At 40.5% G+C, this 72,089-nt stretch overlaps 2 protein-coding genes and 1 long non-coding RNA gene across 3 annotated transcripts; all 3 read left to right on the top strand.

The window, feature by feature from the left end:
* The first annotated feature begins 5,887 nt into the window (after nt 1-5,887).
* On the top strand, nt 5,888-24,628 carry LOC117523578. The gene is made up of 5 exons (XR_004564548.1): nt 5,888-5,899; nt 12,528-12,537; nt 14,578-14,583; nt 23,362-23,370; nt 24,469-24,628. It is a non-coding gene; the product is annotated as an uncharacterized LOC117523578 (long non-coding RNA).
* A 16,105-nt stretch (nt 24,629-40,733) lies between these two features.
* mcm8 (minichromosome maintenance 8 homologous recombination repair factor) lies at nt 40,734-56,813 on the top strand. Its single transcript, XM_034185426.1, has 20 exons — nt 40,734-41,052; nt 41,265-41,330; nt 41,423-41,505; nt 41,905-42,054; nt 42,437-42,534; nt 44,250-44,448; nt 47,157-47,242; nt 47,527-47,672; nt 47,959-48,033; nt 48,114-48,252; nt 48,356-48,386; nt 49,505-49,642; nt 49,968-50,028; nt 50,128-50,208; nt 50,729-50,924; nt 51,066-51,282; nt 51,352-51,561; nt 51,889-51,965; nt 54,069-54,258; nt 55,688-56,813. Exons 1-20 carry the CDS (start codon nt 40,734-40,736, stop codon nt 55,778-55,780), a joined length of 2,655 nt encoding a protein of 884 aa, XP_034041317.1. The 3' UTR covers nt 55,781-56,813.
* Nucleotides 56,814-57,338: 525 nt separating this feature from the next.
* On the top strand, nt 57,339-69,136 carry crls1 (cardiolipin synthase 1). Its single transcript, XM_034185225.1, has 7 exons — nt 57,339-57,819; nt 61,386-61,523; nt 62,992-63,121; nt 63,283-63,368; nt 63,537-63,605; nt 67,816-67,907; nt 68,912-69,136. The coding sequence occupies exons 1-7, from the start codon at nt 57,469-57,471 to the stop codon at nt 69,003-69,005; spliced, it is 960 nt and encodes a 319-aa protein (XP_034041116.1). The 5' UTR covers nt 57,339-57,468; the 3' UTR covers nt 69,006-69,136.
* Nucleotides 69,137-72,089: the final 2,953 nt, after the last annotated feature.

Raw genomic sequence — 72,089 nt, 5'->3', positions numbered from 1 at the left:
TATCAGCGGCAGCAGAACACCGCCGTTCTCACGCGCGTCTTAACCTGTAATTGTAAAGGATAGAACTGGGTATTAACCCCCATTGCCTGACGTGTGCCGGATGCTACGGCATCAAAACGCCGCTCTATTCGGCGGATTTAGCGGCATTTTATCCGTGTATTTGCAGCTAGTATGGTGGTCAAAATGCCGGCGAAATGCTCCGCCCCTTTCCACTGCGAAAACAGCCGGAACTACCGCAAACTTCAGTCTACGTACTACCCGCCGACAAAACCGTCTATGTGTAAACCATGCTTAATGCTGTTATCAGTCCAGAGTTCAGATTTGTTCAAGTCAAATAAAATCAAGAGGAATGTGTCTTTGACTGTGATGCCAAATACAGTGATGCCAACAAATCAAATGCTGGTGTTGTGGACAGAATAAGCACTTTTTTAAAAAACTGTTAATATACATATGAGCATGCCCATTATAAGAGCTATGGCAATCTGACATTAACCTCAGTTATCTTGACCTTCAACCAAATTATTGACTTCTGGCTGACCTTCTCAGGGCAACTCGTGGAATCCACGTTAAGTGGGTACCAGAGTTGATCCAAACTGAGGTGAAAATCTAATTCCTTGACCTTTTGCTAAAACGAATTCTTTAAGGAAAATTTTGAGGTCAACTTTCATTTGACATAAGTTTGGTAGAAACCAGCAAAAGGACCTACAAATATATATATATATATATATATATATATATATATATATATATATATATATATATATATATATATATACTACCTATGTCGAGAGAGAGAGAGAAATTTTACAAATGAAATCCCACTGCTGACAAATTTGGGATGTGCTGAACTCAAATCCTGCCATCAGAAGAAGGCAGGGGTGGACTCTACCCCACAGCTCCAGACAGGGACCAACTGGTGGCACTGGGGAGGAGGAGACAAAGTCCCAGACAGCGACGGCAAACAGCAGCGATGTGAGTCAGGACTGACATGTTTAAATGGTTTTGTTTCCTTTTGGTTGTGGGTTTATGACAAAATTGTAGACCAGCTCCTTATGATTACAGATGTTAATGGAAGCATTCTTGATGTTCACGTTAGGACTACCATTAGCAAAACATGTCTTCCATCACAGCAAACTTGCTAAACTAGCCCACAAATAACGCAAATATAAAAGAAAAAAAAAATCTCATTTTATACCTACTTTTTCATTGCTAAATAAAATATCTTCAACAACCCCTTAACCATTGGCAGCTCGCTGAAATGATGTCTGTTCTGTTGTGACAGGTCTCGGAGAAGAGGTGCCTCACAGCCATTCTGTGCTCCCTCGTGGCATAAAAAGAAAAGTCCTTGAGGACGAAACTGCACCCGGGTGGTCACCAGTCTATTCTTGAGTCTTTTTGTAGTTTTCCTCTTAATTGCACTTAAACAGTTTGTTTTTAGGCTGTCCGAATAATTTGTGTAAAATTAAGTAGTCCTCATCCTGCTCTGTAACCACATCTATTAACCCAGATTTTATTTTGTTTACTGACCAATGGTACAAGAACCTTTTAGTAGAGACTAGCAGGTGCAGGCCAGACCTTGGACTGCATGAACACAATGTTGACTTAATGTCGCTTTAATGTAAACTTTTTATTGCTTCCTCAATCTGCTTTATTCATTAGAGGAACTGTCGCTTCAAAGCCTTTCAGTTTGCCATGAGGACCCACACAGGTTCTTTTTTTTCCATTTGGCTTTCATACAAGTGCAAACAGATAACATGTGCAACTATAAATCCAACAGTAAGGAGGAAAAAAACTTGAATAGCCTTACAAGTAAAATGGAAACAGACAGAAAATTGTCTTCCAGAGTGTATTAAAGTATCCATAATAACTTTCCTTCAATGGTCATATTTCATTTCTAGGAATATACAGCTGGTAAAATATTAATATTGAACACCTCACTATTTTTCTCAGTACATATATTTCTGCTCTAATGACATGAAAATTCCATGTCAGTAGTGCAGAAATTGTATTGTCATAAAAGGAAATGACAAGAAAAAATATTGAACACATTTACTGAAATTTAATACTTCATACAAAAGCTTTTGTTGGTAATGAGGTTTCAAGACACCTATTGTATGGAGAAACTACTCTCATGCTTTGCTCAGGTGTGATTTTGGCCCATTCTTCAACAGAAACAGTCTTAAAATCTTGAAAGTTCCGTGGACCTCTTCTCTGAATTCTGATCTTTAGTTCTTTCCATAGAGTTTCTGTTGAATTCATGTTAGGTGATTGGCTGGACCATTCTGGCAACTTTATTTTCATTATCTTTAGACAACTGAGGTTTTCTTGTCTGTGTGTTTAGGATCATTGTCTTGCTGAAATGTCCAGCCTTGTTTCATCTTCATCATCCTAGTAGATGGCAGCAGATTTTTATCAACATTTCTGCACATTTCACTGTTGGTATGGTGTTTTTGAGGTGATGCGTAGTGCCATTTGATCTCCAAACATGGTGTGTATTATGTTATCCGAAGAGTTCAGTTTTGGCCTCATCTGACCAGACTACATTCTCCCAGTATTTCACATGTTGTGCAGCAAATGTAAACAAGCTTTTTCTTCAGCAATGGAGTCTTGCGTGGTGAGCGTGCATGCAGGCCATGGTGGTTGAGTGGTTTACTTATTGTTTTCTTTGAAACAATTGTACCTGCTAAGTCCAGGTCTTTATGAAGCTGTCCACAAGTGATCCTTGGCTCTTGGACAACTCCTGATAATTCTTTTCACTGCTCTACCAGAAATCATGGAAGGAACACCTGGTCGTGGCCAATTTATGGTGAAATGATGTTCTTTCCACTTCTGGTTTATAGCCCAACAGTGCTTACTGAAACATTCAGAAGTTTTAGAAATCCTTATGTAAGCAATGCTATCAGCATGTTTTTCAACAATAAGATTGTGAAAGATCTTGACAGAGCTCTTTGCTTTACCCATCATGAGATGTTTCTTGTGTGACACCTTGGTAATGAAACTTTTTTTATACGCCATCAGCTGGGACTGAACCAGCTGATATTAATTTGCACTGACAAGGGGCGGGACTGCTTTCTAATTTCTGATAAATTTTCATCTTTTTTCACCTCCCTTTCTTCGGGTGTTCCATATTTTCTTCCTGTGTCATTTCACATTATAACACATATAATTTATGGACATCTATGGTTTGATTTCTTTGTATGTGTGGATTACATGGGTTGTTACTGACATCTGGTGAAACGTTCATGTCAGTGGTGCCTTTAGAACTATATTTATTAAGAAAAATGGTGAAGTGTTCCATACTTATTTTACCCACTTTTCTCTAACTATTTTATATGGTCAACAACCATATAGTTTTACGACTGATGTCCTTGATGAAAACACACTGATGAAAACACGACTAAAGTATAGTTAAAAAAAAAGCAGGGTACCCAGACATTGCCCAGATGTGAGGTGTCAGACATTTATTAAACCAATCTATAGCCTCAAAAATGGGACTGAGATTGAATGCAAGTTTAATCCTCAATAAACTTTGCTCTTGACTGATCAATGTGTGTATCTATTAATATTATGAGCTTAGTATTTCATCGCTGTCTGTGTGTGTGTGGGGGGGGGCGTAAAGTGGACACACTTACTAAGCAACAGGCCAGTCATAGGCAGACATGCATACCCACATACATCTCCCTATTATACAGAGAATAATGCACAACCTAGAGGACATTTAAAACAACCATTTAATAGGAAAGGTATGTCACTTTCATTAATTAGTGCTGAGTTAATCTTTGAATAGTGTTAGACCGAATTAGTCATTGCCCAAGTGGTCAGCATGTATTGTAATATCAAGAAGCTAGACCCATCAGTAAATGTCTCATCCATTGGTCAACCCAATGTCAATCAGAGAAAGCTGGTAAAATTCCAGTCCAGTCCGATGCAGGTTACTTCCCCAGCCAACGCGGAACCCACTTACAGGCTTGTCAACTAGGATAATGCAGATGGAGTGTCCTATACAAAGACACAGACAGGTAGCCTGAAACACAAACCAGGAATCAGTAGTCCAGCTCCTATCCCACAGAGCTGACTGACTGACTGACTGAAGACTATTCTCTTTGTTGTCTCATGTAAAAACCAAATCAAACAGGTCAATAAGAGAAATAGAGTAATTTTGGAAATGTGCTGGAGCAATGGGTAGCAAGCCCGGTGAAGTGAGTCTGAGAGGCTTCACCAATCACTCTGCAGGGCCTTCTGCTACCTCAGGGGAGTAGAGAAACAGAAACAAATCAGAGGGGCAAAAAATCGATCCGCTATATCTTCAGGGTGGCAATGTATCATGGAGGTAATGTTTGGACTTAGAGTACTACATGGAGGGAGTCCGTAACACTTGACAACCTCAGGTGACACTGCTGTTGAAGTGTAAAGGTGTCTGAATGTGTCTTTTAAAACTACAAAATGCTGTGGAAGATAAGTTAATGTTTCAGGTGCAATTCCACCAACCTGCCATGCGTTGGTGCTGTGTACATTGATGGACATGTGCAACACGTGTGAGGAGATATAATGAGAAATGGGCTGCTTGTTTGTAACACCTTCAGGTTCTCTGCTAGATGCTGGAAAGTGAACCGACAATCCTGTTAACAAGCATTGCGCTGTTATCTGCCTGGTTGGTTTCCACCCAAAGAGGTTCCACGGAGTGGTTGATGTGATGATGTACGTCCCCCATGTATGCTCCCAGACTTGACTTGAATCCTAACGTGGCTCCCAATTGTGCTGCCATCTCCAAACGGGTCAGTGTCAGAGGTGTTCAGGATTCTGGTCAAGAATAAGTATATTACTGTATCAGTGCATTGGAACGCCCCCAAACCCCTCCTCCCCAAACATCCACGTATCACCATTTTTAAAGAAAATTAAATACACACCCTTAAACTCCAACACATCGTAAAAAGCAAAAAATCATGAGTTTTCACAATGTTTTTCTCATGATTTCCGTGTCTTACCTGTGGCGACATCATCGGTGCACATTGGTAGTCGTTGTGTGACAATGACGTCAGTTTGAGAGTTTGCACGACTAGAGTTGTGCATAAAGCAGAACAGATCTGACACTAAACGTGAGTTATTTCTGATTTATTTTTTGGTTTGTGATGAAGCCCGACATTTGATTGACATACGAGGTCTGTGATAAAAAAGCGGTCCTTTTTATTTTTTTCAAAAAATAAATGGATTTGATTCATATGTTTTTACGTCAGACAAGCTTGAACCCTCGTGTGCATGCGTGAGTTTTGTCATGCCTGTCGGTGACGTCATTCGCCTGTGGGCAGGCTTTGAGTGAGGTGTGGACTCCCCCTCCCATCGGAATCTCTTTGTCTGAGCAGCTGCAGGGAGACGGCGCGCGTTGCTTTATCAAATTTTTTCAGGACCGGTGAGGGATATCCGTGTGGACACTATTCGAGAAATTCAGCTGGTTTTCGGTGTAAAGTTTAACGGCTGATGAGAGATTGTGGAGTTTCTTTCGCTTTAAACACAGCCCACAAAGCGGATCGGCGTGGCGCGGTCGGAGGTGGCGTCCGTCTGGCTGTTTCGAGCTGAAAACATCCTAATTTAAAGCTCTGTTCACCCAGGACGTCGTCAGAGAACAGAGAAGTTTCAGAAGAAGCCGGCATCAGGAGTTTACCCGGACATTCCACTGTTAAAGGAGATTTTGTAATGAAAGAACGTGCGGACGAATTTGCCGAGTCGGATCCGTGATGACGTGGCAAATCCGTCTGCGCCACGACATGAAAAACACCTCCGTGTTGAAAACCATTTGTAAAATTCAGGCAGCTTTTGATGGCTTTCAACAAGTGAGTATCTGAGAAATTGTTTAATAGCTTGGGCATGTTCCAACTTGTCCGTTAAGGTTTCCAATGGAGGTGTTTTTCCTGTGGCGACCCCCCGCGGTCGGGTCCGGCCCGACATGCGAATCTGCCTGCACGTTCTTTCATTACAAAATCTCCTTTAACAGTGGAATGTCTGGATAAACTCCTGATCCCGAATTCTTCTGAAAGTTCTCTGTTATCTCACGACGTCTTGGGTCCACAGAGCCTGAAATTAGGAAGATTTCAGCTTGAAACAGCGAGAAGCCGCCGCCTCGGAGTGCAGATTGCCGTCAGGCGCCGTGGGCCGTCCTTACGGCGACAGTAAAACTCCAAAATCTCTCATCAGCCTTTAAAATTTTCACCGAAAACCAGCTGAATTTATTGAATGGTGTCCACTCAGTTGTGCCTTACAGGTTTTGAAAAAATTTTTATCAAACAAAGCAGCAGTCTCTGAGCCATTCCTAAACAATGAAAAAATCGACGAGAGGGTGGGCCAATCCTCACTCAAAGACTGCCCACAGGCGAATGACGTAACCGACAGGCGTGAAAAAACTCTCGCATGCCCACGAGGGTTCAAGCATGTCTGATGTAATCACACGTGATTCAAATCCATATGGTTTTTGAAAAAAATAATAAGGTCCGTTACTTTTCTCACAGACCTCGTATATGGAGGTGTAGGTGTTCCGACAAAAGTAATAGTGACTATGCTTGTGTATCCACCCACCCCTTTTCAGGCAAAATTTCACATGGAACACCCTTTGTGTATATCTCCAGTATACACATCTGAACCTGGATCAGCAATAATTTGATTATATTAATTTGTTTCAATAATTTGATAATAATTTGATATAATATTATATAGTTGATTATAATGATGTTATTGTGTGCATCTCTTGGGATCTGGCAACACAGGAGCTTCAGTCTCCTCAAGAGCAGTGCTGGAATGATGGCAGAGATTATAAGTAAAGCTCAGAGCAGGACTGTACTACTTAGGTCACTGTTTCCTAAGAACAATTAAAGGTAATCAATTTTCATTTTCTTTCAGTGGAGACAGCAATTAACACACTTGTGAAGACAGCAAATTAAATGCAGTCAAACACAAAGCAACAGCAAGAAAAGCAGCATCAGGTGGCGCTGAACGTTGGCAGGAGACCAGAGTCTTGTTCTAAATGTGGCACCAGTCGAGTAGCTCCAGTCATATAAGGAGTAGAGCTCCTGACCGCGCTCGCGCAGTGCGCGGTTTTGTTCTGTCTTCAGTTTAATTTGCTTTCTTCTTTGTGTAAACAGAGCAAAGAAATATCGACATCTACTGAGAAAAAAGAGCCGGTGTTGCCTTGGAGAAGTTGGAACATAAAAACTGCTGCTTTCGAGGCTGAAGTGAAGCTCACTGTTCTGCAAAGCAATGAAACTAAAGTGTTTCATGGGTCATGACAGCTTTGTAGTTAACAGTACGTTATCAGTCACTTTGCTTTAAAACAAAACTTTGACCACTGCTGGAACAAAATTAGACTTTCTCCTGGGAGACTGGTGGTCACCTGGTTCTTGGCTTGTTTGTTTGAAGAAATGCTTAAAGTATCATATGTTCCAAAGAATAAGCTACATTGGACTCACATTTTTTTATGTAGGTTCCAATGCTGTGGAAAACAGGAGTCCATGTCCATCTGGCATTTTGACTTTCATGCCCAGTCGCCCAAAATGACAGATAATCGCCCTGGTCTAACTCGGCCGAATATCTGTCATTTTGGGTGACTGGCCGTGAACGGAGGGACTCAGAAAATGCATACCGCACAACAAATGCATGTTATTTGCATTATTATCACATTTTACTGAGATACACGACACGTAACACGTACATAAAAAGTTGGCTCACTTTAACTTTTGTCGTGTCGGCTGGCGCGCGCTGCTCTCCAAATTCGACAGTGCGTCCTCATTAAGCTGGCTGCTTTGGCTGCTGTTCATTGTCGTACTATCCATGAGAAAATCATCCAGAATATCCATATTGGGACCAACACACACTTCTCACCTTTTCATCTTTTCCTCTGCGGACAGTTTTTTTTTCCGCCCCCTCTGCGGACAGTTGTTGGACTGCGCGCGCTATGACGTCATGTGTTTACACACAGTGGGCGGGTATAGCCAGGTAGCGTCGATGTAAATCTACGATACCGATCTAGCAATGCCTCGGTAAAATGACAATAATATCCAATATGTTGTCCAACACATCTTTATTTGTCCATCTTGCATATTTTTGGAATTTAAGAATCTTTATATTAAACATCACATTCTGTGATGTGCACAGGGCTTCCTGCATAGATCAGCTGTTCGTTTCTCCAAGTTGTTGTGGACCAGCAGTCTACATCCATCTGATGATTTCGTCTGTCCAAACTGTGTCAAATAATATCCAATATGTTGTCCAATACACCTTTTTTATTTGTCCAGCTTCCTTATTTTTAACGCACGAATCCTTGAGTCAAGAAACTACACAGGCTGTGATGTGCACATGCACTACACTGTACATTGTTAAACTTGGCCACCCCCTGGGAAAACCCTGAGTTACGAAGTGAGTCTCACATTCAGGAATAAAGGTGTGAATTATTTATTTGTTTTTTGTACAACGTATACTCCAGTAAATACAACAGTAATGAACTAATTTTTACAAAACAGCCAAAGGTTGTTTTCCCTGAAAAAACCTTGTATATATCTCAAAATCCAAGAAGCCTAGATGAATGATTTTAGGCATATATTGATCAGCAAAATATTTCTGATTGATTGCTGTGAACAAATTCATAGTGAAGTCATACATAGTCCAAAAACAGATTACAAACATGTATATGTACTAGTACATATATATTGTGGTGTGTAGAGCACAAGGTGCATGCATCAGCCCTCTGGTCGTTGTTTGCACTTGTCCTGTCAAAAAGGTTATTAGGATTTTTAAACAAATCCTATTGCTCGGCCTATCAGTTGTATTGAATGTGTGAATTAACATAACTGTCACTTAAAATTTACTTTACCATGTATATTTCAACATTTACTACAAATTGTGTTGCTTCACTATTCAGTAATCATACCCCACCCAGGGGGAAAAACCTCCTCTGGAGCCACCACAGTTTGCTGGGGTTGCATCTTTTTTTGTGAACTTTAACATTACACGTTTTAAAGTAAGTTTCTGTGTAGGCTCTCAGTTGTCCAGGTGGTTTCCATAGTAGAGAAGCTTGAATCTTCAACTGGACTGGTTTGCTTGACGCGAGGACGTTTCATTTCAAATCGCAGAAGCTTCCTCAGCTAAAATTCTTGCTCTGGTAGTCTGACTTCTGTCTTGACCCTTGTAGAGAAGAACAAACAGAAGCCACAAAAGCTGGAGTTTTAAACCTAACCTATTTAGCAGGAGTAGGGGAAAAACTACAGAGGGTCTTCAGACAGCACAAAGTCCCAGTTTACTTTAAACCTGTTAAAACCTTGAGATAGAAATTAGTTTACCCTAAGGACAGGATCCCTAGTTACAAACAGAGCAATGTAGTGTATTCTATCAGATGTCAGGAAAACTGTAATGAACACTACATAGGTGAGACTAAGCAGCCGTTACACAAAAGACTATACCAGCACCGCAGAGAGGGCACCAGTGGACCTCAGTCTGTAGTTCATCTCCATCTTAAAGACATTAACCACACGTTTGAGGACAAGGAAGTTAAAATCTTAGCCAGAGAGAAGAAATGGTTTGAGAGAGGGGTGAAGGAGGCATTGTATGTGAAACAGTTTAAACCCAGCCTTAACCGGGGAGGGGGTCTGAGACACGCTTTATCCCCTGTTTACAATGGGGTACTCAGGTCAAAGCAGTTTCAGTCTTTTGTTCATGGTAATGAGTCATTCGTGTCATCAGGAGACTCATCAGGAGAGCCGTCAGGAGAGGCGTCAGTCCCATTGTTAGGAGGGATAGCTACCCTGTCATTAGGAGGGTGCTAACTGGAACACAATAGGTGCAAATTAAAGCAATTGTTTAGTCACTAGCCAATAGCAGTCTGCCTCTCAGTAGGAGGGGTCTGGTTAGATTTAAAACTCCAGCTTTTGTGTCTTCTGTTTGTTCTTCTCGACAAGGGTCAAGACAGAAGTCAGACTACCAGAGCAAGAATTTTAGCTGAGGAAGCTTCTGCGATTTGAAGCGAAACGTCCTCGTGTCAAGCAACCCAGTCCAGTCGAAGATTCAAGCTTCTACTATGTTTTAAAGTAAGGGTATTCTTTTTGCAAATGTGTTTAAAAAACTAGCCCTCATCCTCTCATCCCTGAAATGTGGGTTTTCATGCAGCAAGAATGCTTTTTAGTTTGTTTTTTTTACACCTGTCAGAAATATATTCTGAAACTGGGGAGGTCAAATGAAATGATGGAAACAATCAGAAGCCCCATCTGTCTGCAAACCTCTGCAGAGCTGCTGGTGTGGCATCACAGTGCTCTACTGTACAGGAACCAGTCTGAGTGCAGCTTTTCATTTCAACCAAACACCACAGCAGGCAGTTCTACGCGTTGCCTCCTTTTGTCAAACATGCACTAACGAGCGAAATCAGCTGTTGCACACTGCCGTTTCTGCATCGTGCATGACTGAGACCAACATACTGATAATAAAACAGACCAGATTTCAGCTCAGTCCTGCTGTCTGCAGCATCGTCCCACAGATATCTAACCATTTTACACACAGATGTTTGTGTGTGTGTGTGTGTGCCGTAGAAATGTATAATACAGTGAAACCTTTGTTCTCCAAATGGCCAGTAGTAATATGGCACCTGTTTCAACCTTCAGACTTAACATCCACAAGCAGAGCCCCGTGTTCTCTGAGTTGCAGCCAAAGCTTTTGTCCAGAGGAAACCACCGCTGAGCGCAAACGAGCGGCCGTCAAGGATGAGCTCCCAGGTCTCACATACTGCTGAAATAGATTACACTCTTAAGACTGTCTTTGTTTCTTCCCTTTTTTATGTGCACTCCAATATCCAGCTGTGCGCTGGCTGAAGCACAGCTGGCTGGCGCGAGCTGGTTTGGGTTTAGGGAATTACCCACATCACCTTGCCAGGCGGAGACCGGCTTTGCTAAAGGGAAATAGCGGCTGGATCTTTTTTCCCCTCCTCTATACACTTTGTTGTGTTTATCACTTCTGTCCTCTGGATTTATATTCTGATCAAATGACTCAGTCTTTTTGCTTGGTCTTCTCTCTCACACACACACGCATACACAATCACAATAAAAACAGAGCACAGTATTTCTCTCAAACTGGCAGTTTTTTCCAACCTGGCATCATTCAAAATGTCAAAAAGTGACCCTTTCTCATAGTTTATTTATTGTTGTTACTGGACACAGAAGGTTAGACAGTGGCATTTATATGCAATACTTCTCAGACTTTTTGAGAAATACCTGCAAAAAATGCATTTAAAAACAAGCGGAGGTGGCCTTGGTGACCATCAGAAGAAGACTTTGTTAGTGAAAGAAATGGAGGAGCTCATTTCTCACGTGTTGAGTGAAACAGAGAGAGAATGAAGAAGGGTCTGTTTTGGCTGCATTTAAAGAAAATACGCAGTGTTGTGTGGATTTGTGAAGGCATTATTTGAGTTTTATAATGTCCCTACTGTTAAAACAATTAGAAAATAATAAATTTCTTCAATTTAGTACATTTCTGCAGTGTTAATCAAGTTTGAGAACATAACCACTGTGAAAAATATCTAAAAGTAGCATTTCACATCTCTGATTTACTACATTACTGTAGTGAAATGTGTGCGCTCTCTCACACAGCACAACATTCACACTCAAAAAACGGACTCACTGGACTGAATTTCCATCTAATAAATATATTTTTATTATCTTGCATGGATGTGCTTTATTTGAGTTGGGGCTACATATATTTATTAAACGGAAATCCTGCTCATAATTCAACTGAGTTCATCCAATGAGGCGGTTTTTACTGTGTACTTCACTATGTACTTCACTTGACCACCTGTCTTGCTTTCTTTTCATTCAGTCATTGATTTTTCAATACCCACTTATTCCACTTAAGGGTCACAGGAGGGCTGAAGTCATGGCACAAGAGGCGGGGTACACCCTGAACAGGACACCAGTCTATTCCAGGATCGCAAATACATTCACACCTACGGTCAGTAGGAAGTTTCCAATTCACCTAACTTGCATGTCTTTGGAAGTGGGAGGAAGCTAAAGCACCTGGAGGGAACCCACATAAATATGATGAGAACATGCAAACTCCAGACAGAAAGGATGAGGCGGGAAGCGATCCCAGGACCTTTTTGTTGTGAGGCAACAGTGCTAACCACAAAGCCACCATTCTACCTCATTTTTATTTAATTTCTGGATATATATTGTAGGGGATTTTTTTGCCTGTAGATCCCCTTACGGTAATTGTATGTGGTGAGCAAACTCAAAGACTCAAAAGACTGACAGGCCATGGACTTCAAAAACCAGATGTAGTATTGAAGAAATGCCTTCACTGAACAGAGAGTCACTATGACAGCGCTGGAGTCTCAAAGCAAGTGTCCCATACAACGTTGCAAACAAGAGCCCCAACATTAGATTAGCCTGCTTTTTTAAGCCTGCACTCAGCCAACCCCCAGGTGGGAGGGCCTTGCCCTGTTCCGTAGATCAGTGGGCTATGTGATTGGTTGAAGAGTGTTGCATTTAACATTGGAAACGGGTGAGTGACCGTGTTGTTATGGTCAGCGGTATGTGTCATGTCAAAACTTTGTACTGAATGTGTTTGCATCAGCATGATAAGCAAAGAACAGAATAATTCATGGTGCCCGCTGTCCCAGACAGAGATACAAAGACCTTGGTTCTATCAGTTTAGGCTGTATGCAAATGATGACATTTTTAGACATGCCTCATGGCTGCACAAGCAGTGAGGTCAGATCCTAGTCTGCAACATCTAGTGGTCTGAGGACAGGCGCCATGAAATATTCTGCCCAGCAATTCCTACAAAATCCTTTCTGGAGAGCTGTACAGAGGTGTCGCCATGTAAAAAGAGAGCTTTAAATCAGAAGTGCCTGACTCCGTGGTATAACTCACAAACTCGCAGCTTAAAGCAGATAACCCGTAAGTTGGAGAGGAAATGGCGTCTCACTAATTTAGAAGATCTTCACTTAGCCTGGAAAAAGAGTCTGTTGCTCTATAAAAAAGCCCTCCGTAAAGCTAGGACATCTTACTACTCATCACTAATTGAAGAAAATAAGAACAACCCCAGGTTTCTTTTCAGCACTGTAGCCAGGCTGACAAAGAGTCAGAGCTCTATTGAGCCGAGTATTCCATTAACTTTAACTAGTAATGACTTCATGACTTTCTTTACTAATAAAATTTTAACTATTAGAGAAAAAATTACTCATAAACATCCCAAAGACGTATCGTTATCTTTGGCTGCTTTCAGTGATGACGGGATTTGGTTACACTCATTCTCTCCGATTGTTCTGTCTGAGTTATTTTCATTAGTTACTTCCTCCAAACCATCAACATGTCTATTAGACCCCATTCCTACCAGGCTGCTCAAGGAAGCCCTACCATTAATTAATGCTTCGATCTTAAATATGATCAATCTATCTTTATTAGTTGGCTATGTACCACAGGCTTTTAAGGTGGCAGTAATTAAACCATTACTTAAAAACCCATCACTTGACCCAGTTATCTTAGCTAATTATAGGCCAATCTCCAACCTTCCTTTTAACTCAAAAATTCTTGAAAGGGTAGTTGTAAAACAGCTAACTGATCATCTACAGAGGAATGGTCTATTTGAAGAGTTTCAGTCAGGTTTTAGAATTCATCATAGTACAGAAACAGCATTAGTGAAGGTTACAAATGATCTTCTTATGGCCTCAGACAGTGGACTCATCTCTGTGCTTGTTCTGTTAGACCTCAGTGCTGCTTTTGATACTGTTGACCATAAAATTTTATTACAGAGATTAGAGCATGCCATAGGTATTAAAGGCACTGCGCTGCGGTGGTTTGAATCATATTTATCTAATAGATTACAATTTGTTCATGTAAATGGGGAATCTTCTTCACAGACTAAGGTTAATTATGGAGTTCCGCAAGGTTCTGTGCTAGGACCAATTTTATTCACTTTATACACGTTTCCCTTAGGCAGTATTATTAGACGGCATTGCTTAAATTTTCATTGTTACGCAGATGATACCCAGCTTTATCTATCCATGAAGCCAGAGGACACACACCAATTAGCTAAACTGCAGGATTGTCTTACAGACATAAAGACATGGATGACCTCTAATTTCCTGCTTTTAAACTCAGATAAAAGTGAAGTTATTGCACTTGGCCCCACAAATCTTAGAAACATGGTGTCTAACCAGATCCTTACTCTGGATGGCATTACCCTGACCTCTAGTAATACTGTGAGAAATCTTGGAGTCATTTTTGATCAGGATATGTCATTCAATGCGCATATTAAACAAATATGTAGGACTGATTTTTTGCATTTCAGAATCAGAATCAGAAGAAGTTTATTGCCATTGCCAGTGAACAGGATTCACAGACTAGGAATTTGCTTCGGTACAATGGTGCAACATTAAGAAGCGATAAAATGCTAAGATAAAATATAACATATGTGTCAAAATAAGATAAAATCTAAGATAAAAAAAAAAGAAATATGAAATATGAAAGGCTGTGTGCAACAGAAAAACAGAGAAACAGAAAAAACAGTGCAGTGGGAGGAGTGCAATTAAAAACCAAAGTACACTGTCTAAAGTGACCCGTGATAAAATGATAAAGTGACAGAGTTAAGCTTAGGGTGACTGAGTTATGAGGAGTTCATGAGTCTAACGGCAGAGGGGAAGAAACTGTTCTTATGGTGGGACGTTCTGGTCCGGATGGACCGTAGCCTCCTGCCCAAGGGGAGTGGTTTGAACAGACCGTGTGCAGGGTGAGAAGGGTCAGCTGTGATCCGACCTGCTCGGCCCAGAGTCCTGGAGACGTGTAGGTCGTGGAGAGATGGAAGGCTACAGCCGATCACCTTCTCAGCAGAGGCCACAATGCGCTGCAGTCTGTGTCTGTCCCTGGCTGTGGCCCCGGCGTACCACACCGTGATGGAGGAGCAGAGGATGGACTCGATGATGGCCGTGTAGAACTGCACCATCAGCTGGACAGGCAGCTTGGCCTTCTTCAGCTGCCTCAGGAAGTACATCCTCTGCTGGGCCTTCTTGATGAGGGAGCTGATGGTTGACTCCCACTTGAGGTCCTGGGTGATGGTGGTGCCGAGGAAGCGGTGACAGTCCACAGTGGTGATGGGGCTGTTGGTGAGGGCGAGGGAGGGCGGGGGGGCTGTGGCTTTCCTGAAGTGCACGATCATCTCCACTGTTTTCTGGGCGTTGAGTTCCAAGTTGTTGCTGCTGCACCAGGTCACCAGCCGGTCCACCTCCCTCCTGTAGGCAGACTCATCCCCATCCGAAATGAGTCCGATGAGGGTGGTGTTGTCCGCAAACTTGATGAGCTTTACAGAGTCGTGGCTGGAGGTGCAGCAGTTAGTGTACAGGGAGAAGAGCAGAGGGGAAAGGACACAGCCCTGTGGAGATCCTGTACTGAGAACCCGAGTGTTCGAGACATTTTTTTCCAGCCTCACACGCTGACTCCGGTCCGTCAGGAAGTCTGTGATCCACCTGCAGGTGGAGTTGGGCACGTGGAGCAGAGAAAGCTTGTCCTGGAGCAAAGCTGGAAGGATGGTGTTGAATGCAGAGCTGAAGTCCACAAACAGGATCCTAGCGTAGGTTCCTGGGGAGTCCAGGTGCTGCAGGATGGAGTGCAGGGCCAGGTTTATGGCGTCATCTACAGACCTGTTGGCTCTGTAGGTAAACTGCAGGGGGTCCAGGAGGGGGTCGGTGATGGACTTCAGGTGGGATAAAACCAGGCGTTCGAAGGTCTTCATGACTACAGACGTGAGAGCCACAGGCCTGTAGTCATTAAGTCCAGTGATGCGTGGTTTCTTGGGGACTGGAACTATGATTGAGGACTTGAAACAGACTGGAACATGGCATGACTCCAGGGAGGTGTTGAAGATCCCCGTGAAGACTGGGGCCAGCTCATCAGTGCAGTGTCTCAGGGTGGCAGGAGAGACACAGTCTGGGCCCGGGGCCTTACGTGGATTCAGCCTTTTGAAATGTCTCCTCACGTCCTCCTCTTGGACCGAGAGGGCAACAGGGGGAGTAGGGAGGGCAGCAGTGAGAGGGGGGAGGTCCAGAGTGTTTGAATATCCAGTTGTGTGGGGGGTGGGGAGGTGTGAGTCCTTGTCTTCAAACCGTGAATAGAAGACATTCAGGTCGTTGGCCAGCTTGAGGTCGTCAATAGAACGAGGTGCTTTGGGCTTGTAGTTGGTGATCTCTTTCAGCCCCCTCCACACAGAGGCCGAGTCGTTGGCAGAGAACCTTTGCTGCAGATGTGAACTGTACATGGATTTAGCCTTTGCCACCTCCTTGCTAAATCTGTACTTTGCACCTCTATAGCTGTCTCTGTCTCCTTCTCTGAAAGCCACCTCTTTCTGCTGACGGAGCTGCTGGAGTTTAGGTGTGAACTAGGGCTTGTCATTGTTATATCTCACCCTGGTACGCTGTGGGATGATGCTGTCTTCACAGAAATGAATATATGACGTCACAGTGTCCATGTAGTCATCTAGACTGTCTGTTGAAGCCTCAAACATATCCCAATCCGTGGTGGCCAAGCACGCGCGTAGCTCCTCTACAGCTTCATTGCTCCACACTTTAGACGTCCTCACAGCAGGTTTAGAGAGTTTAAGTCTCTGTCTGTACGTGGGGATCAAGTGGACCATCACGTGATCTGAGAGTCCCAAAGCTGCACGGGCCACCGCGCGGTAGGCGCCGCTCACTGTCGTGTAACAATGATCTAACGTGCTCCCTTCTCTGGTCGGGCATTTAACAAACTGTTTGTATTTTGGTAATTCCTGACTGAGATTCCCTTTGTTAAAATCACCGAGAATTATAACAAGAGAGTCCGGAAAGTCTCTCTCCACGCTCATAATCTGATCTGTGAGCGCGCGCTCGGCCTCGTGCACGTCCGCACTCGGTGGAATATACACAAAGCAAAGAATGAAAGAGTTAAACTCACGTGGAGAGTAGAACGGTCTGCAGTTTATGAGGAGATATTCAAGAGAGGGACAGCAGTGTTGGGACATCACAGTCACATCGGAGCACCAGGCGTTGTTGATATAGAAGCAGAGTCCTCCCCCTCTAGTTTTTCCACCAGAGAGTGCTCGGTCTCTGTCTGCGCAGAGGAGTTGGAATCCCTCTAGTTGGAGCGCGCAGTCCGGTGTCTGTGCATTTAACCACGTCTCCGTGAAGCACAGTACACAAGATGAGGAGAAATCTCTATTCTTCTTCATCAGCAGTGCCAGCTCATCCATCTTGTTGTGGAGTGAGCGGACGTTGGAGAGAAATATCCCAGGTAGGGGCGTGCGCGTGCCCCTTCGTCTGAGGCGCACAAGAGCTCCAGCGCATTTCCCTCTCCGCCGTCGTCTCACTTTTTTGGCCAAAAAGTGAACCAGTTCAGCTGCAGGCACTAAAAAAACTGGCGTAATGTGGGTGTTGATGATTTGATGTTTAGAAGCTCCTCGCTGGTGTAGGGACACGATGACACACGATTCACGCACAAAAACAGACAAAACAGGGAGCACCAGAATACCAGGGCGCCTTCACGTGGCGCCATCTTGGAAGGGAATTTGTGCAATATCTCTAAAATTAGAAAGGTCTTGTCTCAGAGTGATGCTGAAAAACTAATTCATGCATTTATTTCCTCTAGGCTGGACTATTGTAATTCATTATTATCAGGTTGTCCTAAAAGTTCCCTGAAAAACCTTCAGTTAATTCAAAATGCTGCAACTAGAGTGCTAACAGGGACTAGAAGGAGAGAGCATATCTCACCCATATTGGCCTCTCTTCATTGGCTTCCTGTTAATTCTAGAATAGAATTTAAAATTCTTCTTCTTACTTATAAGGTTTTGAATAATCAGGTCCCATCTTATCTTAGGGACCTCATAGTACCATATCACCCCAATAGAGCGCTTCGCTCTCAGACTGCAGGCTTACTTGTAGTTCCTAGGGTTTGTAAGAGTAGAATGGGAGACAGAGCCTTCAGCTTTCAGGCTCCTCTCCTGTGGAACCAGCTCCCAATTCAGATCAGGGAGACAGACACCCTCTCTACTTTTAAGATTAGGCTTAAAACTTTCCTTTTTGCTAAAGCTTATAGTTAGGGCTGGATCAGGTGACCCTGAACCATCCCTTAGTTATGCTGCTATAGATGTAGACTGCTGGGGGGTTCCCATGATGCACTGAGTGTTTCTTTCTCTTTTTGCTCTGTATGCACCACTCTGCATTTAATCATTAGTGATTGATCTCTGCTCCCCTCCACAGCATGTCTTTTTCCTGGTTCTCTCCCTCAGCCCCAACCAGTCCCAGCAGAAGACTGCCCCTCCCTGAGCCTGGTTCTGCTGGAGGTTTCTTCCTGTTAAAAGGGAGTTTTTCCTTCCCACTGTTGCCAAGTGCTTGCTCACAGGGGGTCATTTTGACCGTTGGGGTTTTTCCGTAATTATTGCATAGCCTTGCCTTACAATATAAGGCGCCTTGGGGCAACTGTTTGTTGTGATTTGGCGCTATATAAATAAAATTGATTTGATTTGATTTAACTGAGTTTTATACTATTACTGCTACTAACAAGAGAAAAAAATGTTTTTTTAAATAATCACAAACCAAGGGTTTACTTCTGTGAATAAGAACATTTCTTTGTGGAAATGGCCTCTCTCATTGACAACCACACCTGCTCCTAATCCATTATTAATCCAGCATCCACTAACCATCCACCAGGTGGCAGACATGTCTATGGGACAAAATTGTTGTTAAGATCAAAATTCACCAAAATTTATGTTTGTCCTTATTATAAGCCCTTTTAATTTACAACCTAATTCCAATGAAGTTGGGACGTTCTGTGAAATGTAAATAAAACTGGGAAAGTCGATAAATGCTCAAAGAACACCTAATTGGAAACAGGTGAGTGTCATGATTGGGTACAAAAGGAGCATCCCCAAAAGGCTCAGCCGTTCACAAGCAAAGATGGGGTGAGGATCACCACTTTGTGAACAACTATATGAAAAAATAGTCCAACAGTTTAAGAACAATGTTTCTCAACGTTCAATTGCAAGGAATTTAGGGATTCCATCATCTACAGTCCATAATATAATCAGAGGATTCAGAGAATCTGGAGAACTTTTTACACGTAAGCGGCAAGGCCAAAAACTAACATTGAATGCCCATGACCTTCCATCCAAAATCCTGCGGCACACCACCAACTAAAATAATATTATAATGCTATTACCTCTGGTTTTGCGCAAAACCCAATTATCACAATAGAAAATCGATACAGAAAACATCGCATTTCGAAAATCCTCAAGCATTTTGCGCTCTGATCTCAAGTAATTTCTCAAGAAATTTCTGGAGACGATTAATTGTCAGACAAATAATTGCGATTGACGAATATATTGTCTATTTTTTTTTTCTTTTTTCCCCTTCTTTATATTCTACTATTGTAGTATAATTACACAACTCTGGAAGAACGTTTGGTTTCTGTGAGTGGAGAAACTGGGAATGGTGCAACATTTTTATTTTTATCTTCATTTTACATACAGTCCCAACTTTTTCTGATTTGTGGTTGTTTCTGTTGCATTTCTGAAATTGTTTCTCCTCATCAGTCACGTTTTGTGCTTAAACACTGCATTAAGCCCATATTGAACAAATAAATACCTTTGGAAAGTAACAGCTGTTAAAGTTCAGAGTTCTCACCTGCTTTTTGTGATCTGTGCGTCTGAACATTTTTTGTGTGTGTGTGTGTGTATCTCAGTTCATTCATATATTCTCATTTTTTAAATATGTTTTAAAGATATTTGACCGTTTATTTCATCTCATGATCTCATAAATTCAGCATGCGACGCGCACATGGTGTGAACAGGACGGTAACGGCAGAATCACACCTTTAGAGAAAGTTCAGAGAGAAGTAAAAGCTTCACGTTTTCGTTTTGTTAACATGTTCACTCCATTTAAAATCCTCTCTCTGCTCCGCGCTCGCTGCGCACTGAACGTGTCGCGCCTGCATTCAGGAATCTCCCTGACCCACCCCCTCCCCTCCCTCACTCACCCCCTGCCTGACCCACCCCCTCCCCTCCCTGACTCACCCCCTGCCTGACCCACCCCCTCCCCTCCCTCACCCACCCCCTCCCCTCCCTGACCCACCCCCTGCCTGACCCACCCCCTCCCCTCCCTCACTCACCCCCTCCCTCGCAGTCTGCAGCCTGTTAACTCCGCGCGCGTGCACACACAGGCACAGACACACACACCGACAGCTCCGCATTTTAGACGGCTTTTGAAGGAGACGGCACTGTTTTAATCGGCTGTCAGCCTCCTTGTTATTGTCCCACCTTAAGACGAGAGCGAGGCTGCAGCACAATGACGTCAGATTCTGAGTCGTTTTATGCTTTGTGGATAAAATAAATAATTCACGGTAATCGCGAATATGAAAAATAATCGTGAATATGAAAAATACCCACGGCACTCCTGACGATCGATCACGGCACCCTAGGGTGCCGCGGCACCCCGGTTGAGAATCACTGGTGTAAAGGATCTTACCGTGTGGGCTCAGAAACACTTCAGAAAACCATTATCAGTTAACACAGTTGGTCGCTACATCTACAAGTGCAAGTTAAAACTCTACCATACAGAGCAAAAGCCATACATCAACAACATCCAGAAATGCCGCTGCCTTCTCTGGGCCCAAGCTCATTTGAAATGGACAGATGCAAAGTGGAAAAGTGTGCTGTGGTCTGATGAGTCCACATTTCAAATTGTTTTTGGAAATCATAGACATTGTATCTTAAGAACAAAAGAGGAAAAAGACCATTCAGACTGTTACCAGCGCAAATTTTAAAAGCCATCATCTGTGATGGTATGGGGGTATGTTAGTGCCCATGGTATGGGCAACTTACACATCTGTGATGGCACCATCAATGCTGAAAGGTACATCCAGGTTTTGGAGCAACACATGCTGCCATCCAAGCAACATCTTTTTCAGGGATGTCCCTGCTTATTTCCTAAGACAATGCCAAGCCACATTCTGCAACAACAGCGTGGCTTCGTAGTAAAAGAGTGCGGGTACTAGACTGGCCTGCCTGCAGTCCAGACCTGTCACCCATTGAAATTGTGTGGCACATTATGAAGCACAAAATACGACAACAAAGACCCCGGACTGTTGAACAACTAAAGTTGTACATCAAGCAAGAATGGGAAAGAATTCCACCTACCTTCAACAATTACTGTCCCAGCTTTTTTGAAATGTGTTGCAGGTATCCATTTCAAAATGAGCAAATATTTCTAAAGTTTATCAGTTTGAACATTAAATATCTTGTCTTTGTGGTGTATTCAGTTGAATATAGGTTGAAGAGGATTTGCAAATCATTGTATTCTGTTTTTATTTTATTTATTTTACACAACGTCCCAACTTCATTGGAATTGGGGTTGTAATGTTACAGTGATGATTTTCTGTTTTTGTTGTTGTGTTAACAGACTGGACAGGCTTAATCTATCTATCTGTCTAATCAGTGCAATTTATAGGCATTTCCAAAGTCTTACAATTATCTGTGCAGTAGGATATCAAATAAACAAATAAAGTGTAACCATCATTCTCTTGCTGTGATTTATCTCCTCTCTTTCTATTGTCTTTTCCAAAGTCTTTTGGTCTCTTTTTTGGCTTGATCCTCCGTTTCCCTCCCTCCTTCTTAGCAGAAGGTGAGAAAGAAGTGTCAGGCGAGAGAGCGATTGTAACTGGCGAGAGACAAAAACAGGCTGCACCCCTGCTGTCAGTGAGGATGTCCAGGCTGTCTGTGCTCCTGAACGTGCTGCAGCACATGTAAATTTAATTTCATTATTCTACATGCTGTAGGTTATATTTGTTTGTGTTCCCTGTGTTTATAAGTGTTTTCTCATTTTACAAGATGCTTTTTGCATATTTTCTGAAGTAAAAAGAATAAGTCATGCCAGAGTGGAAGTCACACATTTTTTTTTTTCTGTATGTGGAACTCACTTTGTAGCACAGCATTTAACAATGGACAGGAACTCAGTGCAGCACATGTGCACACCACAGCATATGGTGGTACTTCATATGAGGACTTTTAAATTCCAATAACAAGCAAGATAGACAAATAAATGTGTGTTGGACAATATATTGGATGGTATTTGACACAGCTTGGACAAAGGAAATCAGACAAACACACAAACAAGGCTGAAAGGCTGAAACCTCCTTGGTGGAGGCAACCACTTGAATTTTGACGGCTTTTGTTGAAAGTTTTTATTGAAAATATACATCCATCCATCCATCCATCCATTTTCTGTACCTGCTGCCTCCAATTAATCCAGACAGCAAATGGATCCAGGCCGGATTTAGTCCAACATCTGGTACCATTCCTGAAAACAGATCCGGTCCAGACAATTTTTGCACCCTGGTCCAGATCTGGCACGGCTCCACTTTACAGTTCTGGAACAGATCCGGACCAGATCAGAACTGGATCTGCAAACGACCAACCATTTACAGCCCATATCTGGCACAGATCTGGGACAGATGTGGTCCGCATCACAGTGGCAGGAACATGGGGTTAGCATAATGATAAGCAATTTTATCTGCACTCGGCAGAAACTATACATTAGTGGTTAAAAACTCAGGGCTGTGAAAACTCCACGAATCCACGGGATGCGCAGATTTCATCATGGGGGGGGTGTTAGTGTGTACTCTGTAATCGTGATCGTCACTGAGGTTTTTTTTAAAGGCTTATCACAAAGCAGTTTTGCGGGGGTTAGTTCAGTTGATCCGAGGAAACTAATTTGTATCTGTAACACACAGATCAGTGTCTGCAGACTTATAATATAGTCCAAAACAGCTGACTGAGCTCTGAAAAGACTCAAACAAAACAATCTGTCATCTGATCACAAAACGTAGTCAAGGCAGGTCCATAGCTGAGAGGATCCACAACAGGAGCCAATCGTGGGTTAGAGGGTGCCCTCAAAGCGGGCTCACCAGTTTGTGGCTTCGGCCAGCGAGAGAGAGAGAAGTGATGGAGCGACTGCTGTAGTCACAGCGCAGGCTTATTAGCCCCACTTCTCACCCAAAGTTATGGTGTGGTGTAAATTTGTCCCAAGATGCCTTGCTTCAGGAAGGAGACCTCAGAACCACCAGAATAAGATCACGACAGAAAGGGGTGGATAAAAAACATTCTTTGTTCTGAAGAAATACCGTAACGTGTTTTGAATGAAGATGGACTTTTTTCTGCATTTGGAAGAAATCTTAATTGGACTTATTTGGAAATACAATTATGTGCGTATGATGAAGCCAGACTGGTGAGCATTTCAAAGACCATCTGAAGAATTTCTAAATCTCTTCCATGCTTCACTGGGAGGCGGTGCAGTGATTTCAGTGCTGGAGTTGTATGTTTAAGTGACTCTGGGTGATGGATTCTGAATGAGCTGTCGTCTGGAGGTCGTTTGTTTTGGCAGGCTGGTACACAGCATTACCGTAATCCAATCTGCTTCAGGCCAAATCACGGGAATGTTTCTCAGCATCACCAGGCAGTCATTCAGCGCCTGAGTACTCAGCTGTCCAAACACAGAATCTATCACACTTCTATTTACGTCCTCAGACCATGGCAACTTTTTGACTTTGGATTTTTGCAACAACCAAAACAGAAACGATACACAGTGTTCAGTCGGGTACGAGCCAAGAAATAACCCATTAAATTCTGGTGCCCAGGGATGGATCCAGGTCATTTTCTTCCACTTTTATCGGCAGTGAATTTGGCAAATGTCCTCAGTTTCACATGAAATAAAAGCTTAGCCCTGAAAAATGAATCAAGTGTGTAGAATTCTAATGTCTTTGATTTTGGGCCCGCAGGCCATATTTGGCCCAGGGGTCCCTTAGTTTGGGCCCCGCTGTGGCAACTGATAAATGCTTTGCATATTAATAAAATACTCATGAGCAGATTAAAGACTATTAGATTTAGAATGTTTATTATCTTTAAAATATAATACATTTAATTAGAATATAATTGCATGTATAATTCACACATCTTTTGTTTTGTTTTTGTTTGTTTTTTTGTTTTTTTGCCTGAGGCTATCGATCCTGATCTAGTTTATGACTCTTCAAAGAAAAGTATTCAATACCACTCAAGGGGAACTAAACCAACACTCAGTGTATTATGACCTACACAAATGTATGGTGGCCATTCCAGGGTGGCACCTGTAGCCAGGTAGGTACACAGGGGTCAACATTTTAAACTGCTCCACATTATTTGTCTGATCATAAAGATTCCAAAAAGGTATACCTTGCAGATTCTATGACTGAATGTTATGGAGTTACAGAGTAAAAACAGCAAAAACGGTGGCAAAGGTGAATTTCAATTTGTGCAGGGGACAAAAGTTAAAGCTGCTCCAATTTTGGTAAAGTCTGATGCAAATTATAGGGTTTTTAAAAGGAATGATTTGCACCATCTGTTATGCTTAATGACCAAGTTATGTGGTAACATATATAACATGATCTTATGCTTCAGAGGCCAAACATTAAATAGTCAAAACTATTCCATTTATTGACCCTGTTGGCTCAACCAATAATTCACATCAGTGTTTTTACAAAAATTGGAGCAACTTTAATTTTTGACCCCATACAAATAGAAATTGACTTTTGTCCCCATTTTTTTCTGTTTTTACCCCACAACTCTATAACTTTTAGTAAGAGATACTCCAAACTATACCTTTTTGGAATCTTCATGATCAAACAAATAATGTGGTATACTGTTCAATATTATTGGAGCATTTTATATGCTGACCCCTGTCTGGCTATAGTGAACAACCTGGGATGGCCACCATACATTTAGTTTATTTCATGGTATACTGACACTGGAATGTAAGTGTTGTTTAGTCCCCTTAAGTGGTGCCAGTTATAGGTCACAAATGGCTTCCAGCTCACAGACTAATTAGACTAATAAAGTGGTTGGGAGTCCACTGAGGAAAAATCTGAAAAAATCTTTCTTTCTGGAGCTCAGTGGTGCACCACTCAGAAAGCAAACTTATTTTGTTGTCCTCTTTTTCTTTTCTTTTCTTTTTTATTTACTGATCTGAAAAATGATCCAATCTGTAACTAAAGACTGTGATCCAATCCAAACCATAATGTTCTGAGTGCTGCTCTGATTTAATATGTGGCTTGATGCTTTGACAGTAAGAACATTTTATTTAAGATACCATACCTTCATGAGATTAACGTGCAGATAACGACACAAACAAACAAACAACATGGTTTTCAAGACTTTTCAATTTAAACCAATGCATAGACAGAGAGATGATAAAGGGAGGAGGAAAAATGGTGGAAAAAGGTAAAGAGGCGAGAGGAGAATAGGGAAGGCAAGAAGGCAGGAGAGACCAAGGAAAGGAGACTGGAAATAGAAAAAGTGTGTAAGGTAAAGTGCAGGCACGAGTGGGCAGGACTGGGGTTTGTTAAATAGCTTTTTGATGGAATTGGTAAAGCAGTGAAGCCTGTGACACTGTTAGCTGAGAGCAACAAAAAAAAAAGAAGGAAAGAAAGAAAACGAATGAAGGAAGAAGGAAAGACTGAAGGGAAGGAATGAAAGAGAGTGAAGCGAGGAAGGAAGGAGGAACGTTGAAGGGAGGAAGGAAGGAGGAAACGTTGAAGGGAGGAAAGAAAGATAGAAAGAAGGAAAGAGACGATTCAAACTCTGAAAGAATCAGTCAAGGAGAAAAGCGTTCCAACGGCTTCTCTCTTTTACTGTGGAGTAATTCTGCCCTCCAGTGGTCATGAGTGTAATAACAGCTGTAAGTGACGCTGGAAGCCTCAGTGAGGTCACTGAACTATGACGTGTGGGGGTTAAAGGCCCACTTTCTTTCATTATAATGGATGACATGATGACTCTCGTTGTTTTTATTTAACCTTCCCTTCACATTTACATTTATACTTTTGACACTTTCATGCATCACTTTCCTTGGCAGGCTCAGAGTCTCTTATACTTGTCAGAGCTGATACATTAATTGGATGCTGGACTGCATCTAAATGCAAATATTTAATATGTTTCTATTTTTACACACCAACAGTCAGTAGTCAGTGTTCACCCTGAGTGGAATTTCTATCATGCACACTCCTCTGCCATCAGCTACGACAGTAAAAACTTGCACATTTGTGTGCATAATACTCATCACTCAATTTGATCTTCTGTGCATATAGAATTATTTTGCAGATTTTCATTTTTGTTTTTTGTTTGTTTGTTTTGTTTTGTTTTTTTATTGTTCTTATTTTTTGCACCAGCTCAACAAAGCAAATTCCCTTTTTGTGAACACATGCTTGCCAATAAAACCTGGTTCTGATTCTAACACTGAAGACTGATGCAGGCTTGATATAAACCATTCTGTATGCACCACAGGCATGCACCCACACGCACACACATATATTGTAAGAAGTTGTTACAGTTAATTGCATAATTGTACAATCTGTTTCCCATTGAAAAAAAACTGGACCAGCTGACAAAGCTGGATTCAGTAAATGTAGAATTTCATTTCTCCTACCACTGTTTACATTTTTGATGCAAAAAATTGGGGTGTAATTGATGGTAAAAGTACTGTTGTCAAACACTTTGAACAATCAAGAGGTTTTTTAAATATATATATATATATATATATATATATATATATATATATATATATATATATATATATATATATATATATATATCAATCAATCAATCAACTTTTTTCTTGTATAGCGCCAAATCACAACAAACAGTTGCCCCAAGGCGCTCCACATTGCAAGGCAAGGCCATACAATAATTATGAAACACAGTCTACGTCTAAAGCAACATAACCAAGGGATGGTCCAGGGTCACCCGATCCAGCCCTAACTATAAGCCTTAGCGAAAAGGAAAGTTTTAAGCCTAATCTTAAAAGTAGAGAGGGTATCTGTCTCCCTGATCTGAATTGGGAGCTGGTTCCACAGGAGAGGAGCCTGAAAGCTGAAGGCTCTGCCTCCCATTCTACTCTTACAAACCCTAGGAACTACAAGTAAGCCTGCAGTCTGAGAGCGAAGCGCTCTAATGGGGTAATATGGTACTACGAGGTCCCTAAGATAAGATGGGACCTGATTATTCAAAACCTTATAAGTAAGAAGAAGAATTTTAAATTCTATTCTAGCATTAACAGGAAGCCAATGAAGGGAGGCCAACACGGGTGAGATATGCTCTCTCCTGCTAGTCCCCGTCAGTACTCTAGCTGCAGCATTCTGAACCAACTGAAGGCTTTTTAGGGAACTTTTAGGACAACCTGATAATAATGAATTACAATAGTCCAGCCTAGAGGAAATAAATGCATGAATTAGTTTTTCAGCATCACTCTGAGACAAGACCTTTCTGATTTTAGAGATATTGCGTAAATGCAAAAAGGCAGTCCTACATATTTGTTTAATATGCGCTTTGAATGACATATCCTGATCAAAAATAACTCCAAGATTTCTCACAGTATTACTAGAGATCAGGGAAATACCATCCAGAGTAACGATCTGGTTAGACACCATGCTTCTAAGATTTGTGGGGCCAAGTACAATAACTTCAGTTTTATCTGAGTTTAAAAGCAGGAAATTAGAGGTCATCCATGTCTTTATGTCTGTAAGACAATCCTGCAGTTTAGCTAATTGGTGCGTATCCTCTGGCTTCATGGATAGATAAAGCTGGGTATCATCTGCGTAACAATGAAAATTTAAGCAATACCGTCTAATAATATATATATTATATATATATATATATATATATATATATATATATACATATATATATATATATATATGCACATGTATAGACTCACTGGGTGCAATGTCGAGAAATGTGTTGGTTTCTCAGAATATAGCAGATGGAGAACCACACCCTACTTTTTTCTGGCTCAGGCTCAAAACGTCTCAATCACCCCTCATACTCTTATGTACCCTTGCCCCAGCGCATGAGCAAAAACATTTGTGCACTGTCGGGTGCATTCAGCAATAATAAGTTACACGCACAGTGTCCCAAGGTTCTTGAAATGGTTACCATTAATGCAGGTAGCATAGAATTTCGCCAAGAGCTCGAGTGTTATAGTTGACAACTAGGGTGGTAAAAATGTGGATTCATGTGTTCAAGTACCATACGAGTTATTTTTTTAAAGCACCTTAAGACAGCCAGCGCTGACACAAAGTGCTGTACACTGAAAACATGAGACAATTTAACATACAATAAAATGAAAATAAGAAGTAGTAACGTGCAACTTAAAACACTATCAAACTAAGCCTCATTTGTGCCAAAAGCCAAGGACTAAAAATAAGTTTTTAAATGACCTTTAAAATGGCCAGTGAGGGTGGCTCCCTAACTCCCAGAGGCAAGCTGCTCCACAGTTTGGGAGCAATGACAGAGAAAGCCCTGTCCCACTGAGCTTTCTCTTCAACCTGGGCACAAGTTGGTACAGCTGGTCAGCCAACCTGAGAGACCGACTAGGTGCATAAGGCAGAAGAAGCCCAGAGAGGTCTGACAGAGCTAGACTGTGGAGAGACTTAAAAACGAACATAAGAATTTTAAAATGGACCCTAAAATGAACCGGCAACCAATGAAGTGCGGTCAGGACAGGGGTCATATGCTCCTTCCTCCGCGCCGCTGTCAGAAGCCGAGCCGCAGCATTCTAGACCAACTGCAGACGGGAGACAAGTGTCTGATTTACTCCCACATAAAGAGAATTGCAGTAATCCAGACGAGATGATACAAAAGCATGAGTGACCATCTCGAAATGTTTCCTGGAAAGAAAGGGTTTCAATGTTGTCAAATGCCACAAGTGATTAAAAAAAAGAATAAAAGAATAAATAATTTCAGACAAAGTGAAAACTGTTTGTGTGCATCAACGTGCAACTAATCAATGCAATGTTGTTGCTCCAGAATAGTGATACATGAATTAGCACCAATGCAGAAACAAAACGTCTTCGCTCGTTGACGTCTCATGTTGAACAAATAAATCCTTCATACCATGCTAATTGTCATGTTTGAACAGAGATGGTGACAGATGTGCGCTGAACTTTGCAGCTGTTGGCACTTTATAGCACATGTGAACACGCCACAGGGACGCACTGAGGCCGCCGTTACTGTCACACTTTTCTTTTATAATTTTCTCCATAGCAGAAAAAGCAAAAAGTGCAAACGCTTAACGTCTGTTTTATGTGAGCTGTCAATCGAGCCAGCAGCTAAAACATATTTTACACACATTTGCTGTAGAAATACGAACAAAGGCAATCTTTCAAAGGAACGTGTTTGTTTCCTTTGTGGATGCAAGCAGTTTATGCTTTATTCAAATTTTAAGCAAGTGGCTGCCAGTCACACAGCGCAGAGAAAGAAGCTTTGTGAAGTCCTGAAAAGTAATTTTACTTTAAAAAAAAAGTGCCATAAGCCAAAATATAAATGAGTATTGCAAATGAGTGAAAACACTGCACAACTTCGAAAAGTCATGTCAGTGATTTTTTTTTTTTTTTTTTTTTTTTGTCTTTTTTGCAGTAAGAACCACTTGAAAGTTGTTTTTCAATAGATTTTAGCAGGACAGTGAATGCTTCGTGCAGCTGCAGCATGTACATGGCGATTTAAACACACACATTTAAAAGCTCAAACACACGTAACCCTTCGCTCCTCTCTGCTCCAATTCCTAAACTTTGATTTCAAGCTCAAAATGATCCTGACAAAGTAACAAATCACATCATCAAAACGCTATAAAGAAAGTGTATTTTGTGATATTTTTTTTTAACCCCCCCATTCCCACAGCAGTTGAAATGGGGGGGAACTCTCTGTTCCAGGTCAATTTGCTTCTTTGAAGATGGATTGTGAGAAGAAAACAGAACGGCTCAATCCATCACTCTGCCTGCCCGAGGCCCTGTGCCATAAACAATACATTACTGGTGATTTCTGAAAGCGCCCAAAGGAACCCGGCACAGTTCAAAGCCATAACCACAAACAAACTGAATGGAACCACACAACTTAAGTCAGCTAATTCATTCTGTGTCCACTTCTTTGCACTCATACGCTACTTAGGATCCCACTGAAGAAGCATTTATCTGACACGCTTATACGCTGAACTAAAGGAGATACAGTCAGCCTCTGTGATTCACACAAACAAACCACCTTGCTGCAGCTCTCTTATGAGAGGAAGGAGGTGAGCCTGCAGAGCTCACACAGGACTTATGGACAACGGATAACTACTGTTGACTTTTAGAGCTCTGCGCGGTCAAATGCCACTTTACATCAATGAACTCTTGCACCCTTATGTACCAAGAAGGTCTCTGAGGTTCTCGGGCCATAAGCTGTTGGTTGTACCAAGGTCAAAGCTGAAGACCAAAGGAGACTGTGCATTTGAGATCAAGACCCACTTGTACAGGCTTGCTTTGAACTAGTTTTATGTTACTGCTGTTTTTAATTTCTGTGATTCTATTTAATTTTTTCAGTGTAAAGCACTTTATGATTTTATCTTGAAAGGTACTATACAAATAAACGTTTCTTACTACTTCAGGTTTTAAGTGCAAAATAATGTCCATATTGTTCCAAACACAAGTTGGTGCCTTTATTTTTCCTGGAAAAATACATCTGAGAAAAGAAATTTGGCTTGTCTCATATTCAGTCTAACTAGCTTACAGTGCTGTATAGAAGACACAAATTGATTGTCCTGGAAACAGAGTGGCTAAAAAGTCAGGTAAGTTAACCAGCAGCTTTTGGAGAAGTTATGATGCAGACTTAAAGCTAGTGGTTACAAAAGCAGCATCAAACGACTCTCAAGCAGCCAAGAAATTTGGTCTGAGAATGTAATGTTAGATGATAGCAAGGCCAAAAAGACCATCTTGAAAATGTTAACAGTCACAAAAGTTTACCGTAGTCTGAAATAGCGGCAGTGGGTCAGTACATGATTGAAAAAAAGAGACGAGGAGCTACCCAAAAATCTGCTTTTATTCTCACTATTTTCAAATAAGAGCCTTTTCTTTATATATTATCAAGAAAAGTTAGTCTTATGAAAGATTTTTTTCCAAAAATATGTCTTGAAAAAGGAGGGTTGTCTTTGAATGATGGTTGTCTTATATTCAAACCCTTACAGTATGTACATATTATACTTCGGTATGGTTTCATGTTAAACAAAATGCATGTACATTGTGTAATCAAAGTTACACAGTGTAAAAGCATGTTGTTTAACATGAATGTACACAATGTATATTCTAAGATAAGTTTAAATTGTACCCAAAACACCCAATTTTAGGTCAGTGTTGCACAAGATGACCAAACAGGTTGTGACACATCGAGTTCAGAATGTGACTGGTCATGTTCCGTCATTTCTGTCACGATCACGTGTGTTGAAACAGCATTATGATCAACATGTATATCACCAGATTAGGCCCTGCTGGTCAATGAGTAAACTGTCACAAAAACAAGAAGCAGGTTCAACTGTAGATTTCTAGACATCCAAACTGCAGATATTAATGACTGAAGTCTGAAGATCCAGAACAGATCCAACACATATTGTAGTACAAACCTAATGACTCACCACTTTAAGTGGAATCTACACCAGCAAGGTGAAGGGTACTGTCACTTTACTCAATAGTTAGCATCCATGAAGGACTCTTGGGGTAAAAGCCAGGGACCAGCACCAGTCCACAAGCTCATTAAGCAGCATCTATCCTTCTCTATTAGCCGTAATGGGAAAGGTCCCCGAGGGTAGTCATCCTGTTACTCTCTGGTCCAGACACACAAAGGCAGCAGTTTTCACACACAGATCTCCTGAGAACTCTCTGGTTAGCCAGTGCAGACAGAGGCTATTAGCTACCAGTGTTTTTAATGAGTCAGCAGAATTACAGGAGGCCACTGACTGTGACAAAATCAAAATAATGTTGGGTTTTGTCAGGAGAAAAAAGAGAAAAAATGATGTCCTTAAGGCCCAGTGAGAAGAAATCTACTGTTTGTGGTCTGTAAAAAAAATTCTAGAACTTCAGCTGCCATACAACAGGTTCGAGAGACAGAAATAGTTTATTGTACAATAGCCTTTCATCCCCACAATCTAGCTAGCCAGATAGGGTTTTTTTTTCCAAACTTTATAAAACTTTGTAAAAACCCTGTAACTGTTAGAATGGCCTAAGTGGTGGGTCACACCTTTGAGTCTGGTCTGCTTGAGGTTTCTTCCTCAATCTCATCAGAGGGAGTTTTCCTTACCACCTTTGCCTGTGTGCTTGTTCTAGGGGTTGGGAAGATTAGACCTTACTTGTGTGAAGCGCCTTGAGGCAGCTTTGTTGTGATTTTGCGCTATATAAATGTGATAAATTGAATTGAATTACCACCACTGAAACATCCTGATATGTCCTTCATATCAGCTGTTCCGGGTCTGTATAGAAAACCTTTGGGTGATGTCATGTAGGGTTTGTCCAGTGTAAATATACAGTCTATGGTTAAAACATTGTTAGTGAACAACCCTCTGATGGCGGTGCTGACCTTTGACAGTTGTGACACATTTTCTACTTACAACATGTGAACGCAGCATTACAGGCGCAGGTGGTTCTTGTATTCAATTAAAACTGTAATTAGTAACTAATTATCATGCTCCAATTATGTTGAGTGAACTTTACAAGCCTCCTCCCAAATATGTGTAGCACAAAACTGATGGGATGTTTTATTCCAGCTCAGATGGTGTAATCTGAGTGTCAGGAAGTGGCACTCGTTGTGCCTTAATTACTGCCTCTGGGGAAACTTTAAAAATCCAATTGAAATTAGCAGCAGCTCACTTTGCACATTCACTTAAAACCAGTTTACCCTGAATGCTTAAAACAAATAATTATTTCTAACCTTTTTTTTAAACTTAATACACCACAACTTCACCTACCTACACACACACACACACACACACACACACACTGCGACTGCTACAGTATGTCTTTGTTATGAGTAGCTGTGTTTCTTAATGGACCATTAGTGAGCTGTAAAAACACAAATTAGTTGAGATGAAGAAAAAGACCTCCTGGGGTGAAGCACTAATATGCAAGTAAAACACACACACACAGATCGTAAGGCTGTGCATAAAGATGTTCAAAATTCATATTTCTTCCTCCCTGTGCAGTTTTATATGACTGTGTACTTTAAGGTTGCCCATCCCTATAAAAAAAACAACACTCAGCGGGGGTTTTTTCATGATTTTATTGTTTTATGGCATCAAATCGATCTGTATAATAATTTGAAACCTGTCCCCAGAACTGTATTTTCTGAGCCATTATCCTTGAAAGGACCCGCAGAATTTGCATAATGACAGCTGATAGATTGTGACTGAACCTCAGGGAGAAACTAGTCTGATTGCGGAGAGTTTTTCCCCTTTTTCTCCAATTAAAATTTAAAAAGAAGTCCCAGACAGCAAATAGATCCGGGCCGGATGTAGTCCAACATCTGGTACCAATCCTGAAAACAGATCCGGTCCAGACAGCTTTTGCACCCTGGTCCAGATCCGGCACGGCTCCACTTTACAGTTCTGGAACAGATCCGGACCAGATCTGAACTGGATCCACAAAACACCAACCGGTTACAGACCCTATCTGGCACGGATCTGGGACAGATGTGGTCCGCATCACAGCACCGTGGCAGGAACATGGGGCATAAAGATAAGCAGTTTTATCTGCACTCCGTAGAAACTATCCATTAGCGGTTGTAAACTCTGTATTCTGTAATCATGATCGTCACTGAGGCTTTTTTAGATGCTTATTGCAAAGCGGTTTGTTTCTTTACGACAGTCAATTTTTATAAGTCCAGGGACACTGATCTGTGTGTTATAGATACAAATCAGTTTCCTTGGATCCACGGAACTTACCCCTGTAAAACTTGTTCCTGCCACGGTGCCCTAAAATGGGCCCGTTTTCAGTGTTCTTCTCCCACAAAGGTTCATCACGAACTGCAGTCATATTTGTTGTTCTTGTTTCCTCATGATGTCATTGGTGATTCCTGCAGGGTTTACGTCTTCCCTGCACAGGGAACAGTTGTGAAGCACTTTCAGCATCTACACTGGATGGAAAAGTGCTGCAGAAATGCAAAAATCCATCATTAGGTTTGAGTCTATACCCGTTTTTGTAGATGATACTGTATTTAAATGCAGCTCCAAATCCCTCACATTCACTCTTTCACCAACTGATATCAGCGTGCTGCCATGCACACCAGCAGCATCTTGGGGATTAAGGACCTTCTTGATTTACTTTTCTGTGTTCTTTCCCTTTCATCATAAGATGCCATGTTTGTATCATTCAAGGTGCAATTTTTTTCACGAGGAGTGTTTAATGCAGCACAATGATGTTTTCACAAAATAATTTGACCGTCCTTTTTTGGTGACATTAGTAATCTGTGTATAATTACTTCCCTACTGTCAACACACAGCCTGCATCAGGCTTCATCCCAATCAAGGTTCAGCAAATATTAACAAACCCACAGGCTGCGCTCGCACACAGTCCACTGAGCAAATACTCACAGGCTTACCATTGACAAGTGCCACTTTTACAAAGTACAGTCCAGTGAATTTGACCTTTGCCCTTTAAACCCCAAACTTAGTAGGCTTCTTGGGGTCACCATGCATAATAGACACACCTACATTGGTGGCAATTAGAAAAGATCATTTTGCACTCACAAGAAATTTGCAAAGTACAGTTCAGTGACTTTGACCTTTTGACCCCAAGGTCAGTAGGATTCTTGGGATTACCATGCCTAACAGACACACACCAACACTGATGACAATCAGGCAATTAGGAAAGAGGCTTTTGCGCTCACAAGATGTTTACAAAGTACAGTTCAGTGGATTTGACCTTTGACCTTTTAACCCCAAACTCAGTAGGCTTCTTGGGGTCACCGTGTCTAACAGACATACAAGCACTGTGACAATCCAACACTTAAAAAGAAGTTATTGCACTCACAAGATTTTTTTGTCAAAGTACAAGCCAGTGGTTTTAACCTTTGAACTTTTGACCCCAAAATCAATAGGTGTTTTGGGGTCACTATGTGCAATACATGTACCAGGTTTGGTGACAATCAGACACTTAGGAAAGAAATCAATGCAATCATAAGATTTCAACAAAATATGCCCCATTGACCTTGAACTTCGACCTTTTGACCCCAAGCTGTATAGATACGACTGTATAGAACATATATAGCTGTATAGAACATATATACCACATTTGGTGACAATCCGGCAGTTAAAAAAGGCATTAATGTGCTCACAAGATTTTTACAAAGTAGACTCCAGTGACTGTGACCTTTGACCATTAGACTTCTTAGGGTCACTATGTGTAATACATATACCAAGTTTGATTACAATCAGGCCAGTACAACTGAAGTAATCTTACCCAGCAGTGAAATGTCGCATGACTGCTATCGGTGACGTTGGTACCATTGCGGAGAGAGAGATTGAGAGAAACAAAACAGTTCTCAAAATTAACCTTAAAATTTCTTTTTTTTTTTTTTTTTTAAACAAACTGGTCACAAAATAACTTGTGAACTATATTTATTGCATACTGCATTGCGTAGGGGACCAGGACCCCTCTTGCATCCTCGTTGTCTCCGTCTGTGTTCAGAATGTGCAGTAGATTGACACATGAACACAAAATCAGAATAACAATTAGATCAACTTTATCTATCCCGAAGGAATTTATTTTGCCAGAGTACCTAAACAGTGACAGCAAACCGTGAACGTTTCTGTTTTTTAAGACATTTGCACAAGATGTACAACAATATTGAACATAATTCAGAGTAACTAAATAACTGTTTATTATGTATTCATCCTGCAGAGGTGGTGAGGAGCTATACAGTCTGATTGCCACAGGTAGAAAAGACCTCCTGTGATGTTCTGTGGTGCATCTCGGTGGTCTCAGTCTGTGGCTGAAGGTGCTCTGATAGGACATCAGTGTGGCATGCAGGGGGTGGGAGGTGCTGTCCCGGATGCTGAGCAGTTTCCTCAGCATCCTCCTCTCTGCACTACAGACTCTAGTTCAACCCCCAGGACAGAGCCAGCTCTCCTTGCTTGTTGACTCTGTTCATGTAACAAATGTTCCAAATCTGTTCTCACATTCTACATTCATCATTTCTTTGTAGTTTAAATAAGGATTCACAAAATATGTTCAACCTGTCGGAGTCTCATAATCCAGCCTGTGCACATATACTCCATACAGTTCATTCAGGAGCACAGAATATACTATATATAATTTTTTTCATGTCAATGTGACTTTTACAACCTGTTCTCATACTGTGCTTTTCTAAACACATGAAGAAATGAAATTGCACGTCTCTTCTTCTGTCAGACGTCCTCACTATTGCCTCACTCTGTCCTTGTTTCCTTGTCGGCTCCCTCATTTTGCTCTCGCTCCTCCTCCATCTGCAGTAATGACTGCAGGCCACTGAGCCTCAACTATCAATTTTTCTCCTTGTTCATTCTGTCTTTCTGTCCCCTCCAAACTACTCCCACGGGTGAGTGGGGGGGCAGCAATGAATGAGTCACTCATGCACATTAAAGTTGTGGTTTGAGTATTTAGAAGCACACAAAATTTATAACTGCTATTTTTGACAGCTAGTGTTATTCTAAGTTAATGTAATGTATGAAATTATGCAAATTTTCAAGAAAATGTAATATATTTTTGCACACAGAATTGTGTTTTCTATAAAAACGTACCAAATAAGTAGAATAACACCGAATGAAGTGGTGCATGTTTCTAAAAGCAAACTCCACTGATGTCATTTTTTCTTTAATTTGCGGCATGAAATCGCTGATCTGAATCAACGGTTCATTCAGATCAGTGTATGAAATGAGTTATGAGTAACAGTGACCTCTAGTGGCCACCAGAACTGTGTGAGTAGTGCTACTGGCTCACCACTAGATGTCAGTGCAGGCCTGTCTGTCTTGAGCTTATTATTCTCAATTGCAAATTGTGCTTGTCAGGACAAATTCCATAATTCCATCCTTCCATACGTCCTTCCGGCAAACTTTCGTATCTTTAAAACTCAAAAACCGTAAAACTCTCAACATCGATTTTTTTATACTTTAATAGTGGGAGGTCAAAGCTGGGTGTAAAAAAATTAATCAATTTCTGACTTTTTTTTTACTGATTTTTTTTTGGGGGGGGGTGAAGTAGGAAATGTACCAGAAGCCCTGAAATGCTCACACCACCCACTAGATGGTGACAAAAGCTCCTCAAATGTGCGGCAATAAGATGAGCTGACAGCCAAAGATCAACGTACAGTTGTGCCTTTTGCCCTTATGGGCAACTTACTTGTGATCATACAGTGTATTCAAAGAACTGAACATGGCCGAAAAATAGGAAGTTCAGCTGGAGATGCAAAGCAGCAGAAATAATTTCTAAATCTAACATTCATCAATTTCAAACTGGTTCCAATTTCTAGGTAGCACCGCATCTCGTACAGAGCAGAGGCAGAGAATAAAAACTGGTGTTCCTCAGGGATGTGTTCTGGCTCCTACACTGTTCAGTGCTTGCATTGACTGAGTGTTGGGTACTTAAGTGCTTCTTTATTAAGGAAACATTTCCTGACTTTGACTTCCTGGGCGAAGAAGACATGATCTTGAATCAATTAGTCCATGAGTCTGAAGCCAGTTTTGACCAACTCAATACCACCTAACATGGCAAAACAAGACTTACAATCCAGCCTTGGTATACCACAACCTAAACCAAAATGTATGGTGGCCATCCCAGGGGTGTAGCTGTAGCCAGTAGGGGTCAATGAAGGATGACACAGGGGTCAACATGTACAAATTCTTGAAAAGTATCTCACATTATTTGTCTGACCATAAAGGTTACAACACAAACAGATTTTTTTTATTCTCTAATTATGTCAGTACGTAAAACTTTTTTAATCTTCATTCTTTCATATGTGAGTGCATTTTAATACATTTGTATGACGAGTTGATTGGTGTCTGCTGCAAACAGATTCAGAAGACAAGAGAGTCGTCTTTAATAGTATTTTATAGTCAGTTTATAGTTGACTGTGGAAATCAGAGCATGACAAACTGCTTCAACTTCAAACTGCACCATCTGTCCAGCAGGTGGCAGCAGAAGACTGGCTAAGGTTTGCCTTGGAGTAGAAGGTCAGATTATGTGGAATAATTTAGATGGATTAACACAAAACATGCAGTGTTTGGAAAATTCTGTCACTGTGTGTTGTAACAGCGGGTCCACAAGCTAAATTTGCATAACTTTTTTTATATTCTGGAGCTTGTTTTCATGTTATTTTTGCAAATGACCTCTTCAAATATTTTATAACCTTGAAGCCTTTCCAATTTTCTATGGGGTATTGGACAAACTGACAGGGTCACAAACAGACACATCCTACCAAATCTGTTTTAAACCCTTATTGTGAGCATAGTAAGATTACATCTAATGGTTTTGGTTGGATAGAAAATAGTCATGCTAGGAAACTAGGCTTGTCTAAGTTAACACATAGCTATGTGGAACCGTTGTCTGTTATTCCCCCTTGTTTTTTTGTTTTGTTTTTCCTGATGCCCCAAGTAGACTTTGAGATGGAGAAACTTTCAAAGGAAAGTAATGAGTACAGTGGGATGGATGGTCAAGTTCACTGGTACCTTAAGTATCTAAAGGTTCAGTCACAGGAAAGACAGGTGTGGTAGTTTATATTCCCTGATTTCATAAGTCAATCATAAAAAAGCAATCAGATCATTTCACTGGCTTTTTTTGTGGAACTGATGAGTGATTTTGCTGCACTGTGGTGGGTAGAGGAGGTGAAGTTCAGTCAACACGTCATCCGCTCAGATTCAGTGGCAGCGTTACTCAGCATTTCAAATGGAAAATCTGTTTGCAGGCCAGACCTGATCAATGAGATTTGTCAAAGCTTATTTAAACTACAACAACAAAATATGTCAGCATGTTTCATGTGGGTTCCATCTCATTCTGGAATTGAGGGTAATGAAGTAGATGATCAGCTGGCAAAAGCAGCTCTGAAATCAGAAACACAGATCCACATTCCAGTTAGTAAATTTGAAGTCAAAACAATCATCATGACAGAAATGAGCAAAGCATGACAAAAAACTACAGCAGAGGGCATCTAAGGGTCGGTTTTTACATAAAAATTCAGGGTATCAAGGAGACAAGGGAGATGGAGTAGTGGGGAAGAAGAAGGTTTAAATCAGACTGTCAGCATCAGTGGAAAACATGAAACCAGTCAGTGTTTGAGATGCAGCAGAAGACACTGTGGAGCACGTGTTACCGGAGTGCCAAACATATAACAGACAAAGAAAAATTCTATTAGATGACGATGTCAGATCACTAGGACAGACCAGTGAAAAATGAATGTTGCTGCTGAAATGTAACACAGTTACATTCCTGTTAATGATGTTTACGTGATGCTTGGTGACTTGAGGATGAGATGGCGTTGGGGTTGGAATTGAGGAAACAAATGGATTTTTTTTTTCTTTTTTACTATAAGGAGCAGAGAATACAATAAAAATGCTTATGTAAGCAGGTAATGAATGAAATTAAATGACATGGACAAATAAAAAAGTAAAGTTTAACACTTAAGGTATTGCTTTCTTTTTCTACAGTTACACCACCTGCTTGGAGGCATGTGATTGCATATTTAAAGGGAACAGAGTTATTCAATAGAATGTAGGACCGTGCAGTTCCCCCACCTTCTGTTTTTTTTTTTTTTTTTCTTCCTCCCCTCCCTTATCTCTCTTTTTCCTTATTAATGTCGCATACATCAGACACCATTGATGCGCCTCATACAAACAGTTAGTGGCGGTAATGCACCGTGTTGGTTTGTAAACCACCAATAAACTTGACAGAAGAAGAAGAAAAGGAAGCTTTCGGTGCGTCAGTGGAGGGAATTTTTGAAGTCAGGATATGTTAGTTTCGTTTCTTTTGTCAATAACGTTAGTTAACAATATTATAGTAAGTTTTATTTCTTGTTTTCATTTTAGGTTTGAGTGACGTCGCAGTATGCGTTTTGTAAAGTTTAACGGGTATCGTACGTAGCTGCTGATAGCTAAACTCACAGTGGTTTTGTTTAATCTTAATTATTTATGATTAAACTATAAATTAACAGAAAATAAATATATCCAAAGAGCATTTTCGATTTATGTACTAAATCTACCACAGTGTTTGTGTTGCTTAATCTACACGTCGAACACAACGATGAACTGAGCTCATTTTCAGCTTTTATCTGTATTTCGAAATTGCTGTTTCATTCAAGTGAAAAGAAATATAATTAACAGGTTTAAACCATCATGTCTGAAGTAGTTTAAAGTCAGCATTAAGCCAAAAAAGCAAATCCTCACACCCAATAAGCTGAAGTAAATTCTACTTAAGTTATGTATCTTTTTTCTTTGATGAATGGCTTAGTCATTAATAACTTGGGTAATTAATCAGTTAAGTCACAAGAAAAAAACTGCATGTTAATGTTAATACATAGTACATGCATAATTTATTACAGCTTCTTTGGTGTGACCTTTGTTGCTGGAATGAAATAATCATGATACAAATACATTTTGAGCAATAATTAATCATTTTTATTTTGATTGATGAATATGTTAAATAATCTTTTCTCCTCCCACTGAGGACTGGTGCAGATTAGCGAAACAGACATACATGTTAAATAATAAAGTACAATAAATGCGCGTTATTTGGGTGGTATTAATTGGTTGGTTTTAATTGGTTTTAATTTTGCACACTCTAACTTTATTAGTCATAACTTTCCTCCAATTCACTTTGAATGAAATGTTCTTTCTTGCTGTGTGCTAGAAAAAGATGAGTGGAGAGGAATCCAGGAGAGGATCATGGAGGGGAGGAAGAGGAGGCATTGGTAGTGGATGGAGAGGCAGAGGAGGAGGAGGAAGTAATGGATGGCGAGGTGGTGGTGGAGGTTATGGATGGCGAGGCAGTGGAGGAGGTAACGGGTGGCGAGGCCGTGGAGGATGGCAGAGTCGGTCATGGAGAGGAAGGACAGCAGGAGGAGGTGGGGGAGATGGACGAGGAGGATCCATCCATTCGTCCAACAGCCAGAGAGGTGAGCTCTATTTTCTGATTTTGTCAAGTATTCAATTTCTTCTCCAGTTATTACTTTTTTGTAATTGTTTGCCATTTGTTTCTGTTAGCACAATTACAGCTATTTAGTCAACTGTTGTGACGCTTATATAGGCAATACAAGCTGGTATAACCCTATATTTTGGCACTGATTTGGACTGATGGAAATTGTGTAGTTCATTATTTCTTTTTTGAGATTGCTCAGTAACGTCTCAGTCAAAATCTGCTGAATTAATAATTCTTGTGCTCTTACAGTCCTTAATCAGTCCACTCTGGATGCATGCTGTCCATATAAAGGTTGGGCACTGTACTTCAGTGAAGGTCTGTGTGTGTTTATAGCTTTGTTTCACATAATCTTATTTCACATATTTCACATAATCAATATGTTGACATCTCTTTTTGTGAGTGTGCAGGCTTCATGGAGAATTCACCAAGTATGGACAAAGTTAAAGTGTTTGAGAAATATTTCTCTTTGAAGATCAACCTGTATGACAAGGTCAGTTATTGTGTCTATTTGTTTGCACAACCTTTTTGCTGTGAATTAATTTTGTCAGCATAGTCATAGCACGAAAAGTGCTGAAGAAATGATATTTGATGCAGGTCAAGCAACTGATATTTAAATGCTTCAGTAGTTATTACAGCACATGTGATTAGATTGGTGCATATTTCAGCCATTGTTATGCACCGTAAGTATGGGAAGAACATGTCCGTATCGACATAGGGATATTTTATGTGCCTCTTATAGCTAAATTGCCTAACATCAGTTTACTGTAAACACCTGCAGCTGGAATCAACCTGCTCGATAATAAGTGAATAGAAGAAAAAAATTCCACTTTGTACAGCATTTCTGTGCATTTGCTTTTGTTTTTTCAGCTTCTGGTATTTGTTTGTGCAGGATGAAATTGAACGTCAGGGCAGTGTGTTGGTGGATTATGCAGATTTGACTGACGATAAGACTGTGCGGGAAGCTCTTCCTGAGTTAATATCTGAATTAAGAGAACAGCCAGAGGTGATCCTGAACTGTTTGGGACTCGCCGTTCACCAGGTACACACATACTCTCAGTGGGAAGGCTGCAACTCATGATTTATATATTTGTTACTTTTAATTTATTATGGGATTAGCGGTGAGCACCGCTGCCTCACAGGCAAGAAGGTCAGAAGGTCACACGTTGGAAACCTCATGTGACCCATAACAGATTCAGAAAATGAAGGAATAAAAAATTAAAATAGTTACCTCTTATTTTATTTCCATTGATGAATCACTTCAGTGGAATTTTGCAAATGTTTATATGCAGTCAGAACTGAGTGAAATCTTTGAGGTGAAATTCTGACTACATGTAACTGTGATATATATATATCTATATATATATAGATATATATATATAGTGAGATTGTGCACATTGTTTATGACACTAAATGTGTCTCAGGTTTTGACTTCAGATTTAGAGAAACAGGCTGCTGAGCTGAAAGGGGAGGAGCTTCCTGTGGCTACACCAATTATCAACATCCCTCACATTAGTGCAAGGTAAATCACACACATACACAAGATAAATTGTGTTGGCGTCACATCCTATGTGACACCTTTGTTTGTATTGCTACCGTTACGCCTTCAGGTTAATCACGCCTCATTTTCTCGAGTCTGGGAAGCATGCGCTGGTGTCGTAATCACCTGGCTGACAGCAGGTCTATCCCCACCTCTCGAAAGTAACAGTCAGCCTGTTACAGCAAAGGGAAATGTGCGCATGCACTTGGCCTTCCCCCCGGCTGCTGGCAATGGGGCACCTGAACACTAGCTCATGCACAGAGAAATGTGCCACATGGCCAGAATGTCATAACTGATGTTCCCTCAAGTGCAAGTGATACCCTTCACCTGAGTTTTTTATCACAAAGTCATTCCAGTGGTACTTTTTATATGAATGTTTTCAAATTATTGACCGAATTGTTGTTTGATTTTTAATCTAACTTGTGTATGTGGGTGATTCTTAGACTACGGGCACTTATGTCCTTTGATCATATTGTATGAAAAACAGAAAAAAGGGGAAATTTCACACTTTTATAGTTATCTTTACAATGAAAGTGTGTTAAGAAACTTGTTCTAGTAGTCTATGATGACTTTTTCTCCTTTTTTCAGCATCATTATATGCAAATATTGCCATTTTGTGCTTGTCCCACACCCAGACTTTTGATCTTCAATGATAAAAATGAATGGTAAAAAAATGTTTTTCTAATGTTTTAAAATATCTCAATAAAATATCAGTAAAATAATCAAAACATAATTGGGGTATTCAATGTCATACAACTGTTGTGATTTTTTTAAACAAAATGTAGTTGTCCCACACTATTGCTGTAATTTCCACAACAACACTGTAATGTCCCTTTAAACAGTTTGTATGAAAGATTGTTTGGGTAGTTTCTATGGAGATAAACAGTGACGTCAGAGCACATGTATATAGCGCCAAATCACAACAAACAGTTGCCCCAAGGCGCTTTATATTGTAAGGCAATGGTGTGGTGGAAATTACATTTACAAGGCCAATAGTGCCCGTAGTTAAAGAATCACCCACGTGTAGAAAGTGCACCCTGGCTGATTTGGTGGGTTTTTTTGGGGGGGGGGGGGGGGGGGTGTTAATACAATACAGATATTTGGGAGTAAAAAACAAAAAAAAAATATGATACTGATATAACTGCCAATATATACATAAAAATGGTGGTGATTCCTAACATTTTGTTGTCAAATCCGTGTGACAAATGTAGTTGAGGCTTGATATTTGTAATTAAACATAAACTTTATTATAAATAAACGTACAGCCAACCAACGTATCTATTTTGGCCGTGACTAGCTGGTTATGTAGTGACCACTTTTCTCTTTTCTTGCTGAAAATGATTGGCAGCTGGTGGCTTTGCCTCTGTTGCTGACCAAGGGGTGATGGAGATCCCAGCCACATTTGGGAGCATTGTCCACAGTGCAGTCAGAACGCCATCTGCTGGACAAACTACATAATGACACCATGTCCGCCACCCAATGTTTCTTTTCCTGCATTGTTTGTTCTGTAAACTAAAAGTTTTAAAATCATCAGAAATAACACTACAGCCAATATGTTGATGAAAGGCTCATATCCACTGACATTACCAGCTTACTGATCTATTGGTCAGGCTCCAGGAGAAATCACTTGACTGTACACCATACTGACAGAAAACTGTGACCCCTGTCTGTGTAACCCTGCTCATTTGTGTGTTCAGGTTGTATAACTATGAACCGGTGACTCCTTTGCGGACTTTGCGAGCCAGTGTTTTTGGTCATCTGGTGTGTGTGAGGGGCACAGTGGTCCGAGTGAGTAACATCAGGCCTCTCTGTACCAGACTGGCCTTCAGGTGCCTCCGCTGCTCACACACGCAGTCTTTACCGCTCCAGCAAGGCAAATATGCTGCACCCACCAAGGTACGCTCACATACCCAGTCATGTTAGCTGCATAGACATTATATCATTGTGGAAAGCCATCAGACTGAGTTGGAGTGCAGATTATCCACTTAATTTTGAGGGTCTAGTCCACTTTACATCCATTTCAGATGAACAGCTGGAGAACTTGGAGCACCACATTTTGTATGTAGCGTGCTCTCCCACTTGTAAGATATACAAAGTCAGTGGATAGACATCTTCTCAGCTATTGCATGCAGTAGTCCCTCATTTTTTTTTTGTTTACAAGTAAACAAATAAAAGATCAAGAGTTGACTACAGGTCACAATAGTTGGCCAGATCAAGAACACTGTCAAGAAGGTAGATATGCAGGTGTCAAACCACCAGTCACAGTATTGACAGAGTAAACGGAAGACCGTGGGACAGATTTACCAAAGATTAACTAGTACCAGGATGAGAGGAAAGAAAGGGAAAGAACCGCTCATTATCTGATGTGTACCAACTCACATGTGAAGCCTGGTGGGGTGCCATGATGGTACGGTCGCTTACGGATACTCGTCGGTTTGCTTTTCATATTTAATGATTACAGACTGGTGACAAAAGCAACGAATTCAGAGATACTGCACATTTTCAGCTCACACTCAGATGCTTCAAAGTGCATGTCTGAATCCACTTGAACAGCAAATATCCTGCTAAAAGTAACACGAGGTACTGAGATTGTCGCAGAACTTCACCAGGGACGAGACCCAGCGTGTCATGACGTCTGTCACTTTTCAGCACAGTCATTGACTGCAAGTGATTTGCACATCATCAAGTCTGTGATGGTTACATTGTCCAGTTAATGATGGTCCCTTAAAAATAGGGACCACATACAAAATGTGCATCAGTTTATTCAGAGTTCACCTGATGTTGAAGTAAATACACTGAAAGTCATCAGTATGAGCTCCTATTTGTTATTTGCTTTCAACTGATATGCTGTAAACATCTACAACCCCTGGCAAAAATTATGGAATCACCGGCCTCAGAGGATGTTCATTCTGTTGTTTAATTTTGTAGAAAAAAAGCAGAAAACAGACATGACACAAAACTAAAGTCATTTCAAATGGCAACTTTCTGGCTTTAAGAAACACTATAAGAAATCAAGAAAAAAGATTGTGGCAGTCAGTAACGGTTACTTTTCTAGACCAAGCAGAGGAAAAAAATATGGAATCACTCAATTCTGAGGAAAAAATTATGGAATCACCCTGTACATTTCCATCCCCAAAACTAACACCTGCATCAAATCACATCTGCGCATTGACATTGACCCTATGCCATGACATTGACCCTATGTGTCTTTTTGCAAGGAATGGTTTCACAGTTTTTGCTCTATGGCAAGATGCATTATCATCTTGAAAAATGATTTCATCATCCCCAAACATCAGAAAAGTGTCCAAAATATCAACGTAAACCTGTGCATTTATTGATGATGTAATGACAGCCATCTCCCCAGTGCCTTTACCTGACATGCAGCCCCATATCATCAGTGACTGTGGAAATTTACATGTTCTCTTCAGGCAGTCATCTTTATAAATCTCATTGGAACGGCACCAAACAAAAGTTCCAGCATCATCACCTTGCCCAATGCAGATTCGAGATTCATCACTGAATATGACTTTCATCCAGTCATCCACAGTCCACGATTGCTTTTCCTTAGCCCATTGTAACCTTGTTTTTTTTCTGTTTAGGTGTTAATGATGGCTTTCGTTTAGCTTTTCTGTATGTAAATCCCATTTCCTTAGGTGGTTTCTTACAGTTCGGTCACAGACGTTGACTCCAGTTTCCTCACATTGGTTCCTCATTTGTTTTGTTGTGCATTTTTGATTTTTGAGACATATTGCTTTAAGTTTTCTGTCTTGACACTTTGATGTCTTCCTTGGTCTACCAGTATGTTTGCCTTTAACAACCTTCCCATGTTGTTTGTATTTGGTCCAGAGTTTAGACACAGCTGACTGTGAACAACCAACATCTTTTGCAACATTGTGTGATGATTTACCCTCTTTTAAGAGTTTGATAATCCTCTCCTTTGTTTCAATTGACATCTCTCGTGTTGGAGCCATGATTCATGTCAGTTCACTTGGTGCAACAGCTCTCAAAGGTGTGATCACTCCTTTTTAGATGTAGACTAACAAGCAGATGTGATTTGATGCAGGTCTTAGTTTTGGGGATGAAAATTTACAGGGTGATTCCATAATTTATTCCTCAGAATTGAGTGATTCCATATTTTTTTCCTCTGCTTGGTCTAAAAAAGTAACCGTTACTGACTGCCACAATCTTTTTTTTCTTGATTTCTTATAGTGTTTCTAAAAGCCAGAAAGTTGCCATTTGAAATGACTTTAGTTTTGTGTCATGTCTGTGATCTGCTTTTTTTCTACAAAATTAAACAACAGAATGAACATCCTCCGAGGCCGGTGATTCCATAATTTTTGCCAGGGGTTGTAAAACAGTAAATATTTGTCAATTTTCCAAATATGTAAGAACAATCATGAATTCATTTGTTACAGCACTGTCATAGTTAAGGGCCAGATGGAATTCAGTGTAATTTTGGTTTTAATCCACCACATCTTCTGTACACTTATATGTTAATGATCTGACTGTTTAGTGTTGTACTGTGAGTGTTTGTACATACAAACCTATTTTCTGTCAGACACATGCACCTGTTTATCTGTTTATCTTATTTTATTGTGTTTTAGTGTACAGGACCTGACTGTCGCAGTCATTCCTTTGCCCCAAACAGAACTTCTACTCTCACACAGACTGTTGACTGGCAAATCATCAAGTACGTGTGCACACACATGCACAGTCTTTAATGTCTGATTGTTTACAGTTGAAAATGTTTCAACATGCAAATAACTAGGATTTCTGCAGCAGCTCTGTAAATACAGATCTTAGTGAATAATCCACTCTGAGTTTAAGAACTTCAGGTTTTTTGTCCCTTGTTGTTGTCTTTTGCTTTAAAAGTCATTAAATATTAAAGATTTTTTGTTTTGATGCTGTCAATGTATTAATATATAAGTAGCAGCCCGGATAGTTTGTCATTTTGTATTTTTCATCAAACTACAGGGTGCAGGAGTTGATGGGCGGAGAACAAAGGGAGGCTGCACGAATCCCACGCACTGTGGAGTGCCACCTGACCTCCGACCTCTGTGACAGCTGCGTCCCCGGAGACACCATCACTGTGACAGGAATAGTTCGAGTTACCAACGACGGTACAAACACTAAGACAGATGCTGTAAACCCAGCAGTCACAAAGAGCAGCAGTGAACAGGTGGCGGAATCCATCCATCGCCCGCTGACAGGACTATTTGGACCAAAAATTGGCAGAATGTTTGTCATTATTGGCGTCTGGTTTGAGACAGTTTGTCTATGTATTGTGGGAAGAAATATTGACAAATATTAATGAGTAAAATATAAACTACATTCAGTGTATTTTAAAGTTCTATTTAAATAGTTAATAAAGGGATGTACATTTTGATGATGTCCATTTGTGTGTAGGCAGTGCCAGGGGCAACAGGGACCAGTGTATGTTCCTCCTCTACATTGATGCAACTTCAGTCAGCAATACTAAAGGTATCTGCCTGAGTAGTTCAAGTTTTTGGGATTTTCTTTTTTGTAGGTTCTATTCTAATTATGCTATTTTCAATATTGAGGTCAAAAGTCCCAGGCAGGAAGCCAGGGGTCAAGGGGGTCATTTGAAGATCGGGCTGCAGGGGAGGAGTTCAGCCTCAAAGAGTTGTATGCCATCCAGGAAATCCAATCTCAGCCAGAGTTGCTGAGACTTATCGTCCAGTAAGATGCTCTACTACACTTTATGCCCCAACTTCCATTCTACTAGCAACAATGTTTCAGGTCTGAGGTCATACTAAAAACGTAACTCTCTTCCCTCTTTCAGGTCTCTGTGTCCTGTCATCTATGGCCATCTGGTGAGTTACACTTTCAACAAAATTCAAAATACCAGTAGGACTTTAATTACAGACTACAAATAGATACTCAAATGTCACTACAAGTGATCTGTTCTGAGGGGCCTGTAGTTCCTGCTGAATCTTGATGATTTGACCCAGAAAACGTAGCTTAAGATTGGCACCCTTTAAACTCACACCAGAGGTAAAGTGAACTTATAGCCTCAGTATCTTGGATCTGTGAATATTTGGGTTTGAGTAATTGCACAGGAAAGGCTATGGGAGAGTGATGGATGGGTTACTGCTCACAGAGGGACCTTGGTTGTGGAGCTCAACTGGGATGTAGATGATTTGATTGATTGATTTTTTTTTTTTGGGGGGGGGGGGGGGGGATGCCATTTAAAAAAATTGTCATGCTATATATTTGCTGACATATGTGTAAAAATGGCAAGGATTGTAAACATTTCATTAACAAATGCTTGAAACTAAGAAATGTAATTGAGGCTTGATGGTTTACATTGTAGACATAAACTTTGTTATAATTACTATGAATGTAAAGAAAATGCAAATACCCCAAAATATATAGAATTAAGAAAATAAGCATTTTAATGTAAAATGTAATAAAACATGAATTGTAAGTTTCTGCATTGCAAAACATATTTGTTATAAACACCTGAACGGTAAATAATAATAAATTAAAACATAAACTTGCACTGCAGTCTTTCTGTAACACGTTGCATTTCTTGTGGCTTTAAAACGTCCACTCTGATTGAAAATGAATGGCAGCTAGTTGCTTTGCCTGTCTGTTGTAGCTAATGTGACCAAGGGGTGATCAGGTCCCAGCCATGCTTGCCAGCATTGTAAACAATACTGCCAGAGTGCCTCTGCTAGAGAAACTACATTAAGACACAAAGTGTTGTTCTGCATTGTTTATTCTGTAAAAGTCTTCAAATCAGCAAAAATAACATAGATTTGTGATATTATCAGCCAACCAATACATCAGTCGGGCTCAACTAATTTCTGAAGCCCCCCCCCCCCCCCCCAAAAAAAGCTGCTATGACAGTAGCTAAAGAATTGGTGACTGTTAAGCCATGTTGCAGGCGTGGTTTAGTGTATCATTTTGCAGTCTTGTGTTTTTGCAGCTGGTGAAAGCCGCCCTTGCCTTGGTGTTGTTTGGAGGCAGGCAAAAATACATTGGCAAGAACACCGTCCCAGTCAGAGGAGACCCACACGTTTTAATGGTGGGAGACCCAGGCCTGGGAAAGAGTCAGATGCTCCAGGTAACATCGAGTACACACTTTTACTTCAGCTTTTTCTGCTTCTGCCTCAGATCAAAGACTCTGATCAGGACAGACAGTGCTGACACCACAACTTTTAGTTATCCAGATAGTAATTATTTTCGTGTTAAACTGAGATATTTTTTAAGACACAATGCAACAGACTAACAGCCAGATATGGCCCAGAACCGTGAAGAACAGAAAATCCGTCTGGGATTGCAGAATGATCAGAGAGACTGAGAACTCTGGACCTGATTTGTTTCCATTGTTTATTAATAAACTTTGGCGTGTCTCATAATTTGCTCATGTAAACACTCTGTTTGCATAGGCTGTGTGTAATGTGGCTCCCAGAGGAATCTATGTGTGTGCCAACAGTACCAGCAGCACGGGTAAATTCTCGTTAATCCATAAAGCAGTCAACATCTTGACAGTTGTGCAGATCTTTAATATAAACAGACTGGGGTCTAATCATTTAAATTTGTTTTTAGGTCTGACTGTCACGTTATCCCGAGATCCTGGAACAGGAGATTATGCTCTGGAAGCTGGAGCCTTGGTATTGGCTGATCAAGGTACAGTAGCAGGACAATGTCAAAGTCATTGGCGCATGCTATGTAAAAATATTGCGCATACAATAACTTCTTTTTTAACTACCCAATTCTCACCAAACTTTGTATGTGTGTTATTTATATCCACCCCAAGAACCCTATTGACTGGGGTCAAAAGACCAGAGGTCAAGGAGCAATAACTTCTTTTTTTTTAACTGCCCAATTCTTACCAAACTGTATGTGTGCCTATTGACTTTGATGTCAAAAGACCAGTGGTGAAGTTCACTGGAGCCTACTTCTGTAAAGATATTGTGAGCTCAATAATGTCTTTCTTAATTGCCTGATTGTCACCAAACTTGGTATGTGGGTTAGGCATGGTGGCCCCAACATGCCTATTGATTTTTGGACCAAAAGGTAAAAAAAATATATATATATATCACTGAAGTGTAATTTAAAACACCTTCTGCAGAAAAGTGTGGCTTCTCAATGTTAAGCTGTTTCTCTTTCTCCTGTCATCATTCTCTTGTATGTTCTTTCTCTCCAGGTCTATGCTGCATTGATGAATTTGATAAGTTGGGTAACCAGCAGCAGGCGCTGTTGGAAGCCATGGAGCAGCAGTCCGTGAGTTTGGCTAAAGCTGGAATAGTTTCGTCTCTGCCTGCCAGAACCTCAGTCATAGCTGCTGCTAACCCCATTGGAGGACACTACAACAGAGGCAAGACCGTCTCTGAGAATTTGAAGTGAGTTACTTCAAGAGTGTGCACGTTTGTTCTACCTGTTCCACTGCAGACATCAAATAGCACAAACGCTACAGGAAGTATACTAAGTGAGAGTTTCCAGAACTGATGCCTGAGTGTTTTTTTGTTTTGTTTTGTTTTTAGAATGGGTTCTGCTCTTCTGTCTCGCTTCGATGTCGTCTTCCTCCTCCTGGACATTCCAGATGAGTCACATGACCGCCTCCTGTCAGAGCATGTCATGGCAAACAGGACAGGAAGGGGCACAACCAGCAGTGCAAGAGTTGGCAGGGCCAACAGCAGCAGTTTTGAGACGTCAGTTCTGCTGGAGCACACAGACATGCCGCTGTCTGAACGCCTGCAGGTATAAACTACTTGCTGTGTTCACAAGAATACTGTATGGAATAATAATAATAATAATTTCTCTTTCAAGGTTCCTGCAGGTGAAATTCTAGATCCCATCCCAGCATGCTTATTGAGGAAGTATATAAGCTACGCTCGTCAGTACGTGCATCCCTCACTGTCGCCCGAAGCAGCACAAACGATTCAGGACTTCTACCTGTCGCTGAGGTCTCAGGCACAGTCTGCACAAGCCACGCCCATCACCACACGGCAACTGGAGTCTTTAATTAGACTGACTGAGGTTTGTCACACCTTTTAACTGTTGAAACGTAAGTCAGTAATTGAAAAGCATGTTGTTAAACTTCATCAGACTTGACTGGGTACATGTGTGGAGGTTTTGCTGTTATGTCAGTCTATTTTAAAGAGATAACGTTAAGTTTTTAAAGATGAAAATGTCTCAATATGCATGTCGGATAAGATTTTCTTCAAGAAACAGTTTGAAATGTTGGGCTATAATTTTTTGGCTACAGCAAACTCCATTCTTGTGTCAGACCGTTTATGCATAAAAGCAGCTAATGTCCCACTGGTGCCGTGATGTTTATGACGGCAACTATATTTTTTCCTGCAGGCCAGAGCCAGATTAGATCTCAGAGAGACGGCAACCAAGAGTGATGCAGAAGACGTAGTGGAGATCATGAAACACAGGTGCCACAAACAGTAACACCTGTGCATGAGTGTTTAATTTAAATGGGAAATTTATGTACCATATTTTTACGGAGTACAAGTTATGTTTGTTTGTTTGTTTGTTTTTTACTAGTTTGGGAGGTTATACAACTTATGAAGTCTGAAAAAAAAATCATACATTTAATATTAATAACAGCAATATATAACATATAAATGGCTAATATAAAAGTACAGGTGAGCCCTGTTAACTTTTGCGAGGTGGGGTCCACACAATCAGACCGTGAGTTATCCGAAACTGCAAGTTAATGAAGTTGACCAAAAAATAAACAGTATATTATACAGTAGTCTAAATTTTCGGGGTCTGTGTAAGTCTGATCCCGTCAGATCTCAGAAGCTAAGCAGTGTGGGACCTGGTTAGTACTTGGAAGGGAAGACCTCTTTGGCTCACACACACCAACGGCTGTGTGTGCTTCTCCAGGTTACACCGGAGTTGCGTCATGAAGGGCATCCGGCGTAAAACTTGTGCCAAATACCAATGCGGATCTGGCTGTATCCGCTGTGGCGACCCCGAACAAATTGGAGCAACTGAATGGACGACAACAACAACAAATCGACTGCGTGTAAAGCCAAATTGTGACTTACGCATGTGCGCGTTAACGGCATTCACTTGTATATAGTGCTTTCTCATGAATCAGAGAACTACACAAGATAAACTCTAATAATAATAAAAAGGAATAAACACCAATAATGAAAGTACAGTACAACAGTGCACAAAAAACCTCCAAATTAAAAAATCTTATTACAAAAAAATCTAACAGACTTACGTTTCTATTGGTACGCTTTCCAACAGTGTGGGCCAGCAGTCCATGTGCACCTGACAATTTCTTGTGTTCAAACTGCATCAAATAAAATCCATATGTTGTCCTTTGCAAGGGTCCCAGTTCAAAGCCACCCCTGCCAATTCTCCATGTAATCTGGAGTTGTGTTAGGAAGGACATCTGGTGTAAAACTTGTGCCAAATGAACATACAGACCCACCTTGGATCTTCTGTGGCGAACTAGAATGAAACAAGGGAGAAGATAAGTTAAAAGAGATGAAATGTAGATTTTGATTTACTGAAGTAAAAACATTGACTATGTCCTCACTGGGATTTTTCTTTCTCTCCGCAGATCCAGCAGTCCCATTGATTTTTAAAAACTAGACCTTTTAACTTGGAAACATTTCTCTGTCTGTGTCTGACTTTTGCATCTACATTCTTAGTGTTGAATTTATCTTCTCAGCCACCTTTTAAGAAATTGATTTGTCTGCTGTAATCAATACAGTCCTGGAAATTATAATAAATTTTCCTTTTTTTCCTCCCCTTGATAAGTTTTAGGCCATCATGTCCCTGTGTTAAATATGAGAGGATACTCAGACTATAGCTCATGCTTCCCTTTTTCTTATTTGTTCGTTGTTTGATAAGCTGATGTCATGCTAAAAGCAGTTGCACTGAATCTGCCTCAAAATCTAATCAGCTCCTCTTGGCCCAAGTCCCACTCTGCAAAAACAAAAAAAAAGTTCTGTAGAATTGTGATAGAACTCTACAGAAATCCATTACATTTTTAACAGAGTTCTGTATAGAATACAGAGATGGTTCCTATAGAAATGATTTAGATTTTTTTTTATGGAAATCTAGTACTGTAGAACTTCCTTTCTGAATTTTCTACACCATTTTTTAGAAAGTCCTCTAGAAATTTGAAACAGCCTATAGAAATTCTGTAGAAAACAAAAAGCAGTAAGCAGTATTTAATCTTCCGAGTGTTCTGCCTTGATAGAACAGCTGTAGCAGATGGCCATCCCACTGCCTCTGGTTTGCTTAAAGTTTCTTCCTATAAAATTAAAAAACCTGAGGGAGTTTCTGGGTAAGGTGAATTATATAATAATTTGGAGCTTTATAAATTAATTAAATTATCTCTGTCCAGCCAATAAATATTAAAGATTTTCATATATGCTAACTGGGGTGTTTATTTTATTTTGTATTTTTTTATTTTTTTTATTTTGCTACATAATCACAATCATTAACATTACAGTTGTAGCTATTGTTTAATTTTAAAGTGTCTTGTTTGTGTGATTCTGTCTGTGCAGTCTGGCTGATACATACTCTGACGGTTTGGGCAATCTAGACTTTGAGCGCTCTCAGCTGGGGTCAGGCATGAGTCAGCGTGGCGCTGCAAAACGGCTGGTAAACGCACTTCACTCGCAAGCTCAGAAGACCAGTCAGAAGCTGTTTGACCTGCAGACGATTCGATCTGTGGCCGACAGACTGAATATCAAGGTACAAGCACCAAGACGTGCTCAGCTGTACATTATAAATATGCACTGGTTTGATTTCACAGACAAGTGTACTGCCATGCCAATTTATGTGCATGAAATGAACAGTATGCACTCACACAGTTTCAAAATCAGTATTTGTGTAAAATAATAAATATGCATCTATAATGGTGTAGACGTGGGGATGAACTATGACACTTGTTCATAGACAGACCTGCAAAATCTAAATGTTAATGGGCACTTAAGTAGTAATTGTCAATAAATAATTATGTAATTTGTGGTAGTATAGTATATTTCGAAATAAAATGTATTTTGTGACTTTTGCAGAATTTTTAAAAGGTCATGTATGACTATGGCAGAGTAAAAGTGTGGGGGCGGGGGGGGTGCAGATAACGGCTGGGTAACTGATGTATGTGTGTGGGAGGGGGCTTCAACGCCTGAAAAAAATGTGTTTAATATATTGAGCAATCAGCCTTGAGAAACCTTATTCTAATCCAATTACATTTTTTCCGCAAATCTGATTGGTTAATCGTGTGAGATTTCAGACTGTATAATATCGGGGTAGTGGTGGCAAAATATTCAACCATTTCACATTTGGAAGTATTACTCCGCGCCCTGACTGGTGTTCTGACGAGATGTCATTCCTGTCGAGAGGCCAGCCCTCCGCACAACTGTGCATGCGCAATGTTGTCAGGACGTGGAACTGTTGATTTATGTGATGAGACGCCGATCTCAACAGAACACCGGCCACGTGCACTGCTACGCAGATGTCATAATGACGCTGTTAGCTGAGAGCGAGAGCAAGTTGCGTACCTGTAAATTTAAGCTACCATACGAAAGTATTGATGTGGATTCTGATACAGAATTACCGTTTCACATTTGATGGATTTTCACATTTCATGAATTACTCCGAGCCCTGACTGCTGTTGGAGCGACGCTGCCTCACGGTCACGCGTCACCGGTAAATCTCCTTTTTACCGGCTTCACTAAAGCCATTAAAGCTCAATTTGTGATCATATAACCAGAATGAACGTCTGCAAATCATCAGACACAACAGGGTTCTTCCCTAAATGTACAATCAATCTGCTGTCCCACATAAATCCCCAAATATCCCAAAACAATAATAGTTTATGTACGAGTTCATAATGAAAATAAAACATATGCTACTATTTATTAGACTGTTTGGTTGTTTTAAAACATTTTATAAATTACTTTTCAGTTTGAATATGGTTATTATCAGTAACTTTAAAACGGATCACTAGGGGGTCACGTACCACCAGTGGTCCGCAGACCAGTGTTTGATAAATAAATATTCCACATTCACTGGTCACATGACATGGAGAACAGTTGTGAATTTGTCATTTTCATTACGCTCCCATCAGGCAGCTGCAAAATATTCTCGTCTTCATTTCCTGGTTTTTTTTTCCTTCCAGGTGTTGGACTTTGAGGGTCTGGTGAGTTCACTGAATGAACAGGGTTTTCTGTTGAAGAAGGGAGCCAGACTGTACCAGCTGCAAACTGTGTGACCACAGACAGGGGAGCATTATGCAGACCTTATCACAGGGTCTGCTTTCACCATCAAGGAACCAACCCACAGATTAACCACGAAACACCAAACCAACAACAGACTCAAATACACGAGACAAACTCTCTGTCATATCAGTATTACTGCAAATACACATTATCACTTTTACAGTTTTCTTTAAACAGGTTTCCAAGTCACCAAATATGTTTTATTCTTGATTTACATTCATCCCTTGCAAGAAGGAGGCAAGTGAGGGAAGCCACCAAGACATGAATGACTCCAGCATGAAGCTGTGTGACTGGTGGTGCGACCTGTGTCTGCTACATCACCAGTTAAGCGGTAAATTGCTCCCGTCTTGGCTTCAGAAGCCTATGACATAGACTGACATTCTGGATGAACTCCAGAAGAAACAGCTTTGTCACATATACAACTTGCAGTAATTATTTGCGTGTCACTCCTGAGATTGTGTTGCATCACGAACTACACATACAGAACTAATAATAATAATCTAACACAATAAGTAATATGTACATATTAAAATAAGGAGTTATGTGTGTCTTTGTGGCTTCCCTCACGTAATTCCTAAGTGGTTAATGCGATTTTTTTTCAACTCCTTATGCACTCACACTGTGAAGTCTACAAGCACATCTTTGTTTCATTTTAACTCTGTTGTGGTTTATAGAGACAAAATAAAAAAAACAGTCACTATCCACTGTGACCATTTCTTGCATTTTTTTCTGTCTTAATAATTGTCTGACCATCTGTTTAAACTTGTTTTTCCTCTGTTTCTTGCTTAAATAATTATATTTATGTTTAACTATTTGTCATCTTCATGACAAATGCAACACTTTTTGTACAATTAACATCAAACTTACTGAGCCATCCCTATTAATTTTACACTTGAATTGATATGTACTATATGTGTTTATATATTTATGGAATGTATTAGTTTGGTTAAAGTGTCACTGAAATAGCTCTGTGACAAAGTTAATGCTCTTTTGAGTTAAATGTTTAAATATGAAATATTACCGTTATTGTCTGTCTGCTCACTGTTTTATCACTTAAACGTGTTTAAGGTTGTGAACAAAGTTTTAATTGTACTGTAGCTAGTTTCTATTTAGTGTAGAAATTTGACATTTTGCCACAGACACTGTTTGTGGCTGCGTTTGTAACTACACTTTATTCATTAAAATAAACTTACAAATATTCAGTGTAATGTTATAAAGAGCTGTTTGAGTTTTATTTTATTAAATGTGTTGCATAAATGACATTTTTTACTTCATGGCTGGTTGTGATGTTTATAAAATCATGATGTGCGCTCCTACCAATTTTATTTTGAAAGATACTTGGTTTACGACGTAAAACGCACAAAAACTACGGCAGCGATGACACTTTCGAAACTTTGAATCATTTTGATACAGTGTCGAAACGCTTTATAAATTTTGTGCACACTTTACAACGGTGACTCAATGTCTATGACGTGACAGTTCGAAGCTTGAAGTGTCGAACCCTGTACCACGTGACCACCAACATTGCGAAGACTGTGTCGAACCCTGGTTCGGTTCGAATCACTCCTCGGTTAGGACGTGGCAGCACGCTGTCTCGAGCTTTGGTCCTGGCGGTTCTGAGCTATGACTACCGGACCGGAGCGCAGGAGACCGGGAGTTCGGTAACGCGGACCTGGCGACGATGATGTGCTTCAGGAGTTTTTTCTGGCGCGGCCGCGCGGCGTCTCTTCGTTGTTTTGCGGCCGCGCCGCCGCCTGTCGGCTCGGCGTCGTGGCGCTGTAGCCTCGTACCGGTTACTGAGACCGTCCGGTGGACTCGGACTGTTCCAGGACTCACGTGGACCGGCACATGCCGAAGCTACGGTGCCGGGCTCGTCCCGGTGAAGCCACGGCACGCGCACGGGGTCGTCGTGGGGGGTCACGAGAGATCAGCGCTCGGTCCCGCGGCGCGTGGACTGTGCAGCGAGAAAAACCCGGACCCCAAAGAACCCGGCCCGGTACCGGGTCACGGACTGTTTAAGTTTAAAGTGCTGGTGAGTACACGTCACTAACACTGACGTCTAGTTACCCGGTACAGCGTTAGAATTCTGCCAAATTATCACTTTTTGTTGGGCTGATTTTTTTTTTAGAGATGTTGGCTTCGCGAATTTTTAATATAACATATATGTATATGTATGTATTGCTGTTTTATTGTGATTTTTTTTTTTTATGCTATCCGCATGGCTGTACTCAGATTTTGATCAAATTTTCACCAATTACCCTTCAAATAGAGTGATTGGGCATGGTAAAGTTTGTTTTGCTATCAAGCAAAATTTTAATTGAGTTTAGGTCAATTCAATAATTAGATGTCAAAACAGCCTGAAATCCTGTTACATTAAAATACTCGTATATTGTAAAAATGCTCAACTTTGAGGCAACGCTGCCCATCTAGAAGTGTGTGGTTTGAAAAACTGGCTGTGGGGCATCAGCAACCATCATCCAGATATCAAAGATTCGTTGTCCGTCTGGCGGAACTTTTCCGTATATTTCAGTTATTCAAACTTTTTGAAATTCATATATTGCCCTCCCAGGGTCAAATTCTGGAGGAGTAGGGAAATTAAATATGCTCATGAAATGAGCAATATTTGACATATCTCAGCAAATGAGGTATTGTTTTGTATGTTTTTGGGTTTGGGGAGTTCATTTATGGGGTTGTTTGTGTGATCCGAGGTCAAGGTCATTGTCTCATTTTTCCATATTTTTACCTATTTTCCATATTAAACTACCCCTCCCAGTCAGATGAATGTCCAAATACCTGTCTTTTGTTAAATAATCAGAGATATATTTTATAAGCTTTAGAATGATACCATATATGGCCTGATTTAAACACTATCCCTACTTGAAAAGTAAACAAATGTAAACTAAGAATTCTGTACTAGGTGAGTAATTACCAAATGATCACATGCACATGATTCTGCTAAACCTTTACAAATAAAACAAAGAAGGAATCACACCATAAGTATTAAACCTTTTATCTACTGTTGCAGCAATTATACAACTTTGAAGGTCAAGGTCACTCAGACACATTAAGGTGAATCATACATCAACATCTTAATTCAGGTGCTTTAATATAGTGCAAGATATCATTTGTCCACCACTGTCTAGAATAAGAGATGTATTCAGTACCATTTAAAAGGTGTTAAATTGTAACTGTGTCTTTTGTGGGCTGATGTAGTGAATTGGTGTAAGTGAAACTATGCTTGACTCAGAACTGCAAGTAAAATAGTTAGGTTCACCAGTCTTGATGAGGAATAACATGGTACAAATGCAACACTGAAAATTTGAATGATATTACGTAATGTTGAAGTTGAGATAACTATAGAGTTCTAACATAGAGAGCATTACGAGAGTTCTACTGCCAAATCAGAGTGTTGAGCAGAACGCCTGGTATCAAATTCACATCCCAAACTCCACATTATTCCAATTAATGATATCATACGCGTAACACTTTTTGTAAGATGACAATGTAAGTTTGACCTTGAAATGCCTCTTTACCTTGAGGTTCAAAGTTAAGTAATTATGATATAGGATACAAACGGTCTACAACTTGTGTTATGGCTGTATGTTTGAATGATATTAAGATCATCCTACCAACAACAAAGATATATGTCTTTAATGTGATACTTTGGGAATAACTGTCTTTGAAGATAATTTGTATTAATCTATATTTCACGTGTTTTGGAGCTAGCATACTGCTTAATTTAGGTCATATATGGTATTGTTCTAAAGCTAATGATAGTATCTCTTCAAATATTAATGATAAGATGATATTTAGACACTTCCTTGACTTGAGATGTGGCGAAATGTTTGAAATAGATGACAATATAGGAAAATGAGACATTGACCTTGACCTTGGATTACACGAATGACCCCATAATGAAATTCCTAAACCCCAAAACATACAAAACAATACCTCATTTGCTGAAATATGTAAAATATTGCTCATTTTATGAGCATTTTTCAGTTTCCTTACTCCTCCAGAATTTGACCCTGGGAGGGCAACATATGAATTTCGAAACGTTTGCAGAACTGAAATATACGGAAAAGTTCCGCCAGACGGACAATGAATCTTTGATATCTGGATAATGGTTGATGATGCCCCACAGCCAGTTTTCAAATCACGCGCTTGTAGATGGGCAGTGTTGCCTCAAATTTGGGCATTTTTACTATATATTTTAATGTAATGAGATTTCAGGCTGTTTTGACATCAATTTTTTTTTTTTTTTTTTTTTAATTGACCAAAACTCGAGTAAAATTTTGCCTGATGGAAAACAAACTTTACCATGCCTAATCAATCTATTTGAAGGGCAAAAAAGTCGGGCCATGTGGAAACCTACATAGGCAGCCACCTGATTTTTTTTACATAGACAGCTCATTAAATGATTGCCTTTTGGTATTTTATGTATATTCTTGTTCAGCCTGTGACAAAGCTTAATAAATAAAATTCCAGTTTTAATTTAATTTTAATTTTTCCAATATTTTAAACAATTAAAGTCTGTTTCATGTCTTGTAAATGATGCTGTCAAAGGAAGGGAAGAATTTTTTTTTTAATAAGGCAAACAGAACACGACAAATCTACATTTAGAAATTAGAAAACTGGAGGAATATCTCCAAAAATGTGTGTTCTGCACAGTATAGGATGATGGAAAATTCTGAAGTTGACTTCCAGAAGTGTGCAAAGCTGTGTCGACTGGATATAGAAGTGTTATTCAAAATGTATTTTAGTGAAATTAAATCCTGACTGTTATCTTAATCCAAACCCGTTTAGGAGAAATTAACTCAGAAGATCCCTAGCCCCTGAATCCTCAGTTTAGAGCATTGTTCAGAATGCGGGAGTACGCAGCACACTTGCAGAAATGGCTGTCATTTTCAGGAGCACAAAATCTTCAATTTGGTCCACAGTCACATAAGTTGCATCTGTGTTACAGCAATATCAGAATTTGTACTCCACCATAAGTGGACCCAGACCTGATCCATATTCCAAAACCACAAGATTTATGGAAGTTTCTTACGTGGTTGAGCACAATTTCATAAGTTGAACCACATTGGAAGTCTTGTTCAAAGTTCTTCCAAATCTTCAGACTTTTTTTGTGCACTTCAGATAAATTAAACCATAATAAAAGTCGTTGGTTTGCAAGGATGCTGAAACATCAACTTGAAGCCTTGTTCTGATTCCAGAAGTGCATGGCCATATTGGAACGAGAGGTCTGTTTTGGAAGCACAAACAGTCACGGTTTGTTGACCTTCTGATAGTGCGCAGAATGCACACACAGACCCCATTGGTGCATCCTCACATCACTTATTGTTAATAATTACCTCATAAAAGAAATTATAGGCATTTGTTTTGTATCCTTTGGAACTTTTTGCAGTTTATCAAACCAGTTAGAAGAAGCGATGTCAGAAATCTTTCTCTCTTTGTTTTAAGGGGTTAAGATGTTTCACTGCTGCCTGAAATATCTTGATGTGTCTGCTGTGTTGAAGTTTCATCTGATTGATGTCGGTGTCATTGTGGAGTTTTTCCTTTCACTCATTATTGTTAATTTGTTGTTGTTTGTTGCAGTATGAAAACCCCTGGACCATCCCAAACCTGCTGTGTATGTGTCGGATATTACTGGCTCCATTCCTGGGCCATCTGATCATCCAGCAGCATTTTCACCTCAGTCTGGCTCTCTTCACACTGGCTGGAGCTACTGATTTGGTAAATTTAAAAAATATGTAAAGACACACTCGGGGGGGGGGGGGGGGGGGGAGAGTAACAGGAAGACAGGGGACGGGAAGGAGAGGAACAGTAGTAGCCAGTGAGATGGTAGCGAACAGTATTTCTGGTATTTATATTTGTATTTACATTTTTCAATTTGTTTTTTACTTCTACTTTTGATACTCTCTGTGCTTCTTACCCTGTGTGCTGCTATACAATGCTGCTGGAACCTCAATTTCCCCGAGGGAGTCTTTCCAAGGGATTAATTAAATTATATCTAACCTAATCTGTAATCTAACATGGAAAGTGAAATGATTTACAAGAAATTTCAGCATTGATCTTGTAGTTATAACATTTTTACTATAAGTTCAAGTCAAACCTTTAGACAGACTCTAAAGTTACAAGTTACGACTGTATTTGTTGTTTTAACAACACATTTTAAGCAGCAGTCTGCACAACACTGTTGCCACATTGTATCTAATTTTAACCCTTTTAAATATAGGTCATGCATTTTGTAAATAACCCTAAAAGGAATAAACTTGGTGTTTTTTTCTTTTTTTAGCCTTGTATTGGAGGGGACCTTTTTCCTTATGAAATGTCCAAGTTTCCAAAGATGAAGTACTTTAGTTGAAAAAAATATCTCCACCCACATTAAATAAATGGATAAGATGGCAGAGAAGGATATATATATATTACTTACCACAGGGGCTTGATGTACAAGAAACTAATATTACTGAAATAAATTAAAGAATCTAGTCACAATTTCACTGTTAATACCCATTTGTCCACTATGTGCAGTACCCTTTAAAGTCAAATTGCCCATATGATAAATGTACCATTCATCACACACTTATTTTTGTCAAACTCCAAGTCTACTCGGCAGTTTATGTGTGATGGATGTTTGCATTGTTGAAACCCTGAACAGGAGGTGCAGAAAGAAAAAAGAAAAAACCTGCAGTACTTTAAAAGATCAGACTTCCAAGGTACACACATGGTGTCGACACCCCCAGAGCCCTGGAGTGGCCGTAGAGAGGAGATAACAGGAATAAACATAGTCATGCTTGACATGCTATTGTGTGCACACATTTTGTTCATATGATATTAAGGAAAAACATCAATCTATCACTGTATTTTGGTTTCTCTACAATAAAAATGGCTTCTTTTATATTATTACCTATTGAATTTATTTGGCTTTGTGCCTGTTTGTGTGTAAAATAAATGTGATGATGTATTACTATCTTTTTTTACTGAAGATATCAAAATGATCAACAAATTGCCGTGTTTTAAAAATCTGTTTTTTAATAGAGGTTAAATTCTGCGTAAGCATATTAAAATCCTTCCGCTGACGTACTGCCGAGTTGTTTCGCTTCCCTGTGGAACGGTTGTGTGGATGACATGATTCTTTACAGCTCGAGTGTAACTTGTGTTTGCCTTGTGTCTTCTGTTTTTGTGTTTCTCTGTGACTCAGCTGGATGGTTTTATTGCCAGGAAGTGGCCCAGTCAGAAGTCGGCGTTGGGCAGCGCTCTGGACCCACTGGCTGATAAGATTCTCGTCAGCATTTTATACATCAGCCTCACTTATGCTGGACTTATTCCAGGTATGCATACACCTTAAAATATTCCTTAAAGTAGTGAAAATCAGACGTGAGTTTATCTGTTAAGTACTGATGTCAAGCGTCTTTTTTGCTAGTTTTTAGCCATTATAAAACAATTGCATGATGTTTGTTTGTTTTTCTTGAACTGGTATCCTGTGTCTTAGCTCCACTGACGGCTCTAGTGATTTTCAGAGACATTGGGTTGATAGCTGCTGTCTTCTGGGTCAGATACAAGACCGTACCTCCACCGGTGAGATGCACATTTTACACACAAACTGGTTATTTGTACATTTATGCACAAACAGCTTGAAGCTGCTGAAACTATAAAGTCATATTTATGTAGTTTAAATTGTTTTCTATGCGCTCTATTTGGGCGGAAAATGACTGTAGTTGTTCACATGTTCTTTTTTGTCTGCAGGTGACCCTTAGTAAGTTTTTTAACCCATGTTACACCACGGCACAGCTTAAGCCCACACTCTTCAGCAAGGTGAGACACAAACACACCCGCGCACTGAATTTGTGTGTTGGAATGATAACAAACATTAATAATTATGTATGAACCAAATTAAATCAATAATTCAGCTGTGGAAGAGATTCAGGATGTCATTTCTTTACAGTTGGTTTATTTCATGTCAGGTTGTGGCATCTTGATGTTCTAAACCGATTGATGGAATTCAGGGTACTTTCACACAGTGGTAGTGCACCATATGAAGATGTGCATAAAGGAAAATACTTCTTGTCTGATGCCTTTAAGGGGAGATAACTTAAAAAAATAAACTGTTTTTCAGTTGCAGGTATAAACAGGCCTGTTGGGCTCAAGTGACTGTGAGTGTGAGTGATTGTTGTCCTCCTCTAAAGTTGAGGAAAATGGCAAAAAAAAGTTGTAGTTGCTCTGAAACTTACAAATAAATAAAGACATGGAGGCCTGGTTGAGAACAGAGATTAGAGAAAACCTGTCTGCACTGAAATCACCAAGTCGTATGTGTAACGGAGGCCAGCAGGTGGTGCTGTGCAGTAAATAAACCTCACTCCCCAGGGTCAAAAGACAGTCTAGCGACAGATGCTGGATATATACAGTGAGGAAAATAAGTATTTGAACACCCTGCAATTTTGCAAGTTCTCCCACTTAGAAATCATGGAGGGGTCTGAAATTTTCATCTTAGGTGCATGTCCACTGTGAGACATAATCTAAAAAAAAAAAAAAATCCGGAAATCACAATGTATGATTTTTTAAATAATTTATTTGTATATTACTGCTGCAAATAAGTATTTCAACACCTGTGAAAATCAATGTTAATATTTGGTACAGTAGCCTTTGTTTGCAATTACAGAGGTCAAACGTTTCCTGTAGTTGTTCACCAGGTTTGCACACACTGCAGCAGGGATTTTGGTCCACTCCTCCATACAGATCTTCTCCAAATCTTTCAGGTTTGGAGTTTCAGCTCCCTCCAAAGATTTTCTATTGAGTTCAGGTCTGGAGACTGGCCAGGCCACTCCAGGACCTTGAAAAGCTTCTTACGGAGCCCCTTCTTAGTTGCCCTGGCTGTGTGTTTGGGGTCATTGTCATGCTGGAAGACCCAGCCATGACCCATCTTCAATGCTCTTACTGAGGGAAGGAGATTGTTTGCCAAAATCTCGCAATACATGACCCCATCCATCCTCCCTTCAATACGGTGCAGTTGTCCTGTCCCCTTTGCAGAAGAGCACCCCCAGATTATGATGTTTCCACCCCCATGCTTCACGGTTGGGATGGTTTTCTTGGGGTTGTTCTCATCCTCTAAACATTTTAAACCATGACAGCATCATGTGTTACTTATGTAATCTTTGTGACTGTGGTCCCAGCTCTCTTCAGGTCATTGACCAGGTCGTCCTGTGTACTTCTGAGCTTTCTCAGAATCATCCTTACCCAACAAAGTTAGATCTTGCATGGAATCCCAGACCGAGGGAGATTGACCGTCATCTTGTGTTTCTTCCACTTTCTAATAAATAATCATAACAGTTGTTGTCTTCTACCAAACGGCTTGACTGTTGTCCTGTAGTCCATCCCAGCCTTGTGCAGGTCTACAGTTTTGTCCCTGGTGTCCTTAGACAGCTCTTTGGTCTTGGCTATGGTGGACAGGTTGGAGTGTGATTGATTGAGTGTGTGAACAGGTGTCTTTTATACAGGTAACAAGTTCAAACAGGTGCAGTTAATACAGGTAAAGAGTGCAGAATAAGAGGGCTTCTTAAAGAAAAATTAACAGGTCTGTGTGAGGTCTGTTAGAAAAGTATCGGACATTTTTATTTTTTGCAAAAACCTGATGGATTTGAATCACGTGTGCTTGCATGAACCAACCTTGAACCTTCGTGCGCATGCGTGAACTTTTTCACGCTTGTCGATTGCGTCATTTCCTGGTAAGCAGCCTTTGTGTGGGACGTGTGCATTGCGCTCAGCGGATTTTCATTTCAAGGAAAAAGATGGAACGACTGGAGCAGCGCCGCATCAAATTTTGCCAGAAACTGGGCGACAGCCAGGTGGAAACCATTCAGATTATTCAGACGGCTTTCGGTGACGATCCTATGGGCATCAAACAGATTAAGAAGCGGTACAACCGGTTTAAAGACGTCCGCACAACGGTGGAGAGCATGCCGCGCTCCGCTTGGCCATAAACATGCTGAAATGACCAGATCATTTCCAAAGTGAACACTGTGGTGATGCGGGACCGTCGTGTGACTATCCGAGAAATTGTGGAAGAGGTGGACATCAGCACTTTTTCGGTACATTCCACTGTGACAGAAGATTTGGCCATGAAAAGAGTTGCAGCGAAATTCATGCTGCTGCTGACGGCGGCGCAAAAGCGCCTCCATGTTGAAATCTCACAGGACATGTTGTGACATGCCCACCTCTTCCACAATTTCTTGGATAGTCACACGACAGAAAAGTCACCGAAAGCCGTCTGAATCATCCGAATGGTTTCCACCTGGCTGTCGCCCAGTTTCTGGCAAAATTTGATGCGGCGCTGCTCCAGTCATTCAGTCTTTTTCCTTGAAATGAAAATCTGCCGAGGGCACTGCACACGTCCCACACAAAGGCTGCTTACCAGAAAATGATGCAATCGACAGTCATGAAAAAGTTCACGCATGCGCACGAAGGTTCAAGGTTTGCTCATGCAAGCACATGATTCAAATCCATCAGGTTTTCGCGAAAAATCAAAAGGTCCGATACTTCTCTAACAGACCTCTATGAGCCAGAATTCTTGCTGGTTGGTAGGTGTTCAAATACTTATTTGCAACAGTAACATACAGATAAACTCTTAAAAAAATCATACGTTGTGATTTCCGTTTTTTTTTTGTTTTGTTTTTTTTTAGATTATGTCTCTCACAGTGGACATGCACCTAAGATGAAAATTTCAGACACCTCCACGATTTCTAAGTGGGAGAACTTGCAAAGCCGCAGGGTGTTCAAATACTTATTTTCCTCACTGTATATTTTTATGGAGCACTTTCTAACCATATGTACTGTTTCCCAAAATAAAATACAATAAAAGACAAATATTTAGCTCAGGAATCCTTCATTTTGCTCAGGTGTCGATCATTAAGAGGACACTGTTTATATTGGCAGCATTATTAAAATATATATGGATCAACATGAGGGGTAAATATTGATATTTTTGCCATGTTCCCCTGCCTTTGTTGCATGTTTTGAATATGCAAAAAATTGTAATTAAATTGCAATAACATCTTGTAAACTGATTGTTGCTGTGTATGTTGAAATACGTGAGATATGAATAACAGAAAAATTATTCTGAAATGCGCATAAGCATTAGTTTTCATCCCATCACATGACAGAGGGATATAGAAATGATGCTGTTTGTCAGAAACTCTGTACGCCCTATGAATTTTTATAGATTTGAGACAATTTCCCAAATTTGCAGCAGGGATGCATCCCTTGTAGGCCTGACAAGTTGAGGGTCATAGGGCCAACAATATCTGTAACACTGTACTCCCTTTTGCTTTGACATAACACAGGCTCACCAAATTGGAAGCAAGGAGAGCTCTTGTGAAGGTCTAGATCAAGGTCTGTGCGTGCATCTGTCCGAGACATTCTACTCCCTATAACTTAGATTCAAGACTTTACCAAATTGGTAGCAGGGATGCATCTGTTGAAGGTCTAAATTAAGTTTGTTGATGAGTGACCTTTACCAGATTTTGAGAGTACTTCCAATAACTTTTCAAAGAAATAAGACCGGTTTAACAAATTTATACCAGCGATGCATCTGTTGAAGGCCTAAGTCTAGTTCAATGATGAATGGCCTTCACCTAGTTAGGGTTAGGGTTAGTCACCTAGTTTTTCACCAGGTTACCCTTGGAAACTAGTCTCCACAGCAGTTATTCCAACACAGTTTGAAGTTGCCTCTTTACGTTCTTATTAATATGGCAATGCTTGCATGAAAATATTGCCCACTCACAAATAGGGATGCAAGGCCTTCAGGCCAATATCGCATTTTTATATATTGGTTTTGTTTTTTGGGGGGAGGTGAGTGGGGGTTGTTATTATAAATTTAGTATCTTTTGAAGTTCTCTCCTCAGTGGGTAGTGATTTATGTCCATTTCCCTGCAGCAGTGTTTGATTGTTGGTGGATCAGACAGCTGGCGCATTTATGGTTTGTTTTATTTGTATTTTTAACAACCTGTGAATGTTTTTTTTTTTTTTTTAGGTGAACACGGCCATCCAGCTATTTTTGGTGGCAGCTTCTCTGGCTGCTCCGGTCTTCCAGTATTCCGACAGCGTCCTGCTGCAGTGCCTGTGGTAACATTATCTATATTACATGTACATGGATCCACTAGGGGAACGTGTCTTAATATACTTCATGCCCTTTTGTTTTATATAGTAACATGGAGGCGGGGACACGTTTGTGTGAACAGGTTTTTGAGTACAGATGGTTTAGTTGCTGCTGAGGACATAAATGCTCTTCATCCCGTCGTCAGCTTGTTTGGGTCACAGTACACGGTGCACGGACCCATTTCATGCTTAAACTCTGAGCTGCAGGCATCATGGTAACCTGCTGTATGTTTTCAAAAGATGCTACTTCAACAGACCGTTAACCTTTTGCCGTCTTCCTGAACTCGATCCACATGAGAGCAGTTTGTTTTTCCTGTAAGTTTTATTTTTACGTGTCTTATTACCAAATTATAGTCAGTGGAGGGAATCTCGAGGCGCCTCACGAATTGGTAACAATTCAGAGGCGTTTATTGATGCATCTATTTCATATAGATGATTCCCCCCCCCCCCCCCCCCCCATAACTGCTTGACAACGAGTATTTATGATCCATAATGAATTTTCAGGAAATAAGTTAATTTTCCGAATTTGAAAGTTGCAGTCCTCAGTGTGCACCATGAGTAAATCAGTGTGCACATTTATTTTTTGCAGGAGCCACCATGTTTGTGCACTTGTTTGTTTGTTTGTTTGTTTTTACCAACGCAAACCTTTTTTGACTGCTGCTGTTTTAGGTGTCACTGTCATATTTCAGGTTTTGTTGCTGTGCGCATTAAGCGAAATGTGTAAAGCTACAACTGATAACGCATTCCAAAATAGCAACTTTTTGCTTGTGAAACAGCGGCAACTTCATTGTCAGAGTTTTACTGTAAAAACTTTACCGTCATTGTGATACACTTGTTAGCGGAGTTAACCAGCATGACTTTTGTTATTTAAAAAAAATAAGCTTGATGTAAAAGTTATTTAGAAATATTGTATGTCTGGATTAGATTATCATGTGTGAGTAACATTTTTTTATTATTTTTTTTTTTTAAAGGTACATAACGGCAGTGACGACAGCAGCGTCGGGCTACAGCTACTGGCACTACGGCCGCAAGACTGTCCAGGTGCTAAACTCCAAGTCTCCATGACGACCCCACAAGGAGCGCAGAAACTAAGTAGTTGTGACAGCCATAATGTCACCATGACAACCACAGCTGTCAGTGGTTTAGCCCATCATGACAGAACATACTCGTACACTTGGGCTGAATGTGGACTAAAATCATGGACACGAGGTGCTGTTCAGAGATTCTATTTTCAGTTTTTCAATCATGCAATGACACAATTTCTCACCAAGTCACTTTTATTAATTTGTGATAAATGATTAAAAAAAGTTTAAAATCTCACCTTTAGTATATTTCATTGTGTGGCTGGATTTTAATTTGGATTTTATTTGTGGAAGTTTATTGTAGTTGGAGTATTGTAGTTTATTGGTGCAAAATCAATTTTTGTTAAAGGGCATTATAAGATGAGACTGTATAACACCTGTGCTGCACTTTTTATCACAAATATAAAACACTGAGCTTATTAAAGTTTTGTTGGGTTTTTTCTCAGTGTTATTTCATGTGCTCAGATTTTGATATCCTGTATGTCTGCAGCCCATTTGATTGTAAAATTTAAGGTGAATGTTATTTTTCTGCTCCTTTAAATGTCGGGAAGCATCTGTGTTTTTGGTAGTAATGTCTTGTTTACTCTGAGAGGGGGAAGACATGAACATCGCAGATTTCACAGGAACCTTCAGCAGAAACCTGGAAGAGCAAACACTTCCAAGAATGCTGCTGCAGATGAACAGCGTGGGCATTTAGAGAACAATTTATTTCATTTATATAGCACCAAATCACAACAAAGTTGCCTCAAGGTGCTTCACACAAGTAAGGTCTAACCTTACCAACCCCCAGAGCAAACACACAGGAGACAGTGGTAAGGAAAAACTCCCTCTGATGATTTGAGGAAGAAACCTCAAGCAGCCAGACTCAAAAGGGCGACCCTCTGCTTGGGCCATTCTACTGACTCAATTGACATTTCAAATATACAGGAAATTTTGGGAGTCCATGCTGGTGCACAGGATGGGAAGCCTGCAGAAGAAGACACCCACACCCATCTCTGGATGGAGCTGCACTTCAAACAGGAAGGAAAAAACAATCAGGCGGCAGAAAGACAACAAATACAGTATAATTTGTCACCATTAAGCAACAATAAATACTAAGTTGTTCGCCGCCCACTAGCCCTGAGCTTCATTAAAAGACCCACACTTTAGATATAAAGTTGAGGCTGCAGGCTGCTCCGTTTACAAATAAAGTAAGTACAGTAACATACTATGCCTGTATGCTAGCCATACAAAAAGGAAAATAAGTGCATCTTAAGTCTAGACTTGAAAGTCTACAGGATCTGACTTTTATTGATGCAGGGAGATCATTCCACAGAACGGGCACGATAAGAGGAAGCTCTGTGACCCGCAGGCTTTATATTCACCCTAGGTACACAAAGTAGTCCTGCACCCTGAGAATGCAGAGCCTGGGTCGGCACGTAGGGTTTCTGTTTGAATAATTTTATAGACTAGTAGCAGAACCTTAAAATCTGATCTTACTGGGACAGGAAGCCAGTGAAGAGATGCCAAAATGGGTGTAATGTGGTCAAACTTTCTTCTTCCTGTCAAAATTCTGGCAGCAACATTTTGAACCAATTGGAGAGCCCTAATGCTGGACTGCTGTAAACCAGAAAATAGAACATTGCAGTAGTCCAATCTAGAAGAGACAAGTGCATGAATCAGGGTCTCAGCATTAGCCATAGACAGGATGGGCCAAATCTTCACTGAAACGTTTGTAGAAGTCTTCAGGTGTAGCCTTCCACTCCTGGGAGTAATTTCCTTTTCAGGTGGAATCTTTAAAACTGTTGAGATGAGTTTTGAAATCCATTTCGTAGCTCCCCCCCCCCCCCCTTTTTTTTTTTTTTTAACTATTGCATAGAATTGTATATCTTTGTCGAAACATAGCCTCTCTGGTCTAGTAGAGATGCTTGAAGACGTTGAAAACTGTCATGTAGATATAATGAAAGTTGACGCCAGGTGGTGGAACAGCGGCGTGACCCCTGACGACTACAAGACACTCAGGATGCATCAGTCTTGGAAGCACTTTTAAGATTCTAGTTGGGGATTTTGTGTCTCTTGAAGGAACTCCACATGAAAACTCTTCCACACCACTTCTGTTTTCCACATTTTATCTTACAGCCATATTCAAAAATGGATGAAATTAATTTCTTTTCCTCAAAATTCTACACATAATACCCCATAATGACAATATGAATTTTCTTTGCAGATTTTTTGCAAATGCCTTAAAAATACTAAGAAATCACATGTACATAAGTATTCACAGCCTTTGCCATGAAGCTCAAAATTGAGTTCAGGTGCCTCCTGTTTCCAGTGATCATCCATTCAGATTCTTTATTGTCATTGTAACAAGAAAAAAAAAAAAAACGGTATATAAATTCAGTCCATTTACTACACCGACTTAAAATTTAACAGAATGAAAAAGGTTTGTTCTGTAAACAGAAGTTCAGATCCACCAGGACTCTGCCTACAGCTGGCCGCCCGTCTAAACTGAGCGATTAGGGGAGAAGGACCTTAGTCAAGGAGGTGACCAAGAATCCCATGGTCACTTTGTCAGAGCTCCAGCATTCCTCTGTGGAGAGAGGGTAACCTTCCAGAAAAACAACCATCTCTGCAGTAATCCACCAGTCAGGCCTGTATGGTAGAGTGGCCAGACGGAAGCCACTCCTTAGTAAAAGGCACATGGCAGCCCACCTGGAGTTTGTCAAAAGGCACCTGAAGGACTCTGACCATGAGAAACAAAATTATCTGATGAGACAAAGATTGAACTCTTTGGTGTGAATGTCAGGCTTCATGTTTGGAGGAAACCAGGCACCATCCCTACAGTGAAGCATGGTGGTGGCAGCATCATGCTCTGGGGATGTTTTTCAGCAGCAGGAACTAGGAGACTAGTCAGGATTGAGGGAAAGATGATTGCAACAATGTACAGAGACATCCTGGATGAAAACCTGCTCCAGAGCGCTCTTGGCCTCAGACTGGGGCAACGGTTCATCTTTCAGCAAGACAATGACCCTAAACACACAGCCAAGATATCAAAGGAATGGCTTCAGAACAACTCTGTGAATGTCCT

The sequence above is a fragment of the Thalassophryne amazonica genome, chromosome 13 (genome assembly GCF_902500255.1).
Source record: "Thalassophryne amazonica chromosome 13, fThaAma1.1, whole genome shotgun sequence".
In the NCBI taxonomy this organism is placed as follows: Eukaryota; Metazoa; Chordata; class Actinopteri; order Batrachoidiformes; family Batrachoididae; genus Thalassophryne; species Thalassophryne amazonica.
Note: the sequence above shows the minus strand (reverse complement) of the source record. Positions and strands in the feature narration are given on the sequence as shown.

Bases quoted from the DNA above. Each gene is read 5' to 3' on its own strand.
- mcm8 (XM_034185426.1), top strand. From the start codon at position 40,734: ATGAGTGGAGAGGAATCCAGGAGAGGATCATGGAGGGGAGGAAGAGGA. The intron at 41,053-41,264 runs GTAATTGTTTGC...GTGCTCTTACAG, and splicing joins TCTCCAGTTATTACTTTTTT to TCCTTAATCAGTCCACTCTG. The intron at 41,331-41,422 runs GTCTGTGTGTGT...GTGAGTGTGCAG, and splicing joins GGCACTGTACTTCAGTGAAG to GCTTCATGGAGAATTCACCA.
- crls1 (XM_034185225.1), top strand. From the start codon at position 57,469: ATGATGTGCTTCAGGAGTTTTTTCTGGCGCGGCCGCGCGGCGTCTCTT. The intron at 63,369-63,536 runs GTGAGATGCACA...TTTTGTCTGCAG, and splicing joins ACAAGACCGTACCTCCACCG to GTGACCCTTAGTAAGTTTTT. The intron at 63,606-67,815 runs GTGAGACACAAA...TTTTTTTTTTAG, and splicing joins AGCCCACACTCTTCAGCAAG to GTGAACACGGCCATCCAGCT.